This window comes from Rhodnius prolixus, unplaced genomic scaffold, assembly GCF_049639745.1.
Source record: "Rhodnius prolixus isolate KJV_2025 unplaced genomic scaffold, Rpr scaffold_24, whole genome shotgun sequence".
In the NCBI taxonomy this organism is placed as follows: domain Eukaryota; kingdom Metazoa; phylum Arthropoda; class Insecta; order Hemiptera; family Reduviidae; genus Rhodnius; species Rhodnius prolixus.
This window is the reverse complement of record NW_027411637.1, coordinates 1,437,699-1,509,787: the sequence shown is the minus strand read 5'-3', so window position 1 is coordinate 1,509,787 and position 72,089 is coordinate 1,437,699.

Genomic DNA, 72,089 nt, shown 5'->3' with positions numbered 1-72,089 from the left:
TACTATTATTTGCTGTAATAGATATGTATTTATAGACAAATTATCAACCCATCAACCGCTGGTGGATGCTGGCAGTTAGTTACTTTAGTTGATGTAGAGATGCGCTGCTGGCGTCAGTATGTCAGTAACAGTTTTTCTTTAATAACTTCTTTAATATTGCGGCACAAAGTATGAAACTTGGTGAATCGCCGGCACAAAAGAGGCCAAAGAGAATAACAAAAAAAATTTTGAAAAATCTCAAAGGCAAGCGAAATCGCATGTCCAACTTCCGTCCAGTTGGTATGGCCACTTTAAATCCTTAATAACTTTTTTAATTTTTGAGCTAAATGGCTGAAATTTCGAAAAAGGACGGCACAAACGATTGGTAAAAAGAAATTTTCTAAAACCTCAAAAAATAAAAAGTGGCCATTCCAACTTGACATGCCAATATCTCGCCTAAAAATGCGGCACAAACGATGAAACTTACTGAATCGCCGGCATAAACGAAGCCTAAAAGAATGGTGAAATAAAATTTTGAAAAAGTTAAAAAAAAAGTTATATCAATTTTTGTCATATTAAATTGACATGCGAATATCTCGCCTAAAAATGCGGCACAAACGATGAAACTTGGTGAATCGCTGGCACAACCGAAGTCTAAAAGAATGGTAAAAAGAAATTTTCAAAAAACTCAAAAATAAAAAGTGACCATACCAACTTGACATACAATTATCTCGCGTAATAATACGGCATAAACGATGAAACTCGACGAATCGCTTGCAGAAACAAGGCCAAAGAGATTGGCAAAATGAAATTTTGAAAAAATTCAAAATATGAAATGTTATATTAATTTTTCTCATATTTACTTGACACGCTAATATCTCGCTTAGTATGGCGGTAAAAACGAAAAAAGCTTTTTATATTACTAAAATAGTTATTTGTAAAGTTGTAGGTAAAAGAAAAATACTATTATTTGCTTTAATAGATATGTATTTATAAATTATCAACCCATCAACCGCTGGTGTATGCTGGCAGTTAGCTGCTTTAGTTGACGTAGAGATGCGCTGCTGGCGTCAGTATGTCTGTAACGGTTTTTCTTTAATAACTTCTTTAATATTGCGGCACAAACGATGAGACTTGGTGAATCGCCGGCACAAACGAGGCCAAAGAGAAGGGCAAAAAAAAATTTTGAAAAATCTCAAAGACAAGCGAAATCGCATGTCCAACTTCCGTCAAGTTGGTATGGCCACTTTAAATCCTTAATAACTTTTTCAATTTTTGAGCTAAATGGCTGAAATTATGGGAAAGGACGGTACAATCGCGGCACAAACGATTGGTAAAAAGAAATTTTCAAAAAACTCAAAAAATAAAAAGTGGCCGTTCGAAATTGACATGCCAATATCTCGCCTAAGAATGCGGCACAAACGATGAAACTTGGTGAATCGCTGGCCCAAATGAAGCCTAAAAGAATGGTAAAAAGAAATTTTGAAAAATATCGAAATATGAAATGTTATATTAATTTTTCTCATATTTACTTGACACGCTAATATCACGCTTGGTATGGCGGTAAAAACGAAAAAAATCTTTTTATATTACTAAAATAGTTATTTGTAAAGTTGTAGGTAAAAGAAAAATACTATTATTTGCTTTAATAGATATGTATTTATAAATTATCAACCCATCAACCGCTGGTGTATGCTGGCAGTTAGTTGCTTTAGTTGACGTAGAGATGCGCTGCTGGCGTCAGTATGTCAGTATCAGTTTTTCTTTAATAACTTCTTTAATATTGCGGCACAAACGATGAAACTTGGTGAATCGCCGGCACAAACGAGGCCAAAGAGAATAACAAAAAAAATTTTGGAAAAATCTCAAAGACAAGCGAAATCGCATGTCCAACTTCCGTCAAGTTGGTATGGCCACTTTAAATCTTTAATAACTTTTTTAATTTTTGAGCTAAATGGCTCAAATTTTGAAAAAGGACGGCACAAACGATTGGTAAAAATAAATTTTCAAAAACCTCAAAAAATAAAAAGTGGCCATACCAACTTGACATGCGAATATCACGCTTAATAATGCGGCACAAACGATGAAATTTGGCGAATCAGCGGTACAAACGAGGCCAAAGAGATTGTCAAAAAGAAATTTTGAAAAAATTCAAAAAAAATAGTTATAACAATTTTTGTCATATTAAATTGACATGCGAATATCTCGCCTAAAAATGCAGCACAAACGATGAAACTTGGTGATTCCCCGGCACAAACGAAGCCTATTAGAACGGTAAAATGAAATTTTGAAGAAATTCAAAATATGAAATGTTATATAAATTTTTCTCATATTTACTTGACACGCTAATATCTCGCTTAGTATGGCGGTAAAAACGAAAAAAACTTTTTATATTACTAAAATAGTTATTTTAAATTTGTAGGTAAAAGAAAAATACTATTATTTGCTGTAATAGATATGTATTTATAGACAAATTATCAACCCATCAACCGCTGGTGGATGCTGGCAGTTAGTTACTTTAGTTGATGTAGAGATGCGCTGCTGGCGTCAGTATGTCAGTAACAGTTTTTCTTTAATAACTTCTTTAATATTGCGGCACAAAGTATGAAACTTGGTGAATCGCCGGCACAAACGAGGCCAAAGAGAATAACAAAAAAAATTTTGAAAAATCTCAAAGGCAAGCGAAATCGCATGTCCAACTTCCGTCCAGTTGGTATGGCCACTTTAAATCCTTAATAACTTTTTTAATTTTTGAGCTAAATGGCTGAAATTTCGAAAAAGGACGGCACAAACGATTGGTAAAAAGAAATTTTCTAAAACCTCAAAAAATAAAAAGTGGCCATTCCAACTTGACATGCCAATATCTCGCCTAAAAATGCGGCACAAACGATGAAACTTACTGAATCGCCGGCACAAACGAAGCCTAAAAGAATGGTGAAATAAAATTTTGAAAAAGTTAAAAAAAAAGTTATATCAATTTTTGTCATATTAAATTGACATGCGAATATCTCGCCTAAAAATGCGGCACAAACGATGAAACTTGGTGAATCGCTGGCACAACCGAAGTCTAAAAGAATGGTAAAAAGAAATTTTCAAAAAACTCAAAAATAAAAAGTGACCATACCAACTTGACATACAATTATCTCGCGTAATAATACGGCATAAACGATGAAACTCGACGAATCGCTTGCAGAAACAAGGCCAAAGAGATTGGCAAAATGAAATTTTGAAAAAATTCAAAATATGAAATGTTATATTAATTTTTCTCATATTTACTTGACACGCTAATATCTCGCTTAGTATGGCGGTAAAAACGAAAAAAGCTTTTTATATTACTAAAATAGTTATTTGTAAAGTTGTAGGTAAAAGAAAAATACTATTATTTGCTTTAATAGATATGTATTTATAAATTATCAACCCATCAACCGCTGGTGTATGCTGGCAGTTAGCTGCTTTAGTTGACGTAGAGATGCGCTGCTGGCGTCAGTATGTCTGTAACGGTTTTTCTTTAATAACTTCTTTAATATTGCGGCACAAACGATGAGACTTGGTGAATCGCCGGCACAAACGAGGCCAAAGAGAAGGGCAAAAAAAAATTTTGAAAAATCTCAAAGACAAGCGAAATCGCATGTCCAACTTCCGTCAAGTTGGTATGGCCACTTTAAATCCTTAATAACTTTTTCAATTTTTGAGCTAAATGGCTGAAATTATGGGAAAGGACGGTACAATCGCGGCACAAACGATTGGTAAAAAGAAATTTTCAAAAAACTCAAAAAATAAAAAGTGGCCGTTCGAAATTGACATGCCAATATCTCGCCTAAGAATGCGGCACAAACGATGAAACTTGGTGAATCGCTGGCCCAAATGAAGCCTAAAAGAATGGTAAAAAGAAATTTTGAAAAATATCGAAATATGAAATGTTATATTAATTTTTCTCATATTTACTTGACACGCTAATATCACGCTTGGTATGGCGGTAAAAACGAAAAAAATCTTTTTATATTACTAAAATAGTTATTTGTAAAGTTGTAGGTAAAAGAAAAATACTATTATTTGCTTTAATAGATATGTATTTATAAATTATCAACCCATCAACCGCTGGTGTATGCTGGCAGTTAGTTGCTTTAGTTGACGTAGAGATGCGCTGCTGGCGTCAGTATGTCAGTATCAGTTTTTCTTTAATAACTTCTTTAATATTGCGGCACAAACGATGAAACTTGGTGAATCGCCGGCACAAACGAGGCCAAAGAGAATAACAAAAAAAATTTTGGAAAAATCTCAAAGACAAGCGAAATCGCATGTCCAACTTCCGTCAAGTTGGTATGGCCACTTTAAATCTTTAATAACTTTTTTAATTTTTGAGCTAAATGGCTGAAATTTTGAAAAAGGACGGCACAAACGATTGGTAAAAATAAATTTTCAAAAACCTCAAAAAATAAAAAGTGGCCATACCAACTTGACATGCGAATATCACGCTTAATAATGCGGCACAAACGATGAAATTTGGCGAATCAGCGGTACAAACGAGGCCAAAGAGATTGTCAAAAAGAAATTTTGAAAAAATTCAAAAAAAATAGTTATAACAATTTTTGTCATATTAAATTGACATGCGAATATCTCGCCTAAAAATGCAGCACAAACGATGAAACTTGGTGATTCCCCGGCACAAACGAAGCCTATTAGAACGGTAAAATGAAATTTTGAAGAAATTCAAAATATGAAATGTTATATAAATTTTTCTCATATTTACTTGACACGCTAATATCTCGCTTAGTATGGCGGTAAAAACGAAAAAAACTTTTTATATTACTAAAATAGTTATTTTAAATTTGTAGGTAAAAGAAAAATACTATTATTTGCTGTAATAGATATGTATTTATAGACAAATTATCAACCCATCAACCGCTGGTGGATGCTGGCAGTTAGTTACTTTAGTTGATGTAGAGATGCGCTGCTGGCGTCAGTATGTCAGTAACAGTTTTTCTTTAATAACTTCTTTAATATTGCGGCACAAAGTATGAAACTTGGTGAATCGCCGGCACAAACGAGGCCAAAGAGAATAACAAAAAAAATTTTGAAAAATCTCAAAGGCAAGCGAAATCGCATGTCCAACTTCCGTCCAGTTGGTATGGCCACTTTAAATCCTTAATAACTTTTTTAATTTTTGAGCTAAATGGCTGAAATTTCGAAAAAGGACGGCACAAACGATTGGTAAAAAGAAATTTTCTAAAACCTCAAAAAATAAAAAGTGGCCATTCCAACTTGACATGCCAATATCTCGCCTAAAAATGCGGCACAAACGATGAAACTTACTGAATCGCCGGCACAAACGAAGCCTAAAAGAATGGTGAAATAAAATTTTGAAAAAGTTAAAAAAAAAGTTATATCAATTTTTGTCATATTAAATTGACATGCGAATATCTCGCCTAAAAATGCGGCACAAACGATGAAACTTGGTGAATCGCTGGCACAACCGAAGTCTAAAAGAATGGTAAAAAGAAATTTTCAAAAAACTCAAAAATAAAAAGTGACCATACCAACTTGACATACAATTATCTCGCGTAATAAAACGGCATAAACGATGAAACTCGACGAATCGCTTGCAGAAACAAGGCCAAAGAGATTGGCAAAATGAAATTTTGAAAAAATTCAAAATATGAAATGTTATATTAATTTTTCTCATATTTACTTGACACGCTAATATCTCGCTTAGTATGGCGGTAAAAACGAAAAAAGCTTTTTATATTACTAAAATAGTTATTTGTAAAGTTGTAGGTAAAAGAAAAATACTATTATTTGCTTTAATAGATATGTATTTATAAATTATCAACCCATCAACCGCTGGTGTATGCTGGCAGTTAGCTGCTTTAGTTGACGTAGAGATGCGCTGCTGGCGTCAGTATGTCTGTAACGGTTTTTCTTTAATAACTTCTTTAATATTGCGGCACAAACGATGAGACTTGGTGAATCGCCGGCACAAACGAGGCCAAAGAGAAGGGCAAAAAAAAATTTTGAAAAATCTCAAAGACAAGCGAAATCGCATGTCCAACTTCCGTCAAGTTGGTATGGCCACTTTAAATCCTTAATAACTTTTTCAATTTTTGAGCTAAATGGCTGAAATTATGGGAAAGGACGGTACAATCGCGGCACAAACGATTGGTAAAAAGAAATTTTCAAAAAACTCAAAAAATAAAAAGTGGCCGTTCGAAATTGACATGCCAATATCTCGCCTAAGAATGCGGCACAAACGATGAAACTTGGTGAATCGCTGGCCCAAATGAAGCCTAAAAGAATGGTAAAAAGAAATTTTGAAAAATATCGAAATATGAAATGTTATATTAATTTTTCTCATATTTACTTGACACGCTAATATCACGCTTGGTATGGCGGTAAAAACGAAAAAAATCTTTTTATATTACTAAAATAGTTATTTGTAAAGTTGTAGGTAAAAGAAAAATACTATTATTTGCTTTAATAGATATGTATTTATAAATTATCAACCCATCAACCGCTGGTGTATGCTGGCAGTTAGTTGCTTTAGTTGACGTAGAGATGCGCTGCTGGCGTCAGTATGTCAGTATCAGTTTTTCTTTAATAACTTCTTTAATATTGCGGCACAAACGATGAAACTTGGTGAATCGCCGGCACAAACGAGGCCAAAGAGAATAACAAAAAAAATTTTGGAAAAATCTCAAAGACAAGCGAAATCGCATGTCCAACTTCCGTCAAGTTGGTATGGCCACTTTAAATCTTTAATAACTTTTTTAATTTTTGAGCTAAATGGCTCAAATTTTGAAAAAGGACGGCACAAACGATTGGTAAAAATAAATTTTCAAAAACCTCAAAAAATAAAAAGTGGCCATACCAACTTGACATGCGAATATCACGCTTAATAATGCGGCACAAACGATGAAATTTGGCGAATCAGCGGTACAAACGAGGCCAAAGAGATTGTCAAAAAGAAATTTTGAAAAAATTCAAAAAAAATAGTTATAACAATTTTTGTCATATTAAATTGACATGCGAATATCTCGCCTAAAAATGCAGCACAAACGATGAAACTTGGTGATTCCCCGGCACAAACGAAGCCTATTAGAACGGTAAAATGAAATTTTGAAGAAATTCAAAATATGAAATGTTATATAAATTTTTCTCATATTTACTTGACACGCTAATATCTCGCTTAGTATGGCGGTAAAAACGAAAAAAACTTTTTATATTACTAAAATAGTTATTTTAAATTTGTAGGTAAAAGAAAAATACTATTATTTGCTGTAATAGATATGTATTTATAGACAAATTATCAACCCATCAACCGCTGGTGGATGCTGGCAGTTAGTTACTTTAGTTGATGTAGAGATGCGCTGCTGGCGTCAGTATGTCAGTAACAGTTTTTCTTTAATAACTTCTTTAATATTGCGGCACAAAGTATGAAACTTGGTGAATCGCCGGCACAAACGAGGCCAAAGAGAATAACAAAAAAAATTTTGAAAAATCTCAAAGGCAAGCGAAATCGCATGTCCAACTTCCGTCCAGTTGGTATGGCCACTTTAAATCCTTAATAACTTTTTTAATTTTTGAGCTAAATGGCTGAAATTTCGAAAAAGGACGGCACAAACGATTGGTAAAAAGAAATTTTCTAAAACCTCAAAAAATAAAAAGTGGCCATTCCAACTTGACATGCCAATATCTCGCCTAAAAATGCGGCACAAACGATGAAACTTACTGAATCGCCGGCACAAACGAAGCCTAAAAGAATGGTGAAATAAAATTTTGAAAAAGTTAAAAAAAAAGTTATATCAATTTTTGTCATATTAAATTGACATGCGAATATCTCGCCTAAAAATGCGGCACAAACGATGAAACTTGGTGAATCGCTGGCACAACCGAAGTCTAAAAGAATGGTAAAAAGAAATTTTCAAAAAACTCAAAAATAAAAAGTGACCATACCAACTTGACATACAATTATCTCGCGTAATAATACGGCATAAACGATGAAACTCGACGAATCGCTTGCAGAAACAAGGCCAAAGAGATTGGCAAAATGAAATTTTGAAAAAATTCAAAATATGAAATGTTATATTAATTTTTCTCATATTTACTTGACACGCTAATATCTCGCTTAGTATGGCGGTAAAAACGAAAAAAGCTTTTTATATTACTAAAATAGTTATTTGTAAAGTTGTAGGTAAAAGAAAAATACTATTATTTGCTTTAATAGATATGTATTTATAAATTATCAACCCATCAACCGCTGGTGTATGCTGGCAGTTAGCTGCTTTAGTTGACGTAGAGATGCGCTGCTGGCGTCAGTATGTCTGTAACGGTTTTTCTTTAATAACTTCTTTAATATTGCGGCACAAACGATGAGACTTGGTGAATCGCCGGCACAAACGAGGCCAAAGAGAAGGGCAAAAAAAAATTTTGAAAAATCTCAAAGACAAGCGAAATCGCATGTCCAACTTCCGTCAAGTTGGTATGGCCACTTTAAATCCTTAATAACTTTTTCAATTTTTGAGCTAAATGGCTGAAATTATGGGAAAGGACGGTACAATCGCGGCACAAACGATTGGTAAAAAGAAATTTTCAAAAAACTCAAAAAATAAAAAGTGGCCGTTCGAAATTGACATGCCAATATCTCGCCTAAGAATGCGGCACAAACGATGAAACTTGGTGAATCGCTGGCCCAAATGAAGCCTAAAAGAATGGTAAAAAGAAATTTTGAAAAATATCGAAATATGAAATGTTATATTAATTTTTCTCATATTTACTTGACACGCTAATATCACGCTTGGTATGGCGGTAAAAACGAAAAAAATCTTTTTATATTACTAAAATAGTTATTTGTAAAGTTGTAGGTAAAAGAAAAATACTATTATTTGCTTTAATAGATATGTATTTATAAATTATCAACCCATCAACCGCTGGTGTATGCTGGCAGTTAGTTGCTTTAGTTGACGTAGAGATGCGCTGCTGGCGTCAGTATGTCAGTATCAGTTTTTCTTTAATAACTTCTTTAATATTGCGGCACAAACGATGAAACTTGGTGAATCGCCGGCACAAACGAGGCCAAAGAGAATAACAAAAAAAATTTTGGAAAAATCTCAAAGACAAGCGAAATCGCATGTCCAACTTCCGTCAAGTTGGTATGGCCACTTTAAATCTTTAATAACTTTTTTAATTTTTGAGCTAAATGGCTGAAATTTTGAAAAAGGACGGCACAAACGATTGGTAAAAATAAATTTTCAAAAACCTCAAAAAATAAAAAGTGGCCATACCAACTTGACATGCGAATATCACGCTTAATAATGCGGCACAAACGATGAAATTTGGCGAATCAGCGGTACAAACGAGGCCAAAGAGATTGTCAAAAAGAAATTTTGAAAAAATTCAAAAAAAATAGTTATAACAATTTTTGTCATATTAAATTGACATGCGAATATCTCGCCTAAAAATGCAGCACAAACGATGAAACTTGGTGATTCCCCGGCACAAACGAAGCCTATTAGAACGGTAAAATGAAATTTTGAAGAAATTCAAAATATGAAATGTTATATAAATTTTTCTCATATTTACTTGACACGCTAATATCTCGCTTAGTATGGCGGTAAAAACGAAAAAAACTTTTTATATTACTAAAATAGTTATTTTAAATTTGTAGGTAAAAGAAAAATACTATTATTTGCTGTAATAGATATGTATTTATAGACAAATTATCAACCCATCAACCGCTGGTGGATGCTGGCAGTTAGTTACTTTAGTTGATGTAGAGATGCGCTGCTGGCGTCAGTATGTCAGTAACAGTTTTTCTTTAATAACTTCTTTAATATTGCGGCACAAAGTATGAAACTTGGTGAATCGCCGGCACAAACGAGGCCAAAGAGAATAACAAAAAAAATTTTGAAAAATCTCAAAGGCAAGCGAAATCGCATGTCCAACTTCCGTCCAGTTGGTATGGCCACTTTAAATCCTTAATAACTTTTTTAATTTTTGAGCTAAATGGCTGAAATTTCGAAAAAGGACGGCACAAACGATTGGTAAAAAGAAATTTTCTAAAACCTCAAAAAATAAAAAGTGGCCATTCCAACTTGACATGCCAATATCTCGCCTAAAAATGCGGCACAAACGATGAAACTTACTGAATCGCCGGCACAAACGAAGCCTAAAAGAATGGTGAAATAAAATTTTGAAAAAGTTAAAAAAAAAGTTATATCAATTTTTGTCATATTAAATTGACATGCGAATATCTCGCCTAAAAATGCGGCACAAACGATGAAACTTGGTGAATCGCTGGCACAACCGAAGTCTAAAAGAATGGTAAAAAGAAATTTTCAAAAAACTCAAAAATAAAAAGTGACCATACCAACTTGACATACAATTATCTCGCGTAATAAAACGGCATAAACGATGAAACTCGACGAATCGCTTGCAGAAACAAGGCCAAAGAGATTGGCAAAATGAAATTTTGAAAAAATTCAAAATATGAAATGTTATATTAATTTTTCTCATATTTACTTGACACGCTAATATCTCGCTTAGTATGGCGGTAAAAACGAAAAAAGCTTTTTATTTTACTAAAATAGTTATTTGTAAAGTTGTAGGTAAAAGAAAAATACTATTATTTGCTTTAATAGATATGTATTTATAAATTATCAACCCATCAACCGCTGGTGTATGCTGGCAGTTAGCTGCTTTAGTTGACGTAGAGATGCGCTGCTGGCGTCAGTATGTCTGTAACGGTTTTTCTTTAATAACTTCTTTAATATTGCGGCACAAACGATGAGACTTGGTGAATCGCCGGCACAAACGAGGCCAAAGAGAATGGCAAAAAAAAATTTTGAAAAATCGCAAAGACAAGCAAAATCGCATGTCCAACTTCCGTCAAGTTGGTATGGCCACTTTAAATCCTTAATAACTTTTTCAATTTTTGAGCTAAATGGCTGAAATTATGGGAAAGGACGGCACAATCGCGGCACAAACGATTGGTAAAAAGAAATTTTCAAAAAACTCAAAAAATAAAAAGTGGCCGTTCGAAATTGACATGCCAATATCTCGCCTAAGAATGCGGCACAAACGATGAAACTTGGTGAATCGCTGGCCCAAATGAAGCCTAAAAGAATGGTAAAAAGAAATTTTGAAAAATATCAAAATATGAAATGTTATATTAATTTTTCTCATATTTACTTGACACGCTAATATCACGCTTGGTATGGCGGTAAAAACGAAAAAAATCTTTTTATATTACTAAAATAGTTATTTGTAAAGTTGTAGGTAAAAGAAAAATACTATTATTTGCTTTAATAGATATGTATTTATAAATTCTCAACCCATCAACCGCTGGTGTATGCTGGCAGTTAGTTGCTTTAGTTGACGTAGAGATGCGCTGCTGGCGTCAGTATGTCAGTAACAGTTTTTCTTTAATAACTTCTTTAATATTGCGGCACAAAGGATGAAACTTGGTGAATCGCCGGCACAAACGAGGCCAAAGAGAATAACAAAAAAAATTTTTGAAAAATCTCAAAGACAAGCGAAATCGCATGTCCAACTTCCGTCAAGTTGGTATGGCCACTTTAAATCTTTAATAACTTTTTTAATTTTTGAGCTAAATGGCTGAAATTTTGAAAAAGGACGGCACAAACGATTGGTAAAAATAAATTTTCAAAAACCTCAAAAAATAAAAAGTGGCCATACCAACTTGACATGCGAATATCACGCTTAATAATGCGGCACAAACGATGAAATTTGGCGAATCAGCGGTACAAACGAGGCCAAAGAGATTGTCAAAAAGAAATTTTGAAAAAATTCAAAAAAAATAGTTATAACAATTTTTGTCATATTAAATTGACATGCGAATATCTCGCCTAAGAATGCGGCACAATCGATGAAACTTGGTGAATCGCTGGCCCAAATGAAGCCTAAAAGAATGGTAAAAAGAAATTTTGAAAAATATCAAAATATGAAATGTTATATTAATTTTTCTCATATTTACTTGACACGCTAATATCACGCTTGGTATGGCCGTAAAAACGAAAAAAATCTTTTTATATTACTAAAATAGTTATTTGTAAAGTTGTAGGTAAAAGAAAAATACTATTATTTGCTTTAATAGATATGTATTTATAAATTATCAACCCATCAACCGCTGGTGTATGCTGGCAGTTAGTTGCTTTAGTTGACGTAGAGATGCGCTGCTGGCGTCAGTATGTCAGTAACAGTTTTTCTTTAATAACTTCTTTAATATTGCGGCACAAAGGATGAAACTTGGTGAATCGCCGGCACAAACGAGGCCAAAGAGAATAACAAAAAAAATTTTGGAAAAATCTCAAAGACAAGCGAAATCGCATGTCCAACTTCCGTCAAGTTGGTATGGCCACTTTAAATCATTAATAACTTTTTTAATTTTTGAGCTAAATGGCTGAAATTTTGAAAAAGGACGGCACAAACGATTGGTAAAAATAAATTTTCAAAAACCTCAAAAAATAAAAAGTGGCCATACCAACTTGACATGCGAATATCACGCTTAATAATGCGGCACAAACGATGAAATTTGGCGAATCAGCGGTACAAACGAGGCCAAAGAGATTGTCAAAAAGAAATTTTGAAAAAATTCAAAAAAAATAGTTATAACAATTTTTGTCATATTAAATTGACATGCGAATATCTCGCCTAAAAATGCAGCACAAACGATGAAACTTGGTGATTCCCCGGCACAAACGAAGCCTATTAGAACGGTAAAATGAAATTTTGAAGAAATTCAAAATATGAAATGTTATATAAATTTTTCTCATATTTACTTGACACGCTAATATCTCGCTTAGTATGGCGGTAAAAACGAAAAAAACTTTTTATATTACTAAAATAGTTATTTTAAATTTGTAGGTAAAAGAAAAATACTATTATTTGCTGTAATAGATATGTATTTATAGACAAATTATCAACCCATCAACCGCTGGTGGATGCTGGCAGTTAGTTACTTTAGTTGATGTAGAGATGCGCTGCTGGCGTCAGTATGTCAGTAACAGTTTTTCTTTAATAACTTCTTTAATATTGCGGCACAAAGTATGAAACTTGGTGAATCGCCGGCACAAACGAGGCCAAAGAGAATAACAAAAAAAATTTTGAAAAATCTCAAAGGCAAGCGAAATCGCATGTCCAACTTCCGTCCAGTTGGTATGGCCACTTTAAATCCTTAATAACTTTTTTAATTTTTGAGCTAAATGGCTGAAATTTCGAAAAAGGACGGCACAAACGATTGGTAAAAAGAAATTTTCTAAAACCTCAAAAAATAAAAAGTGGCCATTCCAACTTGACATGCCAATATCTCGCCTAAAAATGCGGCACAAACGATGAAACTTACTGAATCGCCGGCACAAACGAAGCCTAAAAGAATGGTGAAATAAAATTTTGAAAAAGTTAAAAAAAAAGTTATATCAATTTTTGTCATATTAAATTGACATGCGAATATCTCGCCTAAAAATGCGGCACAAACGATGAAACTTGGTGAATCGCTGGCACAACCGAAGTCTAAAAGAATGGTAAAAAGAAATTTTCAAAAAACTCAAAAATAAAAAGTGACCATACCAACTTGACATACAATTATCTCGCGTAATAATACGGCATAAACGATGAAACTCGACGAATCGCTTGCAGAAACAAGGCCAAAGAGATTGGCAAAATGAAATTTTGAAAAAATTCAAAATATGAAATGTTATATTAATTTTTCTCATATTTACTTGACACGCTAATATCTCGCTTAGTATGGCGGTAAAAACGAAAAAAGCTTTTTATATTACTAAAATAGTTATTTGTAAAGTTGTAGGTAAAAGAAAAATACTATTATTTGCTTTAATAGATATGTATTTATAAATTATCAACCCATCAACCGCTGGTGTATGCTGGCAGTTAGCTGCTTTAGTTGACGTAGAGATGCGCTGCTGGCGTCAGTATGTCTGTAACGGTTTTTCTTTAATAACTTCTTTAATATTGCGGCACAAACGATGAGACTTGGTGAATCGCCGGCACAAACGAGGCCAAAGAGAAGGGCAAAAAAAAATTTTGAAAAATCTCAAAGACAAGCGAAATCGCATGTCCAACTTCCGTCAAGTTGGTATGGCCACTTTAAATCCTTAATAACTTTTTCAATTTTTGAGCTAAATGGCTGAAATTATGGGAAAGGACGGTACAATCGCGGCACAAACGATTGGTAAAAAGAAATTTTCAAAAAACTCAAAAAATAAAAAGTGGCCGTTCGAAATTGACATGCCAATATCTCGCCTAAGAATGCGGCACAAACGATGAAACTTGGTGAATCGCTGGCCCAAATGAAGCCTAAAAGAATGGTAAAAAGAAATTTTGAAAAATATCGAAATATGAAATGTTATATTAATTTTTCTCATATTTACTTGACACGCTAATATCACGCTTGGTATGGCGGTAAAAACGAAAAAAATCTTTTTATATTACTAAAATAGTTATTTGTAAAGTTGTAGGTAAAAGAAAAATACTATTATTTGCTTTAATAGATATGTATTTATAAATTATCAACCCATCAACCGCTGGTGTATGCTGGCAGTTAGTTGCTTTAGTTGACGTAGAGATGCGCTGCTGGCGTCAGTATGTCAGTATCAGTTTTTCTTTAATAACTTCTTTAATATTGCGGCACAAACGATGAAACTTGGTGAATCGCCGGCACAAACGAGGCCAAAGAGAATAACAAAAAAAATTTTGGAAAAATCTCAAAGACAAGCGAAATCGCATGTCCAACTTCCGTCAAGTTGGTATGGCCACTTTAAATCTTTAATAACTTTTTTAATTTTTGAGCTAAATGGCTGAAATTTTGAAAAAGGACGGCACAAACGATTGGTAAAAATAAATTTTCAAAAACCTCAAAAAATAAAAAGTGGCCATACCAACTTGACATGCGAATATCACGCTTAATAATGCGGCACAAACGATGAAATTTGGCGAATCAGCGGTACAAACGAGGCCAAAGAGATTGTCAAAAAGAAATTTTGAAAAAATTCAAAAAAAATAGTTATAACAATTTTTGTCATATTAAATTGACATGCGAATATCTCGCCTAAAAATGCAGCACAAACGATGAAACTTGGTGATTCCCCGGCACAAACGAAGCCTATTAGAACGGTAAAATGAAATTTTGAAGAAATTCAAAATATGAAATGTTATATAAATTTTTCTCATATTTACTTGACACGCTAATATCTCGCTTAGTATGGCGGTAAAAACGAAAAAAACTTTTTATATTACTAAAATAGTTATTTTAAATTTGTAGGTAAAAGAAAAATACTATTATTTGCTGTAATAGATATGTATTTATAGACAAATTATCAACCCATCAACCGCTGGTGGATGCTGGCAGTTAGTTACTTTAGTTGATGTAGAGATGCGCTGCTGGCGTCAGTATGTCAGTAACAGTTTTTCTTTAATAACTTCTTTAATATTGCGGCACAAAGTATGAAACTTGGTGAATCGCCGGCACAAACGAGGCCAAAGAGAATAACAAAAAAAATTTTGAAAAATCTCAAAGGCAAGAGAAATCGCATGTCCAACTTCCGTCCAGTTGGTATGGCCACTTTAAATCCTTAATAACTTTTTTAATTTTTGAGCTAAATGGCTGAAATTTCGAAAAAGGACGGCACAAACGATTGGTAAAAAGAAATTTTCTAAAACCTCAAAAAATAAAAAGTGGCCATTCCAACTTGACATGCCAAAATCTCGCCTAAAAATGCGGCACAAACGATGAAACTTACTGAATCGCCGGCACAAACGAAGCCTAAAAGAATGGTGAAATAAAATTTTGAAAAAGTTAAAAAAAAAGTTATATCAATTTTTGTCATATTAAATTGACATGCGAATATCTCGCCTAAAAATGCGGCACAAACGATGAAACGGTGAATCGCTGGCACAACCGAAGTCTAAAAGAATGGTAAAAAGAAATTTTCAAAAAACTCAAAAATAAAAAGTGACCATACCAACTTGACATACAATTATCTCGCGTAATAATACGGCATAAACGATGAAACTCGACGAATCGCTTGCAGAAACAAGGCCAAAGAGATTGGCAAAATGAAATTTTGAAAAAATTCAAAATATGAAATGTTATATTAATTTTTCTCATATTTACTTGACACGCTAATATCTCGCTTAGTATGGCGGTAAAAACGAAAAAAGCTTTTTATATTACTAAAATAGTTATTTGTAAAGTTGTAGGTAAAAGAAAAATACTATTATTTGCTTTAATAGATATGTATTTATAAATTATCAACCCATCAACCGCTGGTGTATGCTGGCAGTTAGCTGCTTTAGTTGACGTAGAGATGCGCTGCTGGCGTCAGTATGTCTGTAACGGTTTTTCTTTAATAACTTCTTTAATATTGCGGCACAAACGATGAGACTTGGTGAATCGCCGGCACAAACGAGGCCAAAGAGAAGGGCAAAAAAAAATTTTGAAAAATCTCAAAGACAAGCGAAATCGCATGTCCAACTTCCGTCAAGTTGGTATGGCCACTTTAAATCCTTAATAACTTTTTCAATTTTTGAGCTAAATGGCTGAAATTATGGGAAAGGACGGTACAATCGCGGCACAAACGATTGGTAAAAAGAAATTTTCAAAAAACTCAAAAAATAAAAAGTGGCCGTTCGAAATTGACATGCCAATATCTCGCCTAAGAATGCGGCACAAACGATGAAACTTGGTGAATCGCTGGCCCAAATGAAGCCTAAAAGAATGGTAAAAAGAAATTTTGAAAAATATCGAAATATGAAATGTTATATTAATTTTTCTCATATTTACTTGACACGCTAATATCACGCTTGGTATGGCGGTAAAAACGAAAAAAATCTTTTTATATTACTAAAATAGTTATTTGTAAAGTTGTAGGTAAAAGAAAAATACTATTATTTGCTTTAATAGATATGTATTTATAAATTATCAACCCATCAACCGCTGGTGTATGCTGGCAGTTAGTTGCTTTAGTTGACGTAGAGATGCGCTGCTGGCGTCAGTATGTCAGTATCAGTTTTTCTTTAATAACTTCTTTAATATTGCGGCACAAACGATGAAACTTGGTGAATCGCCGGCACAAACGAGGCCAAAGAGAATAACAAAAAAAATTTTGGAAAAATCTCAAAGACAAGCGAAATCGCATGTCCAACTTCCGTCAAGTTGGTATGGCCACTTTAAATCTTTAATAACTTTTTTAATTTTTGAGCTAAATGGCTGAAATTTTGAAAAAGGACGGCACAAACGATTGGTAAAAATAAATTTTCAAAAACCTCAAAAAATAAAAAGTGGCCATACCAACTTGACATGCGAATATCACGCTTAATAATGCGGCACAAACGATGAAATTTGGCGAATCAGCGGTACAAACGAGGCCAAAGAGATTGTCAAAAAGAAATTTTGAAAAAATTCAAAAAAAATAGTTATAACAATTTTTGTCATATTAAATTGACATGCGAATATCTCGCCTAAAAATGCAGCACAAACGATGAAACTTGGTGATTCCCCGGCACAAACGAAGCCTATTAGAACGGTAAAATGAAATTTTGAAGAAATTCAAAATATGAAATGTTATATAAATTTTTCTCATATTTACTTGACACGCTAATATCTCGCTTAGTATGGCGGTAAAAACGAAAAAAACTTTTTATATTACTAAAATAGTTATTTTAAATTTGTAGGTAAAAGAAAAATACTATTATTTGCTGTAATAGATATGTATTTATAGACAAATTATCAACCCATCAACCGCTGGTGGATGCTGGCAGTTAGTTACTTTAGTTGATGTAGAGATGCGCTGCTGGCGTCAGTATGTCAGTAACAGTTTTTCTTTAATAACTTCTTTAATATTGCGGCACAAAGTATGAAACTTGGTGAATCGCCGGCACAAACGAGGCCAAAGAGAATAACAAAAAAAATTTTGAAAAATCTCAAAGGCAAGCGAAATCGCATGTCCAACTTCCGTCCAGTTGGTATGGCCACTTTAAATCCTTAATAACTTTTTTAATTTTTGAGCTAAATGGCTGAAATTTCGAAAAAGGACGGCACAAACGATTGGTAAAAAGAAATTTTCTAAAACCTCAAAAAATAAAAAGTGGCCATTCCAACTTGACATGCCAATATCTCGCCTAAAAATGCGGCACAAACGATGAAACTTACTGAATCGCCGGCACAAACGAAGCCTAAAAGAATGGTGAAATAAAATTTTGAAAAAGTTAAAAAAAAAGTTATATCAATTTTTGTCATATTAAATTGACATGCGAATATCTCGCCTAAAAATGCGGCATAAACGATGAAACTTGGTGAATCGCTGGCACAACCGAAGTCTAAAAGAATGGTAAAAAGAAATTTTCAAAAAACTCAAAAATAAAAAGTGACCATACCAACTTGACATACAATTATCTCGCGTAATAATACGGCATAAACGATGAAACTCGACGAATCGCTTGCAGAAACAAGGCCAAAGAGATTGGCAAAATGAAATTTTGAAAAAATTCAAAATATGAAATGTTATATTAATTTTTCTCATATTTACTTGACACGCTAATATCTCGCTTAGTATGGCGGTAAAAACGAAAAAAGCTTTTTATTTTACTAAAATAGTTATTTGTAAAGTTGTAGGTAAAAGAAAAATACTATTATTTGCTTTAATAGATATGTATTTATAAATTATCAACCCATCAACCGCTGGTGTATGCTGGCAGTTAGCTGCTTTAGTTGACGTAGAGATGCGCTGCTGGCGTCAGTATGTCTGTAACGGTTTTTCTTTAATAACTTCTTTAATATTGCGGCACAAACGATGAGACTTGGTGAATCGCCGGCACAAACGAGGCCAAAGAGAATGGCAAAAAAAAATTTTGAAAAATCGCAAAGACAAGCGAAATCGCATGTCCAACTTCCGTCAAGTTGGTATGGCCACTTTAAATCCTTAATAACTTTTTCAATTTTTGAGCTAAATGGCTGAAATTATGGGAAAGGACGGCACAATCGCGGCACAAACGATTGGTAAAAAGAAATTTTCAAAAAACTCAAAAAATAAAAAGTGGCCGTTCGAAATTGACATGCCAATATCTCGCCTAAGAATGCGGCACAAACGATGAAACTTGGTGAATCGCTGGCCCAAATGAAGCCTAAAAGAATGGTAAAAAGAAATTTTGAAAAATATCAAAATATGAAATGTTATATTAATTTTTCTCATATTTACTTGACACGCTAATATCACGCTTGGTATGGCGGTAAAAACGAAAAAAATCTTTTTATATTACTAAAATAGTTATTTGTAAAGTTGTAGGTAAAAGAAAAATACTATTATTTGCTTTAATAGATATGTATTTATAAATTCTCAACCCATCAACCGCTGGTGTATGCTGGCAGTTAGTTGCTTTAGTTGACGTAGAGATGCGCTGCTGGCGTCAGTATGTCAGTAACAGTTTTTCTTTAATAACTTCTTTAATATTGCGGCACAAAGGATGAAACTTGGTGAATCGCCGGCACAAACGAGGCCAAAGAGAATAACAAAAAAAATTTTTGAAAAATCTCAAAGACAAGCGAAATCGCATGTCCAACTTCCGTCAAGTTGGTATGGCCACTTTAAATCTTTAATAACTTTTTTAATTTTTGAGCTAAATGGCTGAAATTTTGAAAAAGGACGGCACAAACGATTGGTAAAAATAAATTTTCAAAAACCTCAAAAAATAAAAAGTGGCCATACCAACTTGACATGCGAATATCACGCTTAATAATGCGGCACAAACGATGAAATTTGGCGAATCAGCGGTACAAACGAGGCCAAAGAGATTGTCAAAAAGAAATTTTGAAAAAATTCAAAAAAAATAGTTATAACAATTTTTGTCATATTAAATTGACATGCGAATATCTCGCCTAAAAATGCAGCACAAACGATGAAACTTGGTGATTCCCCGGCACAAACGAAGCCTATTAGAACGGTAAAATGAAATTTTGAAGAAATTCAAAATATGAAATGTTATATAAATTTTTCTCATATTTACTTGACACGCTAATATCTCGCTTAGTATGGCGGTAAAAACGAAAAAAACTTTTTATATTACTAAAATAGTTATTTTAAATTTGTAGGTAAAAGAAAAATACAATTATTTGCTGTAATAGATATGTATTTATAGACAAATTATCAACCCATCAACCGCTGGTGGATGCTGGCAGTTAGTTACTTTAGTTGATGTAGAGATGCGCTGCTGGCGTCAGTATGTCAGTAACAGTTTTTCTTTAATAACTTCTTTAATATTGCGGCACAAAGTATGAAGCTTGGTGAATCGCTGGCACAACCGAAGCCTAAAAGAATGGTAAAAAGAAATTTTGAAAAACTCAAAAATAAAAAGTGGCTATAACAACTTGACATGCGAATATCACGCTTAATAATGCGGCACAAACGATGAAATTTGGCGAATCAGCGGTACAAACGTGGCCAAAGAGATTGGCAAAAAGAAATTTTGAAAAAATTCAAAAAAAAAAGTTATAACAATTTTTGTCATATTAAATTGACATGCGAATATCTCGCCTAAAAATGTGGCACAAACGATGAAACTTACTGAATCGCCGGCACAAACGAAGCCTAAAAGAATTGTGAAAAGAAATTTTGAAAAAACTCAAAAATAAAAAGTGGCCATACCAACTTGACTTGAAAATATCTCGCTTAATAATGCGGCACAAACGATGAAATTTGGCAAATCAGCGGCACAAATGAGGCCAAAGAGATTGGCAAAATGAAGTTTTGAAAAAGTTCAAAAAAAAAGTTATATCAATTTTTGTCATGTTAAATTGACATGCGAATATCTCGCCTAAAAATGCGGCACAAACGATGAAACTTGGTGAATCGCCGGCACAAACGAAGCCCAAACGAATGGTAAAAAGAAATTTTGAAAAAACTCAAAAATAAAAAGTGGCCATACTAAATTGACATGCGAATATCTCGCGTAATAATGTGGCACAAACGATGAAACTCGAAGAATGGCTAGCAGAAACAAGGCCAAAGAGATTGGCAAAAAGAAATTTTGAAAAAATTCAAAATATGAAATGTTATATAAATTTTTCTCATATTTACTTGACACGCTAATATCTCGCTTAGTATGGCAGTAAAAACGAAAAAACCTTTTTATATTACTAAAATAGTTATTTTAAATTTGTAGGTAAAAGAAAAATACTATTATTTGCTGTAATAGATATGTATTTATAGACAAATTATCAACCCATCAACCGCTGGTGGATGCTGGCAGTTAGTTACTTTAGTTGACGTAGATTTGCGCTGCTGGCGTCAGTATGTCAGTAACAGTTTTTCTTTAATAACTTCTTTAATATTGCGACACAAAGGATGAAACTTGGTGAATCGCCGGCACAAACGAGGCCAAAGAGAATGGCAAAAAAAAATTTTAAAAAATCTCAAAGACAAGCGAAATCGCATGTCCAACTTCCGTCCAGTTGGTATGGCCACTTTAAATCCTTAATAACTTTTTTAATTTTTGAGCTAAATGGCTGAAATTTCGAAAAAGGACGGCACAAACGATTGGTAAAAAGAAATTTTCTAAAACCTAAAAAAATAAAAAGTGGCCATTCCAACTTGACATGCCAATATCTCGCCTAAAAATGCGGCACAAACGATGAAACTTACTGAATCGCCGGCACAAACGAAGCCTAAAAAAATGGTGAAACGAAATTTTGAAAAAACTCAAAAATAAAAAGTGCCGATACCAACTTGACTTGCGAATATCTCGCTGAATAATGCGGCACAACCGATGAAATTTGGCGAATCAGCGGCACAAATGAGGCCAAAGAGATTGGCAAAATGAAATTTTGAAAAAGTTCAAAAAAAAAGTTATATCAATTTTTGTCATATTAAATTGACATGCGAATATCTCGCCTAAAAATGCGGCACAAACGATGAAACTTGGTGAATCGCTGGCACAACCGAAGCCTATTAGAACGGTAAAATGAAATTTTGAAGAAATTCAAAATATGAAATGTTATATAAATTTTTCTCATATTTACTTGACACGCTAATATCTCGCTTAGTATGGCGGTAAAAACGAAAAAAACTTTTTATATTACTAAAATAGTTATTTTAAATTTGTAGGTAAAAGAAAAATACTATTATTTGCTGTAATAGATATGTATTTATAGACAAATTATCAACCCATCAACCGCTGGTGGATGCTGGCAGTTAGTTACTTTAGTTGATGTAGAGATGCGCTGCTGGCGTCAGTATGTCAGTAACAGTTTTTCTTTAATAACTTCTTTAATATTGCGGCACAAAGTATGAAACTTGGTGAATCGCCGGCACAAACGAGGCCAAAGAGAATAACAAAAAAAATTTTGAAAAATCTCAAAGGCAAGCGAAATCGCATGTCCAACTTCCGTCCAGTTGGTATGGCCACTTTAAATCCTTAATAACTTTTTTAATTTTTGAGCTAAATGGCTGAAATTTCGAAAAAGGACGGCACAAACGATTGGTAAAAAGAAATTTTCTAAAACCTCAAAAAATAAAAAGTGGCCATTCCAACTTGACATGCCAATATCTCGCCTAAAAATGCGGCACAAACGATGAAACTTACTGAATCGCCGGCACAAACGAAGCCTAAAAGAATGGTGAAATAAAATTTTGAAAAAGTTAAAAAAAAAGTTATATCAATTTTTGTCATATTAAATTGACATGCGAATATCTCGCCTAAAAATGCGGCACAAACGATGAAACTTGGTGAATCGCTGGCACAACCGAAGTCTAAAAGAATGGTAAAAAGAAATTTTCAAAAAACTCAAAAATAAAAAGTGACCATACCAACTTGACATACAATTATCTCGCGTAATAATACGGCATAAACGATGAAACTCGACGAATCGCTTGCAGAAACAAGGCCAAAGAGATTGGCAAAATGAAATTTTGAAAAAATTCAAAATATGAAATGTTATATTAATTTTTCTCATATTTACTTGACACGCTAATATCTCGCTTAGTATGGCGGTAAAAACGAAAAAAGCTTTTTATATTACTAAAATAGTTATTTGTAAAGTTGTAGGTAAAAGAAAAATACTATTATTTGCTTTAATAGATATGTATTTATAAATTATCAACCCATCAACCGCTGGTGTATGCTGGCAGTTAGCTGCTTTAGTTGACGTAGAGATGCGCTGCTGGCGTCAGTATGTCTGTAACGGTTTTTCTTTAATAACTTCTTTAATATTGCGGCACAAACGATGAGACTTGGTGAATCGCCGGCACAAACGAGGCCAAAGAGAAGGGCAAAAAAAAATTTTGAAAAATCTCAAAGACAAGCGAAATCGCATGTCCAACTTCCGTCAAGTTGGTATGGCCACTTTAAATCCTTAATAACTTTTTCAATTTTTGAGCTAAATGGCTGAAATTATGGGAAAGGACGGTACAATCGCGGCACAAACGATTGGTAAAAAGAAATTTTCAAAAAACTCAAAAAATAAAAAGTGGCCGTTCGAAATTGACATGCCAATATCTCGCCTAAGAATGCGGCACAAACGATGAAACTTGGTGAATCGCTGGCCCAAATGAAGCCTAAAAGAATGGTAAAAAGAAATTTTGAAAAATATCGAAATATGAAATGTTATATTAATTTTTCTCATATTTACTTGACACGCTAATATCACGCTTGGTATGGCGGTAAAAACGAAAAAAATCTTTTTATATTACTAAAATAGTTATTTGTAAAGTTGTAGGTAAAAGAAAAATACTATTATTTGCTTTAATAGATATGTATTTATAAATTATCAACCCATCAACCGCTGGTGTATGCTGGCAGTTAGTTGCTTTAGTTGACGTAGAGATGCGCTGCTGGCGTCAGTATGTCAGTATCAGTTTTTCTTTAATAACTTCTTTAATATTGCGGCACAAACGATGAAACTTGGTGAATCGCCGGCACAAACGAGGCCAAAGAGAATAACAAAAAAAATTTTGGAAAAATCTCAAAGACAAGCGAAATCGCATGTCCAACTTCCGTCAAGTTGGTATGGCCACTTTAAATCTTTAATAACTTTTTTAATTTTTGAGCTAAATGGCTGAAATTTTGAAAAAGGACGGCACAAACGATTGGTAAAAATAAATTTTCAAAAACCTCAAAAAATAAAAAGTGGCCATACCAACTTGACATGCGAATATCACGCTTAATAATGCGGCACAAACGATGAAATTTGGCGAATCAGCGGTACAAACGAGGCCAAAGAGATTGTCAAAAAGAAATTTTGAAAAAATTCAAAAAAAATAGTTATAACAATTTTTGTCATATTAAATTGACATGCGAAAATCTCGCCTAAAAATGCAGCACAAACGATGAAACTTGGTGATTCCCCGGCACAAACGAAGCCTATTAGAACGGTAAAATGAAATTTTGAAGAAATTCAAAATATGAAATGTTATATAAATTTTTCTCATATTTACTTGACACGCTAATATCTCGCTTAGTATGGCGGTAAAAACGAAAAAAACTTTTTATATTACTAAAATAGTTATTTTAAATTTGTAGGTAAAAGAAAAATACTATTATTTGCTGTAATAGATATGTATTTATAGACAAATTATCAACCCATCAACCGCTGGTGGATGCTGGCAGTTAGTTACTTTAGTTGATGTAGAGATGCGCTGCTGGCGTCAGTATGTCAGTAACAGTTTTTCTTTAATAACTTCTTTAATATTGCGGCACAAAGTATGAAACTTGGTGAATCGCCGGCACAAACGAGGCCAAAGAGAATAACAAAAAAAATTTTGAAAAATCTCAAAGGCAAGCGAAATCGCATGTCCAACTTCCGTCCAGTTGGTATGGCCACTTTAAATCCTTAATAACTTTTTTAATTTTTGAGCTAAATGGCTGAAATTTCGAAAAAGGACGGCACAAACGATTGGTAAAAAGAAATTTTCTAAAACCTCAAAAAATAAAAAGTGGCCATTCCAACTTGACATGCCAATATCTCGCCTAAAAATGCGGCACAAACGATGAAACTTACTGAATCGCCGGCACAAACGAAGCCTAAAAGAATGGTGAAATAAAATTTTGAAAAAGTTAAAAAAAAAGTTATATCAATTTTTGTCATATTAAATTGACATGCGAATATCTCGCCTAAAAATGCGGCACAAACGATGAAACTTGGTGAATCGCTGGCACAACCGAAGTCTAAAAGAATGGTAAAAAGAAATTTTCAAAAAACTCAAAAATAAAAAGTGACCATACCAACTTGACATACAATTATCTCGCGTAATAATACGGCATAAACGATGAAACTCGACGAATCGCTTGCAGAAACAAGGCCAAAGAGATTGGCAAAATGAAATTTTGAAAAAATTCAAAATATGAAATGTTATATTAATTTTTCTCATATTTACTTGACACGCTAATATCTCGCTTAGTATGGCGGTAAAAACGAAAAAAGCTTTTTATTTTACTAAAATAGTTATTTGTAAAGTTGTAGGTAAAAGAAAAATACTATTATTTACTTTAATAGATATGTATTTATAAATTATCAACCCATCAACCGCTGGTGTATGCTGGCAGTTAGCTGCTTTAGTTGACGTAGAGATGCGCTGCTGGCGTCAGTATGTCTGTAACGGTTTTTCTTTAATAACTTCTTTAATATTGCGGCACAAACGATGAGACTTGGTGAATCGCCGGCACAAACGAGGCCAAAGAAAATGGCAAAAAAAAATTTTGAAAAATCGCAAAGACAAGCGAAATCGCATGTCCAACTTCCGTCAAGTTGGTATGGCCACTTTAAATCCTTAATAACTTTTTCAATTTTTGAGCTAAATGGCTGAAATTATGGGAAAGGACGGCACAATCGCGGCACAAACGATTGGTAAAAAGAAATTTTCAAAAAACTCAAAAAATAAAAAGTGGCCGTTCGAAATTGACATGCCAATATCTCGCCTAAGAATGCGGCACAAACGATGAAACTTGGTGAATCGCTGGCCCAAATGAAGCCTAAAAGAATGGTAAAAAGAAATTTTGAAAAATATCAAAATATGAAATGTTATATTAATTTTTCTCATATTTACTTGACACGCTAATATCACGCTTGGTATGGCGGTAAAAACGAAAAAAATCTTTTTATATTACTAAAATAGTTATTTGTAAAGTTGTAGGTAAAAGAAAAATACTATTATTTGCTTTAATAGATATGTATTTATAAATTATCAACCCATCAACCGCTGGTGTATGCTGGCAGTTAGTTGCTTTAGTTGACGTAGAGATGCGCTGCTGGCGTCAGTATGTCAGTAACAGTTTTTCTTTAATAACTTCTTTAATATTGCGGCACAAAGGATGAAACTTGGTGAATCGCCGGCACAAACGAGGCCAAAGAGAATAACAAAAAAAATTTTGGAAAAATCTCAAAGACAAGCGAAATCGCATGTCCAACTTCCGTCAAGTTGGTATGGCCACTTTAAATCTTTAATAACTTTTTTAATTTTTGAGCTAAATGGCTGAAATTTTGAAAAAGGACGGCACAAACGATTGGTAAAAATAAATTTTCAAAAACCTCAAAAAATAAAAAGTGGCCATACCAACTTGACATGCGAATATCACGCTTAATAATGCGGCACAAACGATGAAATTTGGCGAATCAGCGGTACAAACGAGGCCAAAGAGATTGTCAAAAAGAAATTTTGAAAAAATTCAAAAAAAATAGTTATAACAATTTTTGTCATATTAAATTGACATGCGAATATCTCGCCTAAAAATGCAGCACAAACGATGAAACTTGGTGATTCCCCGGCACAAACGAAGCCTATTAGAACGGTAAAATGAAATTTTGAAGAAATTCAAAATATGAAATGTTATATAAATTTTTCTCATATTTACTTGACACGCTAATATCTCGCTTAGTATGGCGGTAAAAACGAAAAAAACTTTTTATATTACTAAAATAGTTATTTTAAATTTGTAGGTAAAAGAAAAATACTATTATTTGCTGTAATAGATATGTATTTATAGACAAATTATCAACCCATCAACCGCTGGTGGATGCTGGCAGTTAGTTACTTTAGTTGATGTAGAGATGCGCTGCTGGCGTCAGTATGTCAGTAACAGTTTTTCTTTAATAACTTCTTTAATATTGCGGCACAAAGTATGAAACTTGGTGAATCGCCGGCACAAACGAGGCCAAAGAGAATAACAAAAAAAATTTTGAAAAATCTCAAAGGCAAGCGAAATCGCATGTCCAACTTCCGTCCAGTTGGTATGGCCACTTTAAATCCTTAATAACTTTTTTAATTTTTGAGCTAAATGGCTGAAATTTCGAAAAAGGACGGCACAAACGATTGGTAAAAAGAAATTTTCTAAAACCTCAAAAAATAAAAAGTGGCCATTCCAACTTGACATGCCAATATCTCGCCTAAAAATGCGGCACAAACGATGAAACTTACTGAATCGCCGGCACAAACGAAGCCTAAAAGAATGGTGAAATAAAATTTTGAAAAAGTTAAAAAAAAAGTTATATCAATTTTTGTCATATTAAATTGACATGCGAATATCTCGCCTAAAAATGCGGCACAAACGATGAAACTTGGTGAATCGCTGGCACAACCGAAGTCTAAAAGAATGGTAAAAAGAAATTTTCAAAAAACTCAAAAATAAAAAGTGACCATACCAACTTGACATACAATTATCTCGCGTAATAATACGGCATAAACGATGAAACTCGACGAATCGCTTGCAGAAACAAGGCCAAAGAGATTGGCAAAATGAAATTTTGAAAAAATTCAAAATATGAAATGTTATATTAATTTTTCTCATATTTACTTGACACGCTAATATCTCGCTTAGTATGGCGGTAAAAACGAAAAAAGCTTTTTATATTACTAAAATAGTTATTTGTAAAGTTGTAGGTAAAAGAAAAATACTATTATTTGCTTTAATAGATATGTATTTATAAATTATCAACCCATCAACCGCTGGTGTATGCTGGCAGTTAGCTGCTTTAGTTGACGTAGAGATGCGCTGCTGGCGTCAGTATGTCTGTAACGGTTTTTCTTTAATAACTTCTTTAATATTGCGGCACAAACGATGAGACTTGGTGAATCGCCGGCACAAACGAGGCCAAAGAGAAGGGCAAAAAAAAATTTTGAAAAATCTCAAAGACAAGCGAAATCGCATGTCCAACTTCCGTCAAGTTGGTATGGCCACTTTAAATCCTTAATAACTTTTTCAATTTTTGAGCTAAATGGCTGAAATTATGGGAAAGGACGGTACAATCGCGGCACAAACGATTGGTAAAAAGAAATTTTCAAAAAACTCAAAAAATAAAAAGTGGCCGTTCGAAATTGACATGCCAATATCTCGCCTAAGAATGCGGCACAAACGATGAAACTTGGTGAATCGCTGGCCCAAATGAAGCCTAAAAGAATGGTAAAAAGAAATTTTGAAAAATATCGAAATATGAAATGTTATATTAATTTTTCTCATATTTACTTGACACGCTAATATCACGCTTGGTATGGCGGTAAAAACGAAAAAAATCTTTTTATATTACTAAAATAGTTATTTGTAAAGTTGTAGGTAAAAGAAAAATACTATTATTTGCTTTAATAGATATGTATTTATAAATTATCAACCCATCAACCGCTGGTGTATGCTGGCAGTTAGTTGCTTTAGTTGACGTAGAGATGCGCTGCTGGCGTCAGTATGTCAGTATCAGTTTTTCTTTAATAACTTCTTTAATATTGCGGCACAAACGATGAAACTTGGTGAATCGCCGGCACAAACGAGGCCAAAGAGAATAACAAAAAAAATTTTGGAAAAATCTCAAAGACAAGCGAAATCGCATGTCCAACTTCCGTCAAGTTGGTATGGCCACTTTAAATCTTTAATAACTTTTTTAATTTTTGAGCTAAATGGCTGAAATTTTGAAAAAGGACGGCACAAACGATTGGTAAAAATAAATTTTCAAAAACCTCAAAAAATAAAAAGTGGCCATACCAACTTGACATGCGAATATCACGCTTAATAATGCGGCACAAACGATGAAATTTGGCGAATCAGCGGTACAAACGAGGCCAAAGAGATTGTCAAAAAGAAATTTTGAAAAAATTCAAAAAAAATAGTTATAACAATTTTTGTCATATTAAATTGACATGCGAATATCTCGCCTAAAAATGCAGCACAAACGATGAAACTTGGTGATTCCCCGGCACAAACGAAGCCTATTAGAACGGTAAAATGAAATTTTGAAGAAATTCAAAATATGAAATGTTATATAAATTTTTCTCATATTTACTTGACACGCTAATATCTCGCTTAGTATGGCGGTAAAAACGAAAAAAACTTTTTATATTACTAAAATAGTTATTTTAAATTTGTAGGTAAAAGAAAAATACTATTATTTGCTGTAATAGATATGTATTTATAGACAAATTATCAACCCATCAACCGCTGGTGGATGCTGGCAGTTAGTTACTTTAGTTGATGTAGAGATGCGCTGCTGGCGTCAGTATGTCAGTAACAGTTTTTCTTTAATAACTTCTTTAATATTGCGGCACAAAGTATGAAACTTGGTGAATCGCCGGCACAAACGAGGCCAAAGAGAATAACAAAAAAAATTTTGAAAAATCTCAAAGGCAAGCGAAATCGCATGTCCAACTTCCGTCCAGTTGGTATGGCCACTTTAAATCCTTAATAACTTTTTTAATTTTTGAGCTAAATGGCTGAAATTTCGAAAAAGGACGGCACAAACGATTGGTAAAAAGAAATTTTCTAAAACCTCAAAAAATAAAAAGTGGCCATTCCAACTTGACATGCCAATATCTCGCCTAAAAATGCGGCACAAACGATGAAACTTACTGAATCGCCGGCACAAACGAAGCCTAAAAGAATGGTGAAATAAAATTTTGAAAAAGTTAAAAAAAAAGTTATATCAATTTTTGTCATATTAAATTGACATGCGAATATCTCGCCTAAAAATGCGGCACAAACGATGAAACTTGGTGAATCGCTGGCACAACCGAAGTCTAAAAGAATGGTAAAAAGAAATTTTCAAAAAACTCAAAAATAAAAAGTGACCATACCAACTTGACATACAATTATCTCGCGTAATAATACGGCATAAACGATGAAACTCGACGAATCGCTTGCAGAAACAAGGCCAAAGAGATTGGCAAAATGAAATTTTGAAAAAATTCAAAATATGAAATGTTATATTAATTTTTCTCATATTTACTTGACACGCTAATATCTCGCTTAGTATGGCGGTAAAAACGAAAAAAGCTTTTTATTTTACTAAAATAGTTATTTGTAAAGTTGTAGGTAAAAGAAAAATACTATTATTTGCTTTAATAGATATGTATTTATAAATTATCAACCCATCAACCGCTGGTGTATGCTGGCAGTTAGCTGCTTTAGTTGACGTAGAGATGCGCTGCTGGCGTCAGTATGTCTGTAACGGTTTTTCTTTAATAACTTCTTTAATATTGCGGCACAAACGATGAGACTTGGTGAATCGCCGGCACAAACGAGGCCAAAGAGAATGGCAAAAAAAAATTTTGAAAAATCGCAAAGACAAGCGAAATCGCATGTCCAACTTCCGTCAAGTTGGTATGGCCACTTTAAATCCTTAATAACTTTTTCAATTTTTGAGCTAAATGGCTGAAATTATGGGAAAGGACGGCACAATCGCGGCACAAACGATTGGTAAAAAGAAATTTTCAAAAAACTCAAAAAATAAAAAGTGGCCGTTCGAAATTGACATGCCAATATCTCGCCTAAGAATGCGGCACAAACGATGAAACTTGGTGAATCGCTGGCCCAAATGAAGCCTAAAAGAATGGTAAAAAGAAATTTTGAAAAATATCAAAATATGAAATGTTATATTAATTTTTCTCATATTTACTTGACACGCTAATATCACGCTTGGTATGGCGGTAAAAACGAAAAAAATCTTTTTATATTACTAAAATAGTTATTTGTAAAGTTGTAGGTAAAAGAAAAATACTATTATTTGCTTTAATAGATATGTATTTATAAATTCTCAACCCATCAACCGCTGGTGTATGCTGGCAGTTAGTTGCTTTAGTTGACGTAGAGATGCGCTGCTGGCGTCAGTATGTCAGTAACAGTTTTTCTTTAATAACTTCTTTAATATTGCGGCACAAAGGATGAAACTTGGTGAATCGCCGGCACAAACGAGGCCAAAGAGAATAACAAAAAAAATTTTTGAAAAATCTCAAAGACAAGCGAAATCGCATGTCCAACTTCCGTCAAGTTGGTATGGCCACTTTAAATCTTTAATAACTTTTTTAATTTTTGAGCTAAATGGCTGAAATTTTGAAAAAGGACGGCACAAACGATTGGTAAAAATAAATTTTCAAAAACCTCAAAAAATAAAAAGTGGCCATACCAACTTGACATGCGAATATCACGCTTAATAATGCGGCACAAACGATGAAATTTGGCGAATCAGCGGTACAAACGAGGCCAAAGAGATTGTCAAAAAGAAATTTTGAAAAAATTCAAAAAAAATAGTTATAACAATTTTTGTCATATTAAATTGACATGCGAATATCTCGCCTAAAAATGCAGCACAAACGATGAAACTTGGTGATTCCCCGGCACAAACGAAGCCTATTAGAACGGTAAAATGAAATTTTGAAGAAATTCAAAATATGAAATGTTATATAAATTTTTCTCATATTTACTTGACACGCTAATATCTCGCTTAGTATGGCGGTAAAAACGAAAAAAACTTTTTATATTACTAAAATAGTTATTTTAAATTTGTAGGTAAAAGAAAAATACAATTATTTGCTGTAATAGATATGTATTTATAGACAAATTATCAACCCATCAACCGCTGGTGGATGCTGGCAGTTAGTTACTTTAGTTGATGTAGAGATGCGCTGCTGGCGTCAGTATGTCAGTAACAGTTTTTCTTTAATAACTTCTTTAATATTGCGGCACAAAGTATGAAGCTTGGTGAATCGCTGGCACAACCGAAGCCTAAAAGAATGGTAAAAAGAAATTTTGAAAAACTCAAAAATAAAAAGTGGCTATAACAACTTGACATGCGAATATCACGCTTAATAATGCGGCACAAACGATGAAATTTGGCGAATCAGCGGTACAAACGTGGCCAAAGAGATTGGCAAAAAGAAATTTTGAAAAAATTCAAAAAAAAAAGTTATAACAATTTTTGTCATATTAAATTGACATGCGAATATCTCGCCTAAAAATGCGGCACAAACGATGAAACTTACTGAATCGCCGGCACAAACGAAGCCTAAAAGAATTGTGAAAAGAAATTTTGAAAAAACTCAAAAATAAAAAGTGGCCATACCAACTTGACTTGAAAATATCTCGCTTAATAATGCGGCACAAACGATGAAATTTGGCAAATCAGCGGCACAAATGAGGCCAAAGAGATTGGCAAAATGAAGTTTTGAAAAAGTTCAAAAAAAAAGTTATATCAATTTTTGTCATGTTAAATTGACATGCGAATATCTCGCCTAAAAATGCGGCACAAACGATGAAACTTGGTGAATCGCCGGCACAAACGAAGCCCAAACGAATGGTAAAAAGAAATTTTGAAAAAACTCAAAAATAAAAAGTGGCCATACTAAATTGACATGCGAATATCTCGCGTAATAATGTGGCACAAACGATGAAACTCGAAGAATGGCTAGCAGAAACAAGGCCAAAGAGATTGGCAAAAAGAAATTTTGAAAAAATTCAAAATATGAAATGTTATATAAATTTTTCTCATATTTACTTGACACGCTAATATCTCGCTTAGTATGGCAGTAAAAACGAAAAAACCTTTTTATATTACTAAAATAGTTATTTTAAATTTGTAGGTAAAAGAAAAATACTATTATTTGCTGTAATAGATATGTATTTATAGACAAATTATCAACCCATCAACCGCTGGTGGATGCTGGCAGTTAGTTACTTTAGTTGACGTAGATTTGCGCTGCTGGCGTCAGTATGTCAGTAACAGTTTTTCTTTAATAACTTCTTTAATATTGCGACACAAAGGATGAAACTTGGTGAATCGCCGGCACAAACGAGGCCAAAGAGAATGGCAAAAAAAAATTTTAAAAAATCTCAAAGACAAGCGAAATCGCATGTCCAACTTCCGTCCAGTTGGTATGGCCACTTTAAATCCTTAATAACTTTTTTAATTTTTGAGCTAAATGGCTGAAATTTCGAAAAAGGACGGCTCAAACGATTGGTAAATAGAAATTTTCTAAAACCTAAAAAAATAAAAAGTGGCCATTCCAACTTGACATGCCAATATCTCGCCTAAAAATGCGGCACAAACGATGAAACTTACTGAATCGCCGGCACAAACGAAGCCTAAAAAAATGGTGAAACGAAATTTTGAAAAAACTCAAAAATAAAAAGTGCCGATACCAACTTGACTTGCGAATATCTCGCTGAATAATGCGGCACAACCGATGAAATTTGGCGAATCAGCGGCATAAATGAGGCCAAAGAGATTGGCAAAATGAAATTTTGAAAAAGTTCAAAAAAAAAGTTATATCAATTTTTGTCATATTAAATTGACATGCGAATATCTCGCCTAAAAATGCGGCACAAACGATGAAACTTGGTGAATCGCTGGCACAACCGAAGTCTAAAAGAATGGTAAAAAGAAATTTTGAAAAAACTAAAAATTAAAAAGTGGCCATACCAACTTGATATGCGAATATCTCGCGTAATAATGCGGCATAAACGATGAAACTCGACGTATCGCTTGCAGAAACAAGGCCAAAGAGATTGGCAAAATGAAATTTTGAAAGTATCAAAATATGAAATGTTATATTAATTTTTCTCATATTTACTTGACACGCTAATATCTCGCTTGGTATGGCGGTAAAAACGAAAAAATCTTTTTATATTACTAAAATAGTTATTTGTAAAGTTGTAGGTAAAAGAAAAATACTATTATTTGCTTTAATAGATATGTATTTATAAATTATCAACCCATCAACCGCTGGTGTATGCTGGCAGTTAGTTGCTTTAGTTGACGTAGAGATGCGCTGCTGGCGTCAGTATGTCAGTATCAGTTTTTCTTTAATAACTTCTTTAATATTGCGGCACAAACGATGAAACTTGGTGAATCGCCGGCACAAACGAGGCCAAAGAGAATAACAAAAAAAATTTTGGAAAAATCTCAAAGACAAGCGAAATCGCATGTCCAACTTCCGTCAAGTTGGTATGGCCACTTTAAATCTTTAATAACTTTTTTAATTTTTGAGCTAAATGGCTGAAATTTTGAAAAAGGACGGCACAAACGATTGGTAAAAATAAATTTTCAAAAACCTCAAAAAATAAAAAGTGGCCATACCAACTTGACATGCGAATATCACGCTTAATAATGCGGCACAAACGATGAAATTTGGCGAATCAGCGGTACAAACGAGGCCAAAGAGATTGTCAAAAAGAAATTTTGAAAAAATTCAAAAATAAAAAGTGGCCATACCAACTTGACATGCGAATATCACGCTTAATAATGCGGCACAAACGATGAAAATTGGCGAATCAGCGGTACAAACGAGGCCAAAGAGATTGGCAAAATGAAATTTTGAAAAAGTTCAAAAAAAAAGTTATATCAATTTTTGTCATATTAAATTGACATGCGAATATCTCGCCTAAAAATGCGGCACAAACGATGAAACTTGGTGAATCGCTGGCCCAAATGAAGCCTAAAAGAATGGTAAAAAGAAATTTTGAAAAAACTCAAAATTAAAAAGTGGCCATACCAATTTGATATGCGAATATCTCGCGTAATAATGCGGCATAAACGATGAAACTCGACGTATCGCTTGCAGAAACAAGGCCAAAGAGATTGGCAAAATGAAATTTTGAAAGTATCAAAATATGAAATGTTATATTAATTTTTCTCATATTTACTTGACACGCTAATATCTCGCTTGGTATGGCGGTAAAAACGAAAAAATCTTTTTATATTACTAAAATAGTTATTTGTAAAGTTGTAGGTAAAAGAAAAATACTATTATTTGCTTTAATAGATATGTACTCCTTAACAAAAACTTACAGTTTAAAATGTTAAGTATAAGGGTTGATTAAACGCCAAAAGGTACACAAATCAGCAAGTACTCAACATTTCATTCAAGCTTAGTTGATATAATTTAAGTAATTTTGCTGCATTAACTTTTCCTTCACATTTTTTAGAATTTATTAGATGTCACAGACCCTTATGCTGGCCAGTTCGTTCATAATATTATTTGGTTATAATTATGATAAAATGTATATTATATCTTCGTTTTTAAATAGGTACTTTTTTTTAACTCTATTCCAAATTATTCTTCTGATTTATCTTTAATATGCCCTTTATTCTGAAGTTGTCACATCTTATACATGCATGTTAAAGTAGAAAAAGACAAAGTTAGAGTCGGCTACTGTTTAAATTTGAATCACGGAGGATTTAAAACAATATTTCAGACTTGAATTCGTCTTACCGAAATATTCGTGAGCACAAATAACACACAGTTAATAACAAGTAGATTATTCAACAATTATTCATTTCTCAATTGTAATTTAATTTTACTTACAGTAAAATACTGGAATAATTAGCTGTCCTAAAAGTATGCAATACTTATTTATTTTATATTACATAACATATATATAACATTGTGAGAAGAACAGCTACATTGAGAGTGTGATTGAAGAAAACTATATTATTTGCGATAAAGCCAGATAATTATTACCTATTATTATAAACGTTTGACTACTACATAAAATAACAATTACTTTAATCGAAGAATAAACTTAAACAGACGATTTTTATTAAAAATAAAATAATCGAAATCATTGATGTATGTTGGTGTAAGCATTTTTTTAAAAAAGTTTTTAAATTTTGTAGCCTCGTATTTTTTTTTATTTTTTATAACGTTTTCTTTTTAACCTGTAATTAATAGTTTGATTATTATAGATTAATAGATATTACAGTCAATCTACAGTGCTACTTGAACAAATTTTTTGTAGATGAAAATGGCCAGCATAAGGGTCTGTGACATCTAATAAATTCTAAAAAATGTGAAGGAAAAGTTAATGCAGCAAAATTACTTAAATTATATCAACTAAGCTTGAATGAAATGTTGAGTACTTGCTGATTTGTGTACCTTTTGGCGTTTAATCAACCCTTATACTTAACATTTTAAACTGTAAGTTTTTGTTAAGGAGATTTTTGTACCTTTTGGAAAGATTTTCATTTTTGTCTTTTTTGCTAAGTTACATATCTGCTTTACTGTTTTTTTTAAATTTGGAATAAGCAATTCTATCATTATAACCTGATAAGGTGTTATGTAGGAACCGTAACTACCACTGGAGAGATCTTTTTAAAGAATGATTATAGTTGCGGTCCCCAAACCATCCTCAATAACAATTTTTTTGAGAAAGCCTTTTTATATAAAATAGGAAGGTATTTGTACGTAAAAAGCAAATTTAAACTGCGATTTCAGACCTTCCTTTTAAGAGGAGTAAGAAAAATAAACGGGCGATTACAGTACTTCTCCCTAAAAGGCAAAGAGGCAAAGATTTTGAATCGAACGACAATTCATTAATGTAAATAGTTTCACCCATTGATAATTTTAACGATTTCAGTACTTCCTCTTAGTAGGTGTAAGAGCATGATGGCACTTCACAGCCATGTAGAGGAGCTTTAATCACTTCTTCGTGCTAAATTTTATCAAAATCGGACAAAGCGTTATAGAAATATTGGTAATAATAGTTTTAGAAACGGCCTTACTTGGGTGGGGCAAACTCCCCTCCATATAAGGCGTAGCGACGAGACTTTTAAAGTGCAAATCTGTACAAAATTTCGATTCGAATGACACTTCATTCATGAAAATCAGTTCACTTGTCGATAATTTGAAACGATTGCTATACTTCCCCTTAACTAGTGTAAGAGCAGATCGCCGCTTTAATGTTACGTAGGGGAGCCCTAACTCTATCATCCTACCAAATTTTATCAAAATCGGGCTAAGATTTACAGAGTAATTAGTAATAATAATTTTGAAGGGGGCCTTACATACAGGGGGCTAACTCCTCTCTAATTCGGTGTACAGCGTCGAGACCCCCAAAAGGCACATCTACATAAAATTCCGAATCGAATGTCACCTCATTCATGAAAATCGGTTCTTGCGTTTAGGCGCTACGTAGTTTACAAAAAAGGTAACAACAACAACAAGAAGAAGAAGAAGAAGAAGAAGAAGAACAAGAACAACAACAATTTCTGAAAATGCCGTTTTTGCTCATTTTCGGCGACTTTTTTCTCGAAATCTATTAGGTCTGGGAGGTTGCAAAAAAATTACAGTTATAAAGGAGGGTTTCCCTTTATTTTAAAGAAAATTTGGGAATTTTATCTTTTATAGAAAAAGAGAAAAAAATTGTCAAATTTGGGTGTTTTTTAACGTTACGCTTTTTCGTGCACTTTTTGACGATCAATCCTTATACAACTGTCCTACCGGACAGTTTTAATTTATAAATTATCAACCCATCAACCGCTGGTGTATGCTGGCAGTTAGTTGCTTTAGTTGACGTAGAGATGCGCTGCTGGCGTCAGTATGTCTGTAACAGTTTTTCTTTAATAACTTCTTTAATATTGCGGCACAAACAATGAAACTTGGTGAATCGCCGGCAAAAACGAGGCCAAAGAGAATGGCAAAAAAAATTTTGAAAAATCTCAAAGACAAGCGAAATCGCATGTCCAACTTCCGTAAGTTAGTATGGTCACTTTAAATCCTTAATAACTTTTTCAATTTTTGAGCTAAATGGCTGAAATTTTGAAAAAGGACGGCACAAACGCGGCACAAAAGAAAAAAGAAATTTTCAAAAACCTCAAAAAATAAAAAGTGGCCATACCAACTTGACATGCGAATATAACGCTTAATAATGCGGCACAAACGATGAAATTTGGCGATTCAGCGGCACAAATGAGGCCAAAGAGATTGGCAAAATGAAATTTAGAAAAAGTTCAAAAAAAAAGTTATATCAATTTTTGTCATATTAAATTGACATGCGAATATCTCGCCCAAAAATGCGGCACAAACGATGAAACTTGGTGAATCGCCGGCACAAACGAAGCACAAACGAATGGTAAAAAGAAATTTTGAAAAAAGTCTAAAATAAAAAGTGGCCATACTAACTTGACATGCGAATATCTCGCGTAATAATGCGGCACAAACGATGAAACTCGAAGAATCGCTAGCAGAAACAAGGCCAAAGAGATTGGGAAAAAGAAATTTTGAAAAAATTTAAAATATGAAATGTTATATAAATTTTTCTCATATTTACTTGACACGCTAATATCTCGCTTGGTATGGCGGTAAAAACGAAAAAATCTTTTTATATTACTAAAATAGTTATTTGTAAAGTTGTAGGTAAAAGAAAAATACTATTATTTGCTTTAATAGATATGTATTTATAAATTATCAACCCATCAACCGCTGGTGTATGCTGGCAGTTAGTTGCTTTAGTTGACGTAGAGATGCGCTGCTGGCGTCAGTATGTCTGTAACAGTTTTTCTTTAATAACTTCTTTAATATTGCGGCACAAACGATGAAACTTGGTGAATCGCCGGCACAAACGAGGCCAAAGAGAATGGCAAAAAAAAATTTTGAAAAATCTCAAAGACAAGCGAAATCGCATGTCCAACTTCCGTAAGTTAGTATGGTCACTTTAAATCCTTAATAACTTTTTCAATTTTTGAGCTAAATGGCTGAAATTTTGAAAAAGGACGGCACAAACGATTGGTAAAAAGAAATTTCCAAAAACCTCAAAAAATAAAAAGTGGCCATTCCAAATTGACATGCCAATATCTCGCCTAAAAATGCGGCACAAACGATGAAACTTGGTGAATCGCTGGCACAACCGAAGCATAAAAGAATGGTAAAAAGAAATTTTGAAAAAACTCAAAAATAAAAAGTGGCCATACCAACTTGACATGCGAATATCACGCTTAATAATGCGGCAAAAACGATGAAAATTGGCGAATCAGCGGTACAAACGAGGCCAAAGAGATTGGAAAAAAGAAATTTTGAAAAAATTCAAAAAAAAAGTTATATCAATTTTTGTCATATTAAATTGACATGCGAATATCTCGCCTAAAAATGCGGCACAAACGATGAAACTTACTGAATCGCCGGCACAAACGAAGCCTAAAAGAATGGTGAAACTAAATTTTGAAAAAACTCAAAAATAAAAAGTGCCGATACCAACTTGACTTGCGAATATCTCGCTGAATAATGCGGCACAACCGATGAAATTTGGCGAATCAGCGGCACAAATGAGGCCAAAGAGATTGGCAAAATGAAATTTTGAAAAAGTTCAAAAAAAAAGTTATATCAATTTTTGTCATATTAAATTGACATGCGAATATCTCGCCTAAAAATGCGGCACAAACGATGAAACTTGGTGAATCGCTGGCCCAAATGAAGCCTAAAAGAGTGGTAAAAAGAAATTTTGAAAAAACTCAAAATTAAAAAGTGGCCATACCAATTTGATATGCGAATATCTCGCGTAATAATGCGGCATAAACGATGAAACTCGACGTATCGCTTGCAGAAACAAGGCCAAAGAGATTGGCAAAATGAAATTTTGAAAGTATCAAAATATTAAATGTTAAATTAATTTTTCTCATATTTACTTGACACGCTAATATCTCGCTTGGTATGGCGGTAAAAACGAAAAAATCTTTTTATATTACTAAAATAGTTATTTGTAAAGTTGTAGGTAAAAGAAAAATACTATTATTTGCTTTAATAGATATGTATTTATAAATTATCAACCCATCAACCGCTGGTGTATGCTGGCAGTTAGTTGCTTTAGTTGACGTAGAGATGCGCTGCTGGCGTCAGTATGTCAGTATCAGTTTTTCTTTAATAACTTCTTTAATATTGCGGCACAAACGATGAAACTTGGTGAATCGCCGGCACAAACGAGGCCAAAGAGAATAACAAAAAAAATTTTGGAAAAATCTCAAAGACAAGCGAAATCGCATGTCCAACTTCCGTCAAGTTGGTATGGCCACTTTAAATCTTTAATAACTTTTTTAATTTTTGAGCTAAATGGCTGAAATTTTGAAAAAGGACGGCACAAACGATTGGTAAAAATAAATTTTCAAAAACCTCAAAAAATAAAAAGTGGCCATACCAACTTGACATGCGAATATCACGCTTAATAATGCGGCACAAACGATGAAATTTGGCGAATCAGCGGTACAAACGAGGCCAAAGAGATTGTCAAAAAGAAATTTTGAAAAAATTCAAAAATAAAAAGTGGCCATACCAACTTGACATGCGAATATCACGCTTAATAATGCGGCACAAACGATGAAAATTGGCGAATCAGCGGTACAAACGAGGCCAAAGAGATTGGCAAAATGAAATTTTGAAAAAGTTCAAAAAAAAAGTTATATCAATTTTTGTCATATTAAATTGACATGCGAATATCTCGCCTAAAAATGCGGCACAAACGATGAAACTTGGTGAATCGCTGGCCCAAATGAAGCCTAAAAGAATGGTAAAAAGAAATTTTGAAAAAACTCAAAATTAAAAAGTGGCCATACCAATTTGATATGCGAATATCTCGCGTAATAATGCGGCATAAACGATGAAACTCGACGTATCGCTTGCAGAAACAAGGCCAAAGAGATTGGCAAAATGAAATTTTGAAAGTATCAAAATATGAAATGTTATATTAATTTTTCTCATATTTACTTGACACGCTAATATCTCGCTTGGTATGGCGGTAAAAACGAAAAAATCTTTTTATATTACTAAAATAGTTATTTGTAAAGTTGTAGGTAAAAGAAAAATACTATTATTTGCTTTAATAGATATGTACTCCTTAACAAAAACTTACAGTTTAAAATGTTAAGTATAAGGGTTGATTAAACGCCAAAAGGTACACAAATCAGCAAGTACTCAACATTTCATTCAAGCTTAGTTGATATAATTTAAGTAATTTTGCTGCATTAACTTTTCCTTCACATTTTTTAGAATTTATTAGATGTCACAGACCCTTATGCTGGCCAGTTCGTTCATAATATTATTTGGTTATAATTATGATAAAATGTATATTATATCTTCGTTTTTAAATAGGTACTTTTTTTTAACTCTATTCCAAATTATTCTTCTGATTTATCTTTAATATGCCCTTTATTCTGAAGTTGTCACATCTTATACATGCATGTTAAAGTAGAAAAAGACAAAGTTAGAGTCGGCTACTGTTTAAATTTGAATCACGGAGGATTTAAAACAATATTTCAGACTTGAATTCGTCTTACCGAAATATTCGTGAGCACAAATAACACACAGTTAATAACAAGTAGATTATTCAACAATTATTCATTTCTCAATTGTAATTTAATTTTACTTACAGTAAAATACTGGAATAATTAGCTGTCCTAAAAGTATGCAATACTTATTTATTTTATATTACATAACATATATATAACATTGTGAGAAGAACAGCTACATTGAGAGTGTGATTGAAGAAAACTATATTATTTGCGATAAAGCCAGATAATTATTACCTATTATTATAAACGTTTGACTACTACATAAAATAACAATTACTTTAATCGAAGAATAAACTTAAACAGACGATTTTTATTAAAAATAAAATAATCGAAATCATTGATGTATGTTGGTGTAAGCATTTTTTTAAAAAAGTTTTTAAATTTTGTAGCCTCGTATTTTTTTTTATTTTTTATAACGTTTTCTTTTTAACCTGTAATTAATAGTTTGATTATTATAGATTAATAGATATTACAGTCAATCTACAGTGCTACTTGAACAAATTTTTTGTAGATGAAAATGGCCAGCATAAGGGTCTGTGACATCTAATAAATTCTAAAAAATGTGAAGGAAAAGTTAATGCAGCAAAATTACTTAAATTATATCAACTAAGCTTGAATGAAATGTTGAGTACTTGCTGATTTGTGTACCTTTTGGCGTTTAATCAACCCTTATACTTAACATTTTAAACTGTAAGTTTTTGTTAAGGAGATTTTTGTACCTTTTGGAAAGATTTTCATTTTTGTCTTTTTTGCTAAGTTACATATCTGCTTTACTGTTTTTTTTTAAATTTGGAATAAGCAATTCTATCATTATAACCTGATAAGGTGTTATGTAGGAACCGTAACTACCACTGGAGAGATCTTTTTAAAGAATGATTATAGTTGCGGTCCCCAAACCATCCTCAATAACAATTTTTTTGAGAAAGCCTTTTTATATAAAATAGGAAGGTATTTGTACGTAAAAAGCAAATTTAAACTGCGATTTCAGACCTTCCTTTTAAGAGGAGTAAGAAAAATAAACGGGCGATTACAGTACTTCTCCCTAAAAGGCAAAGAGGCAAAGATTTTGAATCGAACGACAATTCATTAATGTAAATAGTTTCACCCATTGATAATTTTAACGATTTCAGTACTTCCTCTTAGTAGGTGTAAGAGCATGATGGCACTTCACAGCCATGTAGAGGAGCTTTAATCACTTCTTCGTGCTAAATTTTATCAAAATCGGACAAAGCGTTATAGAAATATTGGTAATAATAGTTTTAGAAACGGCCTTACTTGGGTGGGGCAAACTCCCCTCCATATAAGGCGTAGCGACGAGACTTTTAAAGTGCAAATCTGTACAAAATTTCGATTCGAATGACACTTCATTCATGAAAATCAGTTCACTTGTCGATAATTTGAAACGATTGCTATACTTCCCCTTAACTAGTGTAAGAGCAGATCGCCGCTTTAATGTTACGTAGGGGAGCCCTAACTCTATCATCCTACCAAATTTTATCAAAATCGGGCTAAGATTTACAGAGTAATTAGTAATAATAATTTTGAAGGGGGCCTTACATACAGGGGACTAACTCCTCTCTAATTCGGTGTACAGCGTCGAGACCCCCAAAAGGCACATCTACATAAAATTCCGAATCGAATGTCACCTCATTCATGAAAATCGGTTCTTGCGTTTAGGCGCTACGTAGTTTACAAAAAAGGTAACAACAACAACAAGAAGAAGAAGAAGAAGAAGAAGAAGAACAAGAACAACAACAATTTCTGAAAATGCCGTTTTTGCTCATTTTCGGCGACTTTTTTCTCGAAATCTATTAGGTCTGGGAGGTTGCAAAAAAATTACAGTTATAAAGGAGGGTTTCCCTTTATTTTAAAGAAAATTTGGGAATTTTATCTTTTATAGAAAAAGAGAAAAAAATTGTCAAATTTGGGTGTTTTTTAACGTTACGCTTTTTCGTGCACTTTTTGACGATCAATCCTTATACAACTGTCCTACCGGACAGTTTTAATTTATAAATTATCAACCCATCAACCGCTGGTGTATGCTGGCAGTTAGCTGCTTTAGTTGACGTAGAGATGCGCTGCTGGCGTCAGTATGTCTGTAACAGTTTTTCTTTAATAACTTCTTTAATATTGCGGCACAAACAATGAAACTTGGTGAATCGCCGGCACAAACGAGGCCAAAGAGAATGGCAAAAAAAATTTTGAAAAATCTCAAAGACAAGCGAAATCGCATGTCCAACTTCCGTAAGTTAGTATGGTCACTTTAAATCCTTAATAACTTTTTCAATTTTTGAGCTAAATGGCTGAAATTTTGAAAAAGGACGGCACAAACGCGGCACAAAAGAAAAAAGAAATTTTCAAAAACCTCAAAAAATAAAAAGTGGCCATACCAACTTGACATGCGAATATAACGCTTAATAATGCGGCACAAACGATGAAATTTGGCGATTCAGCGGCACAAATGAGGCCAAAGAGATTGGCAAAATGAAATTTAGAAAAAGTTCAAAAAAAAAGTTATATCAATTTTTGTCATATTAAATTGACATGCGAATATCTCGCCTAAAAATGCGGCACAAACGATGAAACTTGGTGAATCGCCGGCACAAACGAAGCCCAAACGAATGGTAAAAAGAAATTTTGAAAAAAGTCTAAAATAAAAAGTGGCCATACTAACTTGACATGCGAATATCTCGCGTAATAATGCGGCACAAACGATGAAACTCGAAGAATCGCTAGCAGAAACAAGGCCAAAGAGATTGGGAAAAAGAAATTTTGAAAAAATTTAAAATATGAAATGTTATATAAATTTTTCTCATATTTACTTGACACGCTAATATCTCGCTTAGTATGGCGGTAAAAACGAAAAAAACTTTTTATATTACTAAAATAGTTATTTTAAATTTCTAGGTAAAAGAAAAATACTATTATTTGCTGTAATAAATATGTATTTATAGACAAATTATCAACCCATCAACCGCTGGTGGATGCTGGCAGTTAGTTACTTTAGTTGACGTAGAGATGCGCTGCTGGCGTCAGTATGTCAGTAACAGTTTTTCTTTAATAACTTCTTTAATATTGCGACACAAAGGATGAAACTTGGTGAATCGCCGGCACAAACGAGGCCAAAGAGAATGGCAAAAAAAAATTTTAAAAAATCTCAAAGACAAGCGAAATCGCATGTCCAACTTCCGTCCAGTTGGTATGGCCACTTTAAATCCTTAATAACTTCTTTAATTTTTGAGCTAAATGGCTGAAATTTTGAAAAAGGACGGCACAAACGATTGGTAAAAAGAAATTTTCAAAAACCTCAAAAAATAAAAAGTGGCCATTCCAACTTGACATGCCAATATCTCGCCTAAAAATGTGGCACAAACGATGAAGCTTGGTGAATCGCTGGCACAACCGAAGCCTAAAAGAATAGTAAAGAGAAATGTTGAAAAAACTCAAAAATAAAAAGTGGCTATACCAACTTGACATGCGAATATCACGCTTAATAATGCGGCACAAACGATGAAATTTGGCGAATCAGCGGTACAAACGAGGCCAAAGAGATTGGCAAAAAGAAATTTTAAAAAAATTCAAAAAGAAAAGTTATAACAATTTTTGTGATAATAAATTGACATGCGAATATCTCGCCTAAAAATGCGGCACAAACGATGAAACTTACTGAATCGCCGGCACAAACGAAGCCTAAAAGAATGGTGAAAAGAAATTTTGAAAAAACTCAAAAATAAAAAGTGGCCATACCAAATTGACTTGCGAATATCTCGCTGAATAATGCGGCACAAACGATGAAATTTGGCAAATCAGCGGCACAAATGAGGCCAAAGAGATTGGCAAAATGAAATTTTGAAAAATTTCAAAAAAAAAAGTTATATCAATTTTTGTCATAATAAATTTACATGCGAATATCTCGCCTAAAAATGCGGCACACACGATGAAACTTGGTGAATCGCCGGCACAAACGAAGCCAAAGAGATTGGCAAAAAGAAATTTTGAAAAAATTCAAAATATGAAATGTTATATAAATTTTTCTCATATTTATTTGACACGCTAATATCTCGCTTAGTATGGCGGTAATAACGAAATAAACTTTTTATATTACTAAAATAGTTATTTTAAATTTGTAGGTAAAAGAAAAATACTATTATCTGCTGTAATAGATATGTATTTATAGACAAATTATCAACCCATCAACCGCTGGTGGATGCTGGCAGTTAGTTACTTTAGTTGACGTAGAGATGCGCTGCTGGCGTCAGTATGTCAGTAACAGTTTTTCTTTAATAACTTCTTTAATATTGCGGCACAAAGGATGAAACTTGGTGATTCGCCGGCACAAACGAGGCCAAAGAGAATAACAAAAAAAAATTTTTGAAAAATCTCAAAGACAAGCGAAATCGCATGTCCAACTTCCGTCAAGTTGGTATGGCCACTTTAAATCCTCAATAACTTCTTTAATTTTTGAGCTAAATGGCTGAAATTTTGAAAAAGGACGGCACAAACGATTGGTAAAAAGAAATTTTCAAAAACCTCAAAAAAGAAAAAGTGGCTATACCAACTTGACATGCGAATATCACGATTAATAATGAGGCACAAACGATGAAATTTGGCGGATCAGCGGTACAAACGAGGCCAAAGAGATTGGCAAAAAGAAATTTTGAAAAAATTCAAAAAAAAAGTTATAACAATTTTTGTCATATTAAATTGACATGCGAATATCTCGCCTAAAAATGCGGCACAAACGATGAAACTTACTGCATCGCCGGCACAAACGAAGCCTAAAAGAATGGTGAAAAGAAATTTTGAAAAAACTCAAAAATAAAAAGTGGCCATACCAAATTGACTTGTGAATATCTCGCTGAATAATGCGGCACAAACGATGAAATTTGGCGAATCAGCGGCACAAATGAGGCCAAAGAGATTGGCAAAATGAAATTTTGAAAAAGTTCAAAAAAAAAGTTATATCAATTTTTGTCATATTAAATTGACATGCGAATATCTCGCCTAAAAATGCAGCACAAACGATGAAACTTGGTGATTCCCCGGCACAAACGAAGCCTATTAGAACAGTAAAATGAAATTTTGAAAAAATTCAAAATATGAAATGTTATACAAATTTTTCTCATATTTACTTGACACGCTAATATCTCGCTTAGTATGGCGGTAAAAACGAAAAAAACTTTTTATATTACTAAAATAGTTATTTTAAATTTGTAGGTAAAAGAAAAATACTATTATTTGCTGTAATAGATATGTATTTATAGACAAATTATCAACCCATCAACCGCTGGTGGATGCTGGCAGTTAGTTACTTTAGTTGACGTAGAGATGCGCTGCTGGCGTCAGTATGTCAGTAACAGTTTTTCTTTAAAAACTTCTTTAATATTGCGGCACAAAGTATGAAACTTGGTGAATCGCCGGCACAAACGAGGCCAAAGAGAATAACAAAAAAAATTTTGAAAAATCTCAAAGACAAGCGAAATCGCATGTCCAACTTCCGTCAAGTTGGTATGGCCACTTTAAATCCTTAATAACTTTTTTAATTTTTGAGCTAAATGGCTGAAATTTTGAAAAAGGACGGCACAAACGATTGGTAAAAAGAAATTTTCAAAAACCTCAAAAAATAAAAAGTGGCCATTCCAACTTGACATGCCAATATCTCGCCTAAAAATGCGGCACAAACGATGAAACTTGGTGAATCGCTGGCACAACCGAAGCCTAAAAGAATGGTAAAAAGAAATTTTGAAAAAACTCAAAAATAAAAAGTGGCCATACCAACTTGGCATGCGAATATCACGCTTAATAATGCGGCACAAACGATGAAATTTGGCGAATCAGCGGTACAAACGAGGCCAAAGAGATTGGAAAAAAGAAATTTTGAAAAAATTCAAAAAAAAAAGTTATAACAATTTTTGTCATATTATATTGACATGCGAATATCTCGCCTAAAAATGCGGCACAAACGATGAAACTTACTGAATCGCCGGCACAAACGAAGCCTAAAAGAATGGTGAAAAGAAATTTTGAAAAAACTCAAAAATAAAAAGTGCCGATACCAACTTGACTTGCGAATATCTCGCTGAATAATGCGGCACAACCGATGAAATTTGGCGAATCAGCGCCACAAATGAGGCCAAAGAGATTGGCAAAATGAAATTTTGAAAAAGTTCAAAAAAAAAGTTATATCAATTTTTGTCATATTAAATTGACTTGCGAATATCTCGCCTAAAAATGCAGCACAAACGATGAAACTTGTTGAATCGCCGGCACAAACGAAGCCCAAACGAATGGTAAAAAGAAATTTTGAAAAAACTCAAAAATAAAAAGTGGCCATACTAACTTGACATGCGAATATCTCGCGTAATAATGTGGCACAAACGATGAAACTCGAAGAATCGCTTGCAGAAACAAGGCCAAAGAGATTGGCAAAAAGAAATTTTGAAAAAATTCAAAATATGAAATGTTATATAAATTTTTCTCATATTTACTTGACACGCTAATATCTCGCTTAGTATGGCAGTAAAAACGAAAAAACCTTTTTATATTACTATAATAGTTATTTTAAATTTGTAGGTAAAAGAAAAATACTATTATTTGCTGTAATAGATATGTATTTATAGACAAATTATCAACCCATCAACCGCTGGTGGATGCTGGCAGTTAGTTACTTTAGTTGACGTAGATTTGCGCTGCTGGCGTCAGTATGTCAGTAACAGTTTTTCTTTAATAACTTCTTTAATATTGCGACACAAAGGATGAAACTTGGTGAATCGCCGGCACAAACGAGGCCAAAGAGAATGGCAAAAAAAAATTTTAAAAAATCTCAAAGACAAGCGAAATCGCATGTCCAACTTCCGTCCAGTTGGTATGGCCACTTTAAATCCTTAATAACTTTTTTAATTTTTGAGCTAAATGGCTGAAATTTCGAAAAAGGACGGCACAAACGATTGGTAAATAGAAATTTTCTAAAACCTAAAAAAATAAAAAGTGGCCATTCCAACTTGACATGCCAATATCTCGCCTAAAAATGCGGCACAAACGATGAAACTTACTGAATCGCCGGCACAAACGAAGCCTAAAAAAATGGTGAAACGAAATTTTGAAAAAACTCAAAAATAAAAAGTGCCGATACCAACTTGACTTGCGAATATCTCGCTGAATAATGCGGCACAACCGATGAAATTTGGCGAATCAGCGGCACAAATGAGGCCAAAGAGATTGGCAAAATGAAATTTTGAAAAAGTTCAAAAAAAAAGTTATATCAATTTTTGTCATATTAAATTGACATGCGAATATCTCGCCTAAAAATGCGGCACAAACGATGAAACTTGGTGAATCGCTGGCACAACCGAAGTCTAAAAGAATGGTAAAAAGAAATTTTGAAAAAACTCAAAATTAAAAAGTGGCCATACCAACTTGATATGCGAATATCTCGCGTAATAATGCGGCATAAACGATGAAACTCGACGTATCGCTTGCAGAAACAAGGCCAAAGAGATTGGCAAAATGAAATTTTGAAAGTATCAAAATATGAAATGTTATATTAATTTTTCTCATATTTACTTGACACGCTAATATCTCGCTTGGTATGGCGGTAAAAACGAAAAAATCTTTTTATATTACTAAAATAGTTATTTGTAAAGTTGTAGGTAAAAGAAAAATACTATTATTTGCTTTAATAGATATGTATTTATAAATTATCAACCCATCAACCGCTGGTGTATGCTGGCAGTTAGTTGCTTTAGTTGACGTAGAGATGCGCTGCTGGCGTCAGTATGTCAGTATCAGTTTTTCTTTAATAACTTCTTTAATATTGCGGCACAAACGATGAAACTTGGTGAATCGCCGGCACAAACGAGGCCAAAGAGAATAACAAAAAAAATTTTGGAAAAATCTCAAAGACAAGCGAAATCGCATGTCCAACTTCCGTCAAGTTGGTATGGCCACTTTAAATCTTTAATAACTTTTTTAATTTTTGAGCTAAATGGCTGAAATTTTGAAAAAGGACGGCACAAACGATTGGTAAAAATAAATTTTCAAAAACCTCAAAAAATAAAAAGTGGCCATACCAACTTGACATGCGAATATCACGCTTAATAATGCGGCACAAACGATGAAATTTGGCGAATCAGCGGTACAAACGAGGCCAAAGAGATTGTCAAAAAGAAATTTTGAAAAAATTCAAAAATAAAAAGTGGCCATACCAACTTGACATGCGAATATCACGCTTAATAATGCGGCACAAACGATGAAAATTGGCGAATCAGCGGTACAAACGAGGCCAAAGAGATTGGCAAAATGAAATTTTGAAAAAGTTCAAAAAAAAAGTTATATCAATTTTTGTCATATTAAATTGACATGCGAATATCTCGCCTAAAAATGCGGCACAAACGATGAAACTTGGTGAATCGCTGGCCCAAATGAAGCCTAAAAGAATGGTAAAAAGAAATTTTGAAAAAACTCAAAATTAAAAAGTGGCCATACCAATTTGATATGCGAATATCTCGCGTAATAATGCGGCATAAACGATGAAACTCGACGTATCGCTTGCAGAAACAAGGCCAAAGAGATTGGCAAAATGAAATTTTGAAAGTATCAAAATATGAAATGTTATATTAATTTTTCTCATATTTACTTGACACGCTAATATCTCGCTTGGTATGGCGGTAAAAACGAAAAAATCTTTTTATATTACTAAAATAGTTATTTGTAAAGTTGTAGGTAAAAGAAAAATACTATTATTTGCTTTAATAGATATGTACTCCTTAACAAAAACTTACAGTTTAAAATGTTAAGTATAAGGGTTGATTAAACGCCAAAAGGTACACAAATCAGCAAGTACTCAACATTTCATTCAAGCTTAGTTGATATAATTTAAGTAATTTTGCTGCATTAACTTTTCCTTCACATTTTTTAGAATTTATTAGACGTCACAGACCCTTATGCTGGCCAGTTCGTTCATAATATTATTTGGTTATAATTATGATAAAATGTATATTATATCTTCGTTTTTAAATAGGTACTTTTTTTTAACTCTATTCCAAATTATTCTTCTGATTTATCTTTAATATGCCCTTTATTCTGAAGTTGTCACATCTTATACATGCATGTTAAAGTAGAAAAAGACAAAGTTAGAGTCGGCTACTGTTTAAATTTGAATCACGGAGGATTTAAAACAATATTTCAGACTTGAATTCGTCTTACCGAAATATTCGTGAGCACAAATAACACACAGTTAATAACAAGTAGATTATTCAACAATTATTCATTTCTCAATTGTAATTTAATTTTACTTACAGTAAAATACTGGAATAATTAGCTGTCCTAAAAGTATGCAATACTTATTTATTTTATATTACATAACATATATATAACATTGTGAGAAGAACAGCTACATTGAGAGTGTGATTGAAGAAAACTATATTATTTGCGATAAAGCCAGATAATTATTACCTATTATTATAAACGTTTGACTACTACATAAAATAACAATTACTTTAATCGAAGAATAAACTTAAACAGACGATTTTTATTAAAAATAAAATAATCGAAATCATTGATGTATGTTGGTGTAAGCATTTTTTTAAAAAAGTTTTTAAATTTTGTAGCCTCGTATTTTTTTTTATTTTTTATAACGTTTTCTTTTTAACCTGTAATTAATAGTTTGATTATTATAGATTAATAGATATTACAGTCAATCTACAGTGCTACTTGAACAAATTTTTTGTAGATGAAAATGGCCAGCATAAGGGTCTGTGACATCTAATAAATTCTAAAAAATGTGAAGGAAAAGTTAATGCAGCAAAATTACTTAAATTATATCAACTAAGCTTGAATGAAATGTTGAGTACTTGCTGATTTGTGTACCTTTTGGCGTTTAATCAACCCTTATACTTAACATTTTAAACTGTAAGTTTTTGTTAAGGAGATTTTTGTACCTTTTGGAAAGATTTTCATTTTTGTCTTTTTTGCTAAGTTACATATCTGCTTTACTGTTTTTTTTAAATTTGGAATAAGCAATTCTATCATTATAACCTGATAAGGTGTTATGTAGGAACCGTAACTACCACTGGAGAGATCTTTTTAAAGAATGATTATAGTTGCGGTCCCCAAACCATCCTCAATAACAATTTTTTTGAGAAAGCCTTTTTATATAAAATAGGAAGGTATTTGTACGTAAAAAGCAAATTTAAACTGCGATTTCAGACCTTCCTTTTAAGAGGAGTAAGAAAAATAAACGGGCGATTACAGTACTTCTCCCTAAAAGGCAAAGAGGCAAAGATTTTGAATCGAACGACAATTCATTAATGTAAATAGTTTCACCCATTGATAATTTTAACGATTTCAGTACTTCCTCTTAGTAGGTGTAAGAGCATGATGGCACTTCACAGCCATGTAGAGGAGCTTTAATCACTTCTTCGTGCTAAATTTTATCAAAATCGGACAAAGCGTTATAGAAATATTGGTAATAATAGTTTTAGAAACGGCCTTACTTGGGTGGGGCAAACTCCCCTCCATATAAGGCGTAGCGACGAGACTTTTAAAGTGCAAATCTGTACAAAATTTCGATTCGAATGACACTTCATTCATGAAAATCAGTTCACTTGTCGATAATTTGAAACGATTGCTATACTTCCCCTTAACTAGTGTAAGAGCAGATCGCCGCTTTAATGTTACGTAGGGGAGCCCTAACTCTATCATCCTACCAAATTTTATCAAAATCGGGCTAAGATTTACAGAGTAATTAGTAATAATAATTTTGAAGGGGGCCTTACATACAGGGGACTAACTCCTCTCTAATTCGGTGTACAGCGTCGAGACCCCCAAAAGGCACATCTACATAAAATTCCGAATCGAATGTCACCTCATTCATGAAAATCGGTTCTTGCGTTTAGGCGCTACGTAGTTTACAAAAAAGGTAACAACAACAACAAGAAGAAGAAGAAGAAGAAGAAGAAGAACAAGAACAACAACAATTTCTGAAAATGCCGTTTTTGCTCATTTTCGGCGACTTTTTTCTCGAAATCTATTAGGTCTGGGAGGTTGCAAAAAAATTACAGTTATAAAGGAGGGTTTCCCTTTATTTTAAAGAAAATTTGGGAATTTTATCTTTTATAGAAAAAGAGAAAAAAATTGTCAAATTTGGGTGTTTTTTAACGTTACGCTTTTTCGTGCACTTTTTGACGATCAATCCTTATACAACTGTCCTACCGGACAGTTTTAATTTATAAATTATCAACCCATCAACCGCTGGTGTATGCTGGCAGTTAGCTGCTTTAGTTGACGTAGAGATGCGCTGCTGGCGTCAGTATGTCTGTAACAGTTTTTCTTTAATAACTTCTTTAATATTGCGGCACAAACAATGAAACTTGGTGAATCGCCGGCACAAACGAGGCCAAAGAGAATGGCAAAAAAAATTTTGAAAAATCTCAAAGACAAGCGAAATCGCATGTCCAACTTCCGTAAGTTAGTATGGTCACTTTAAATCCTTAATAACTTTTTCAATTTTTGAGCTAAATGGCTGAAATTTTGAAAAAGGACGGCACAAACGCGGCACAAAAGAAAAAAGAAATTTTCAAAAACCTCAAAAAATAAAAAGTGGCCATACCAACTTGACATGCGAATATAACGCTTAATAATGCGGCACAAACGATGAAATTTGGCGATTCAGCGGCACAAATGAGGCCAAAGAGATTGGCAAAATGAAATTTAGAAAAAGTTCAAAAAAAAAGTTATATCAATTTTTGTCATATTAAATTGACATGCGAATATCTCGCCTAAAAATGCGGCACAAACGATGAAACTTGGTGAATCGCCGGCACAAACGAAGCCCAAACGAATGGTAAAAAGAAATTTTGAAAAAAGTCTAAAATAAAAAGTGGCCATACTAACTTGACATGCGAATATCTCGCGTAATAATGCGGCACAAACGATGAAACTCGAAGAATCGCTAGCAGAAACAAGGCCAAAGAGATTGGGAAAAAGAAATTTTGAAAAAATTTAAAATATGAAATGTTATATAAATTTTTCTCATATTTACTTGACACGCTAATATCTCGCTTAGTATGGCGGTAAAAACGAAAAAAACTTTTTATATTACTAAAATAGTTATTTTAAATTTCTAGGTAAAAGAAAAATACTATTATTTGCTGTAATAAATATGTATTTATAGACAAATTATCAACCCATCAACCGCTGGTGGATGCTGGCAGTTAGTTACTTTAGTTGACGTAGAGATGCGCTGCTGGCGTCAGTATGTCAGTAACAGTTTTTCTTTAATAACTTCTTTAATATTGCGACACAAAGGATGAAACTTGGTGAATCGCCGGCACAAACGAGGCCAAAGAGAATGGCAAAAAAAAAATTTTAAAAAATCTCAAAGACAAGCGAAATCGCATGTCCAACTTCCGTCCAGTTGGTATGGCCACTTTAAATCCTTAATAACTTCTTTAATTTTTGAGCTAAATGGCTGAAATTTTGAAAAAGGACGGCACAAACGATTGGTAAAAAGAAATTTTCAAAAACCTCAAAAAATAAAAAGTGGCCATTCCAACTTGACATGCCAATATCTCGCCTAAAAATGTGGCACAAACGATGAAGCTTGGTGAATCGCTGGCACAACCGAAGCCTAAAAGAATAGTAAAGAGAAATGTTGAAAAAACTCAAAAATAAAAAGTGGCTATACCAACTTGACATGCGAATATCACGCTTAATAATGCGGCACAAACGATGAAATTTGGCGAATCAGCGGTACAAACGAGGCCAAAGAGATTGGCAAAAAGAAATTTTAAAAAAATTCAAAAAGAAAAGTTATAACAATTTTTGTGATAATAAATTGACATGCGAATATCTCGCCTAAAAATGCGGCACAAACGATGAAACTTACTGAATCGCCGGCACAAACGAAGCCTAAAAGAATGGTGAAAAGAAATTTTGAAAAAACTCAAAAATAAAAAGTGGCCATACCAAATTGACTTGCGAATATCTCGCTGAATAATGCGGCACAAACGATGAAATTTGGCAAATCAGCGGCACAAATGAGGCCAAAGAGATTGGCAAAATGAAATTTTGAAAAATTTCAAAAAAAAAAGTTATATCAATTTTTGTCATAATAAATTTACATGCGAATATCTCGCCTAAAAATGCGGCACACACGATGAAACTTGGTGAATCGCCGGCACAAACGAAGCCAAAGAGATTGGCAAAAAGAAATTTTGAAAAAATTCAAAATATGAAATGTTATATAAATTTTTCTCATATTTATTTGACACGCTAATATCTCGCTTAGTATGGCGGTAATAACGAAATAAACTTTTTATATTACTAAAATAGTTATTTTAAATTTGTAGGTAAAAGAAAAATACTATTATCTGCTGTAATAGATATGTATTTATAGACAAATTATCAACCCATCAACCGCTGGTGGATGCTGGCAGTTAGTTACTTTAGTTGACGTAGAGATGCGCTGCTGGCGTCAGTATGTCAGTAACAGTTTTTCTTTAATAACTTCTTTAATATTGCGGCACAAAGGATGAAACTTGGTGATTCGCCGGCACAAACGAGGCCAAAGAGAATAACAAAAAAAAATTTTTGAAAAATCTCAAAGACAAGCGAAATCGCATGTCCAACTTCCGTCAAGTTGGTATGGCCACTTTAAATCCTTAATAACTTTTTTAATTTTTGAGCTAAATGGCTGAAATTTTGAAAAAGGACGGCACAAACGATTGGTAAAAAGAAATTTTCAAAAACCTCAAAAAAGAAAAAGTGGCTATACCAACTTGACATGCGAATATCACGATTAATAATGAGGCACAAACGATGAAATTTGGCGGATCAGCGGTACAAACGAGGCCAAAGAGATTGGCAAAAAGAAATTTTGAAAAAATTCAAAAAAAAAGTTATAACAATTTTTGTCATATTAAATTGACATGCGAATATCTCGCCTAAAAATGCGGCACAAACGATGAAACTTACTGCATCGCCGGCACAAACGAAGCCTAAAAGAATGGTGAAAAGAAATTTTGAAAAAACTCAAAAATAAAAAGTGGCCATACCAAATTGACTTGTGAATATCTCGCTGAATAATGCGGCACAAACGATGAAATTTGGCGAATCAGCGGCACAAATGAGGCCAAAGAGATTGGCAAAATGAAATTTTGAAAAAGTTCAAAAAAAAAGTTATATCAATTTTTGTCATATTAAATTGACATGCGAATATCTCGCCTAAAAATGCAGCACAAACGATGAAACTTGGTGATTCCCCGGCACAAACGAAGCCTATTAGAACAGTAAAATGAAATTTTGAAAAAATTCAAAATATGAAATGTTATACAAATTTTTCTCATATTTACTTGACACGCTAATATCTCGCTTAGTATGGCGGTAAAAACGAAAAAAACTTTTTATATTACTAAAATAGTTATTTTAAATTTGTAGGTAAAAGAAAAATACTATTATTTGCTGTAATAGATATGTATTTATAGACAAATTATCAACCCATCAACCGCTGGTGGATGCTGGCAGTTAGTTACTTTAGTTGACGTAGAGATGCGCTGCTGGCGTCAGTATGTCAGTAACAGTTTTTCTTTAAAAACTTCTTTAATATTGCGGCACAAAGTATGAAACTTGGTGAATCGCCGGCACAAACGAGGCCAAAGAGAATAACAAAAAAAATTTTGAAAAATCTCAAAGACAAGCGAAATCGCATGTCCAACTTCCGTCAAGTTGGTATGGCCACTTTAAATCCTTAATAACTTTTTTAATTTTTGAGCTAAATGGCTGAAATTTTGAAAAAGGACGGCACAAACGATTGGTAAAAAGAAATTTTCAAAAACCTCAAAAAATAAAAAGTGGCCATTCCAACTTGACATGCCAATATCTCGCCTAAAAATGCGGCACAAACGATGAAACTTGGTGAATCGCTGGCACAACCGAAGCCTAAAAGAATGGTAAAAAGAAATTTTGAAAAAACTCAAAAATAAAAAGTGGCCATACCAACTTGGCATGCGAATATCACGCTTAATAATGCGGCACAAACGATGAAATTTGGCGAATCAGCGGTACAAACGAGGCCAAAGAGATTGGAAAAAAGAAATTTTGAAAAAATTCAAAAAAAAAAGTTATAACAATTTTTGTCATATTATATTGACATGCGAATATCTCGCCTAAAAATGCGGCACAAACGATGAAACTTACTGAATCGCCGGCACAAACGAAGCCTAAAAGAATGGTGAAAAGAAATTTTGAAAAAACTCAAAAATAAAAAGTGCCGATACCAACTTGACTTGCGAATATCTCGCTGAATAATGCGGCACAACCGATGAAATTTGGCGAATCAGCGCCACAAATGAGACCAAAGAGATTGGCAAAATGAAATTTTGAAAAAGTTCAAAAAAAAAGTTATATCAATTTTTGTCATATTAAATTGACTTGCGAATATCTCGCCTAAAAATGCAGCACAAACGATGAAACTTGTTGAATCGCCGGCACAAACGAAGCCCAAACGAATGGTAAAAAGAAATTTTGAAAAAACTCAAAAATAAAAAGTGGCCATACTAACTTGACATGCGAATATCTCGCGTAATAATGTGGCACAAACGATGAAACTCGAAGAATCGCTTGCAGAAACAAGGCCAAAGAGATTGGCAAAAAGAAATTTTGAAAAAATTCAAAATATGAAATGTTATATAAATTTTTCTCATATTTACTTGACACGCTAATATCTCGCTTAGTATGGCTGTAAAAACGAAAAAAACTTTTTATATTACTAAAATAGTTATTTTAAATTTGTAGGTAAAAGAAAAATACTATTATTTGCTGTAATAGATATGTATTTATAGACAAATTATCAACCCATCAACCGCTGGTGGATGCTGGCAGTTAGTTACTTTAGTTGACGTAGAGATGCGCTGCTGGCGTCAGTATGTCAGTAACAGTTTTTCTTTAATAACTTCTTTAATATTGCGACACAATGGATGAAACTTGGTGAATCGCCGGCACAAACGAGGCCAAAGAGAATGGCAAAATAAAATTTTGAAAAATCTCAAAGACAAGCGAAATCGCATGTCCAACTTCCGTCAAGTTAGTATGGCCACTTTTAATCCTTAATAACTTTTTTAATTTTTGAGCTAAGTGGCTGAAATTTTGAAAAAGGACGGCACAAACGATTGGTAAAAAGAAATTTTCAAAAACCTCAAAAAATAAAAAGTGGCCATTCCAACTTGACATGCCAATATCTCGCATAAAAATGCGGCACAAACGATGAAACTTGGTGAATCGCTGGCACAACCGAAGCCTAAATGAATGGTAAAAAGAAATTTTGAAAAAACTCAAAAATAAAAAGTGGCCATACCAACTTGACATGCGAATATCACGCTTAATAATGCGGCACAAACGATGAAAATTGGCGAATCAGCGGTACAAACGAGGCCAAAGAGATTGGCAAAAAGAAATTTTGAAAAAATTAAAAAAAAAGTTATAACAATTTTTGTCATATTAAATTGACATGCGAATATCTCGCCTATAAATGCGGCACAAACGATGAAACTTAGTGAATCGCCGGCACAAACAAAGCCTAAAAGAATGGTGAAAAAAAATTTTGAAAAAACTCAAAAATAAAAAGTGGCCATACCAACTTGACTTGCGAATATCTCGCCTAATAATGCGGCACAAACGATGAAATTTGGCGAATCAGCGGCACAAATGAGGCCAAACAGATTGGCAAAATGAAATTTTGAAAAAGTTAAAAAAAAAAGTTATATCAATTTTTGTCATATTAAATTGTCATGCGAATATCTCGCCTAAAAATGCAGCACAAACGATGAAACATGGTGATTCCCCAGCACAAACGAAACCTAATAGAATGGTAAAAAGAAATTTTGAAAAAACTCAAAAATAAAAAGTGCCCATACTAAATTGACATGCGAAAATCTCGCTTAATAATGCGGCACAAACGATGAAACTCGAAGAATCAGCGGCACAATCGAGGCGAAAGAGGTTGGCAAAAAGAAATTTTGAAAAAATTCAAAATATGAAATGTTATATTAATTTTTCTCATATTTACTTGACACGCTAATATCTCGCTTAGTATGGCAGTAAAAACGAAAAAAACTTTTTATATTACTAAAATAGTTATTTTAAATTTGTAGGTAAAAGAAAAATACTATTATTTGCTGTAATAGATATGTAATTATAGACAAATTATCAACCCATCAACCGCTGGTGGATGCTGGCAGTTAGTTACTTTAGTTGACGTAGAGATGCGCTGCTGGCGTCAGTATGTCAGTAACAGTTTTTCTTTAATAACTTCTTTAATATTGCGGCACAAAGTATGAAACTTGGTGAATCGCCGGCACAAACGAGGCCGAAGTGGATAACAAAAAAAATTTTGAAAAATCTCAAAGACAAGCGAAATCGCATGTCCAACTTCCGTCAAGTTGGTATGGCCACTTTAAATCATTAATAACTTTTTTAATTTTTGAGCTAAATGGCTGAAATTTTGAAAAAGGACGGCACAAACGATTGGTAAAAAGAAATTTTCAAAAACCTCAAAAAATAAAAAGTGGCCATTCCAACTTGACATGCCAATATCTCGCATAAAAATGCGGCACAAACGATGAAACTTGGTGAATCGCTGGCACAACCGAAGCCTAAATGAATGGTAAAAAGAAATTTTGAAAAAACTCAAAAATAAAAAGTGGCCATACCAACTTGACATACGAATATCACGCTTAATAATGCGGCACAAACGATGAAAATTGGCGAATCAGCTGTACAAACGAGGCCAAAGAGATTGGCAAAAAGAAATTTTGAAAAAGTTCAAAAAAAAGTTATATCAATTTTTGTCATATTAAATTGACATGCGAATATCTCGCCTAAAAATGCGGCACAAACGATGAAACTTGGTGAATCGCCGGCACAAACGAAGCCCAAACGAATGGTAAAAAGAAATTTTGAAAAAACTCAAAAATAAAAAATGGCCATACCAACTTGACATGCGAATATCTCGCGTAATAATGCGGCACAAACGATGAAATTTGGCGAATCAGCGGCACAATCGAGGCGAAAGAGGTTAGCAAAAAGAAATTTTGAAAAAGTTCAAAAAAAAGTTATATCAATTTTTGTCATATTAAATTGACATGCGAATATCTCGCCTAAAAATGCGGCACAAACGATGAAACTTGGTGAATCGCCGGCACAAAAGAAGCCCAAACGAATGGTAAAAAGAAATTTTGAAAAAACTCAAAAATAAAAAGTGGCTATACTAACTTGACATGCGAATATCTCGCGTAATAATGCGGAACAAACGATGAAACTCGAAGAATCGCTAGCAGAATGAAGGCCAAAGAGATTGGCTAAAAAAAATTTTGAAAAAATTCAAAATTTGAAATGTTATATAAATTTTTCTCATATTTACTTGACACGCTAATATCTCGCTTAGTATGGCGGTAAAAACGAAAAAAACTTTTTATATTACTAAAATAGTTATTTTAAATTTGTAGGTAAAAGAAAAATACTATTATTTGCTGTAATAGATATGTATTTATAGACAAATAATCATCAACCCATCAACCGCTGGTGGATGCTGGCAGTTAGTTACTTTAGTTGACGTAGAAATGCGCTGCTGGCGTCAGTATGTCAGTAACAGTTTTTCTTTAATAACTTCTTTAATATTGCGGCACAAAGGACGAAACTTGGTGAATCGCCGGCACAATCGAGGCCAAAGAGAATAGCAAAAAAAAATTTTTAAAAATCTCAAAGACAAGCGAAATCGCATGCCCAACTTCCGTCAAGTTGGTATGGCCACTTTAAATCCTTAATAACTTTTTTAATTTTTGAGCTAAATGGCTGAAATTTTGAAAAAGGACGGCACAAACGATTGGTAAAAAGAAATTTTCAAAAACCTCAAAAAATAAAAAGTGGCCATTCCAACTTGACATGCCAATATCTCGCCTAAAAATGCGGCACAAACGATGAACCTTGGTGAATCGCTGGCACAACCGAAGCCTAAAAGAATGGTAAAAAGAAATTTAGAAAAAATTAAAAAAAAAAAGTTATATCAATTTTTCTCATATTATATTGACATGTGAATATCTCGCCTAAGAATGCGGCACAAACGATGAAACTTAGTGAATCGCCGGCACAAATGAAGCCTAAAAGAATGGTGAAAAGAAATTTTGAAAAAACTCAAATACAAAAAGTGGCCATACCAACTTGACTTGCGAATATCTCGCTTATTAATGCGGCACGAACGATGAAATTTGGCGAATCAGCGGCACAAATGAGGCCAAAGAGATTGGCAAAATGAAATTTTGAAAAATTTCAAAAAAAAAGTTATATCAATTTTTGTCATAATAAATTGACATACGAATATCTCGCCTAAAAATGCGGCACACACGATGAAACTTGGTGAATCGCCGGCACAAACGAAGCCTAAGAGAATGGTAAAAAGAAATTTTGAAAAAACTCAAAAATAAAAAGTGGCAATACCAACTTGACATGCGAATATCTCGCGTAATAATGCGGCACAAACGATGAAATTTGGCGAATCAGCGGCACAATCGAGGCCAAAGAGATTGGCCAAAAGAAATTTTGAAAAAGTTCAAAAAAAAAAAGTTATATCAATTTTTGTCATATTAAATTGACATGCGAATATGTCGCCTAAAAATGCGGCAAAAACGATGAAACTTAGTGAATCGCCAGCACAAACGATGCCTAAAAGAATAGTGAAAAGAAATTTTGAAATAACTCAAACATAAAAAGTGGCCATACCAACTTGACTTGCGAATATCTCGCTTAATAATGCGGCACAAACGATGAAACTTGGTGAATCGCCGGCACCAACGAAACCCAAACGAATGGTAAAAAGAAATTTTTAAAAAACCCAAAAATAAAAAGTGGCCATACAAACTTGACATGCAAATATCTCGCGTAATAATGCGGCACAAACGATGAAACTCGAAGAATCGCTAGCAGAAAGAAGGCCAAAGAGATTGGCAAAATGAAATTTTGAAAAAATTCAAAATATGAAATGTTATATTAATTTTTCTCATATTTACTTGACACGCTAATATCTCGCTTGGTATGGCGGTAAAAACGAAAAAAATTTTTATATTACTAAAATAGTTATTAGTAAAGTTATAGGTAAAAGAAAAATACTATTATTTGCTTTAATAGATATGTATTTATAAATTATCAACCCATCAACCGCTGGTGTATGCTGGCAGTTAGTTGCTTTAGTTGACGTAGAGATGCGCTGCTGGCGTCAGTATGTCTGTAACTGTTTTTCTTTAATAACTTCTTTAATATTGCGGCACAAACGATGAGACTTGGTGAATCGCCGGCACAAACAAGGCCAAAGAGAATGGCAATAAAAAATTTTGAAAAATCTCAAAGACAAGCGAAATCGCATGTCCAACTTCCGTCAAGTTGGTATGGTCACTTTAAATCCTTAATAACTTTTTCAATTTTTGAGCTAAATGGCTGAAATTATGGGAAAGGACGGCACAATCGCGGCACAAACGATTGGTAAAAAGAAATTTTCAAAAAACTCAAAAAGTAAAAAGTGGCCGTTCCAAATTGACATGCTAATATCTCGCCTAAAAATGCGGCACAACCGATGAAACTTGGTGAATCGCTGGTCCAAATGAAGCCTAAAAGAATGGTAAAAAGAAATTTTGAAAAAACCCAAAATTAAAAAGTGGCCATACCAACTTGATATGCGAATATCTCGCGTAATAATGCGGCATAAACGATGAAACTCGACGAATCGCTTGCAGAAACAAGGCCAAAGAGATTGGCAAAATGAAATTTAGAAAAATATCAAAATATGAAATGTTATCTTAATTTTTCTCATATTTACTTGACACGCTAATATCTCGCTTGGTATGGCGGTAAAAACGAAAAAATCTTTTTATTTTACTAAAATAGTTATTTGTAAAGTTGTAGGTAAAAGAAAAATACTATTATTTGCTTTAATAGATATGTTTTTATAAATTATCAACCCATCAACCGCTGGTGTATGCTGGCAGTTAGTTGCTTTGGTTGACGTAGAGATGCGCTGCTGGCGTCAGTATGTCTGTAACAGTTTTTCTTTAATAACTTCTTTAATATTGCGGCACAAACGATGAAACTCGAAGAATCGCTAGCAGAAACAAGGCCAAAGAGATTGGCAAAAAGAAATTTTGAAAAAATTCAAAATATGAAACTTATATTAATATTTCTCATATTTACTTGACACGCTTATATCTCGCTTGGTATGGCGGTAAAAACGAAAAAAACTTTTTATATTACTAAAATAGTTATTTGTAAAGTTGTAGGTAAAAAAAAATACTATTATATGCAGTAATAGATATTTATTTATAGATAAATTATCAACCCATCAACCGCTGGTGTATGCTGGCAGTTAGTTGCTTTAGTTGACGTAGAGATGCGCTGCTGGCGTCAGTATGTCTGTAACAGTTTTTCTTTAATAACTTCATTAATATTGCGGCACAAACGATGAAACTTGGTGAATCGCCGGCACAAACGAGGCCAAAGAGAATAACAAAAAAAATTTTGAAAAATCTCAAAGGCAAGCGAAATCGCATGTCCAACTTCCGTCCAGTTGGTATGGCCACTTTAAATCCTTAATAACTTTTTTAATTTTTGAGCTAAATGGCTGAAATTATGGGAACGGACGGCACAATCGCGGCACAAACGATTGGTAAAAAGAAATTTTCAAAAACCTCAAAAAATAAAAAGTGGCCATTCCAACTTGACATGCCAATATCTCGCCTAAAAATGCGGCACAAACGATGAACCTTGGTGAATCGCTGGCATAACCGAAGCCTAAAAGAATGGTAAAAAGAAATTTTGAAAAAACACAAAAATAAAAAGTGGCCATACCAACTTGACATGCGAATATCACGCTTAATAATGCGGCACAAACGATGAAATTTGGCAAATCAGCGGTACAAACGAGGCCAAAGAGATTAGCAAAAAGAAATTTTGAAAAAATTAAAAAAAAAAAGTTATAACAATTTTTGTCATATTAAATTGACATACGAATATCTCGCCTAAAAATGCGGAACAAACGATGAAACTTACTGAATCGCCGGCACAAACGAAGCCTAAAACAATTGTGAGAAGAAATTTTGAAAAAACTCAAAAATAAAAAGTGGACATACCATCTTGACTTGCGAATATCTCGCTTAATAATGCGGCACAAACTATGAAATTTGGCGAATCAGCGGCACAGATGAGGCGTAAAAGAATGGTAAAAAGAAATTTTGAAAAAACTCAAAAATAAAAAGTGCCCATACCAACTTCACATGCGAAAATCTCACTTAATAATGCGGCACAAAAGATGAAATTTGGCTAATCAGCGGCACAAACGAGGCCAAAGAGGTTGGCAAAAAGAAATTTTGAAAAAGTTCGAAAAAAAGTTATATCAATTTTTGTCATATTAAATTTAAATGCGAATATCTTGCCTAAAAATGCGGCACAAACGATGAAACTTGGTGAATCGCCGGCACAAACGAAGCCCAAACGAATGGTAAAAAGAAATTTTGAAAAAACTCAAAAATAAAAAGTGGCTATACTAACTTGACATGCGAAAATCTCGCGTAATAATGCGGCACAAACGATGAAACTCGAAGAACCGCTAGCAGAAACAAGGCCAAAGAGATTGGCAAAAAGAAATTTTGAAAAAATTCAAAATATGAAATGTTATATAAATTTTTCTCATATTTACTTGACACGCTAATATCTCGCTTAGTATGGCGGTAAAAACGAAAAAAACTTTTTATATTACTAAAATAGTTATTTTCAACTTGTAGGTAAAAGAAAAAGACTATTATTTGCTGCAATAGATATGTATTTATACACAAATTATCAACCCATCAACCGCTGGTGGATGCTGGCAGTTAGTTACTTTAGTTGACGTAGAGATGCGCTGCTGGCGTCAGTATGTCAGTAACAGTTTTTCTTTAATAACTTCTTTAATATTGCGGCACAAAGGATGAAACTTGGTGAATCGCCGGCACAAACGAGGCCAAAGAGAATGGCAAAAAAAAATTTGAAAAATCTCAAAGACAAGCGAAATCGCATGTCCAACTTCCGTCAAGTTGGTATGGCCGCTTTAAATCCTTAATAACTTTTTTAATTTTTGAGCTAAATGGCTGAAATTTTGAAAAATGACGGCACAAACGATTGGTAAAAAGAAATTATCAAAAACCTCAAAAAATAAAAATTGGCCATTCCAAATTGACATGCGAATATCTAGCCTAAAAATGCGGCACACACGATGAAACTTGGTGAATCGCCGGCACAAACGAAGCCTAAGAGAATAGTAAAAAGAAATTTTGAAAAAACTCAAAAATAAAAAATGGCCATATAAACTTGAGATGCGAATATCTCGCGTAATAATGCGGCACAAACGATGAAATTTGGCGAATCAGCGGCACAATCGAGGCGAAAGAGGTTGGCAAAAAGAAATTTTGAAAAAGTTCAAAAAAAAGTTATATCAATTTTTGTCATATTAAATTGACATGCGAATATCTCGCCTAAAAATGCGGCACAAACGATGAAACATACTGAATCGCCGGCACAAACGAAGCCTAAAAGAATGGTGAAAAGAAATTTTGAAAAAACTCAAAAATAAAAAGTGGCCATACCAAATTGAGTTGCGAATGTCTCGCTGAATAATGCGGCACAAACGATGAAATTTGGCGAATCAGCGGCACAAACGAAGCCAAAGAGAATGGCAAAAAAAATTTTGAATAATCTCAAAGACAAGCGAAATCGCATGTCCAACTTCCGTCAAGTTGGTATTGCCACTTTTTAATAACTTTTTCAATTTTTGAGCTAAATGGCTGAAATTTTGGGAAAGGACGGCACAAACGCGGCACAAACGATTGGTAAAGGGAAATTTTCAAAAACCACAAAAAATAAAAAGTGGCCATTCCAACTAGACATGCCAATATCTCGCCTAAAAATGCGGCACACACGATAAAACTTGGTGAATCGTTGGCACAACCGAAGCCTAAAAGACTTGTAAAAAGAAATTTTGAAAAAACTCAAAAATAAAAAGTGGCCATACCAACTTGACATGCGAATATCACGCTTAATAATGCGGCACAAACGATGAAACTTAGTGAATCGCCGGCACAAACGAAGCCTAAAGGAATGGTGAAAAGAAATTTTGAAATAACTCAAAAATAAAAAGTGGCCATACCAACTTGAGATGCGAATATCTCGCGTAATAATGCGGCACAAACGATGAAATTTGGCGAATCAGCGGCACAATCGAGGCGAAAGAGGTTGGCAAAAAGAAATTTTGAAAAAGTTCAAAAAAAAGTTATATCAATTTTTGGTCATATTAAATTGACATGCGAATATCTCGCCTAAAAATGCGGCACAAACGATGAAACATACTGAATCGCTGGCCCAAATGAAGCCTAAAAGAATGGTAAAAAGAAATTTTCAAAAAACTCAAAATTAAAAAGTGGTAATACCAACTTGATATGCGAATATCTCGCGTAATAATGCGGCATAAACGATGAAACTCGACGTATCGCTTGCAGAAACAAGGCCAAAGAGATTGGCAAAATGAAATTTGGAAAAATATCAAAATATGAAATGTTATATTAATTTTTCTCATATTTACTTGACACTCTAGTATCTCGCTTGTTAAGGCGGTAAAAACGAAAAAATCTTTTTATATTACTAAAATAGTTATTTCTAAAGTTATAGGTAAAAGAAAAATACTATTATTTGCTTTAATAGATATGTATTTATAAATTATCAACCCATCAACCGCTGGTGTATGCTGGCAGTTAGTTGCTTTAGTTGACGCAGAGATGCGCTGCTGGCGTCAGTATGTCTGTAACAGTTTTTCTTTAATAACTTCTCTAATATTGCGGCACAAACGATGAAATTTGGTGAATCGCCGGCACAAACGAGGCCAAAGGGAATAACAAAAAAAAATTTTGAAAAATCTCAAAGACAAGCGAAATCGCATGTCCAACTTCCGTCAAGTTGGTATGGCCACTTTAAATCCTTAATAACTTTTTCAATTTTTGAGCTAAATGGCTGAAATTTTGAAAAAGGACGGCACAAACGCGGCACAAAAGAAAAAAGAAATTTTCAAAAACCTCAAAAAATAAAAAGTGGCCAATCCAACTTGACATGCCAATATCTCGCCTAATAATGCGGCACAAACGATGAACCTTGGTGAATCGCTGGCACAACCGAAGCCTAAAAGAATGGTAAAAAGAAATTTTGAAAAAACTCAAAAATAAAAAGTGGCCATACCAACTTGACATGCGAATATCACGCTTAATAATGCGGCACAAACGATGAAATTTGGCGAATCAGCGGTACAAACGAGGCCAAAGAGATTGGCAAAAAGAAATTTTGAAAAAATTCAAAAAAAAAGTTATAACAATTTTTGTCATATTAAATTGACATGCGAATATCTTGCCTAAAAATGCGGCACAAACGATGAAACTTACTGAATCGCCGGCACCAAGGAAGCCTAAAAGAATGGTGAAAAGAAATTATGAAAAAACTCAAAAATAAAAAGTGGCCATACCAACTTGACTTGCGAATATCTCGCTGAATAATGCGGCACAAACGATGAAATTTGGCGAATCAGCGGCAAAAATGAGGCCAAAGAAATTGGCAAAATGAAATTTTGAAAAAGTTCAAAAAAAAAAGTTATATCAATTTTTGTAATAATAAATTGACATGCGAAAATCTCGCCTAAAAATGCGGCACAAACGATGAAACTTGGTGAATCGCTGGCACAACCGAAGCCTAAAAGAATGGTAAAAAGAAATTTTGAAAAAACTCAAAAATAAAAAGTGGCCATACCAACTTGACATGCAATTATCTCGCGTAATAATACGGCATAAACGATGAAACTCGACGAATCGCTTGCAGAAACAAGGCCAAAGCTATTGGCAAAATGAAATTTTGAAAAAATTCAAAATATGAAATGTTATATTAATTTTTCTCATATTTACTTGACACGCTAATATCTCGCTTAGTATGGCGGTAAAAACGAACAAAACTTTTTATATTACTGAAATTGTTATTTGTAAATTTGTCGGTAAAAGAAAAATACTATTATTTGCTGTAATAGATATGTATTTATAGATAAATTATCAACCCATCAACCGCTGGTGTATGCTGGCAGTTAGTTACTTTAGTTGACGTAGAGTTGCGCTGCTGGCGTTAGTATGTCAGTAACAGTTTTTCTTTAATAACATCTTTAATATTGCGGCACAAACGATGAAACTGGGTGAATCGCCGGCACAAACGAGGCCAAAGAGAATAACAAAAGAAAATTTTGAAAAATCTCAAATACAAGCGAAATCGCATGTCCAACTTCCGTAAGTTGGTATGGTCACTTTAAATCCTTAATAACTTTTTCAATTTTTGAGCTAAATGGCTGAAATTTTGAAAAAGGACGGCACAAACGCGGCACAAAAGAAAAAAGAAATTTTCAAAAACCTCAAAAAATAAAAAGTGGCCAATCCAACTTGACATGCCAATATCTCGCTTAATAATGCGGCACAAACGATGAACCTTGGTGAATCGCTGGCACAACCGAAGCCTAAAAGAATGGTAAAAAGAAATTTTGAAAAAACTCAAAAATAAAAAGTGGCCATACCAACTTGACATGCGAATATCACGCTTAATAATGCGGCACAAACGATGAAATTTGGCGAATCAGCGGTACAAACGAGGCTAAAAAGATTGGCAAAAAGAAATTTTGAAAAAATTCAAAAAAAAAAGTTAATACAATTTTTGTCATATTAAATTGACATGCGAATATCTCGCCTAAAAATGCGGCACAAACGATGAAACTTGGTGAATCGCCGGCACAAACGAAGCCCAAACGAATGGTAAAAAGAAATTTTGAAAAAACTCAAAAATAAAAAGTGGCTATACTAACTTGACATGCGAAAATCTCGCGTAATAATGCGGCACAAACGATGAAACTCGAAGAACCGCTAGCAGAAACAAGGCCAAAGAGATTGGCAAAAAGAAATTTTGAAAAAATTCAAAATATGAAATGTTATATAAATTTTTCTCATATTTACTTGACACGCTAATATCTCGCTTAGTATGGCGGTAAAAACGAAAAAAACTTTTTATATTACTATTTTTATAAAATAGTTATTTTCAACTTGTAGGTAAAAGAAAAAGACTATTATTTGCTGCAATAGATATGTATTTATACACAAATTATCAACCCATCAACCGCTGGTGGATGCTGGCAGTTAGTTACTTTAGTTGACGTAGAGATGCGCAGCTGGCGTCAGTATGTCAGTAACAGTTTTTCTTTAATAACTTCTTTAATATTGCGGCACAAAGGATGAAACTTGGTGAATCGCCGGCACAAACGAGGCCAAAGAGAATGGCAAAAAAAAATTTGAAAAATCTCAAAGACAAGCGAAATCGCATGTCCAACTTCCGTCAAGTTGGTATGGCCGCTTTAAATCCTTAATAACTTTTTTAATTTTTGAGCTAAATGGCTGAAATTTTGAAAAATGACGGCACAAACGATTGGTAAAAAGAAATTATCAAAAACCTCAAAAAATAAAAATTGGCCATTCCAACTTGACATGCGAATATCTAGCCTAAAAATGCGGCACACACGATGAAACTTGGTGAATCGCCGGCACAAACGAAGCCTAAGAGAATAGTAAAAAGAAATTTTGAAAAAACTCAAAAATAAAAAATGGCCATATAAACTTGAGATGCGAATATCTCGCGTAATAATGCGGCACAAACGATGAAATTTGGCGAATCAGCGGCACAATCGAGGCGAAAGAGGTTGGCAAAAAGAAATTTTGAAAAAGTTCAAAAAAAAGTTATATCAATTTTTGTCATATTAAATTGACATGCGAATATCTCGCCTAAAAATGCGGCACAAACGATGAAACATACTGAATCGCCGGCACAAACGAAGCCTAAAAGAATGGTGAAAAGAAATTTTGAAAAAACTCAAAAATAAAAAGTGGCCATACCAAATTGAGTTGCGAATGTCTCGCTGAATAATGCGGCACAAACGATGAAATTTGGCGAATCAGCGGCACAAACGAAGCCAAAGAGAATGGCAAAAAAAATTTTGAATAATCTCAAAGACAAGCGAAATCGCATGTCCAACTTCCGTCAAGTTGGTATTGCCACTTTTTAACAACTTTTTCAATTTTTGAGCTAAATGGCTGAAATTTTGGGAAAGGACGGCACAAACGCGGCACAAACGATTGGTAAAAGGAAATTTTCAAAAACCACAAAAAATAAAAAGTGGCCATTCCAACTAGACATGCCAATATCTCGCCTAAAAATGCGGCACACACGATAAAACTTGGTGAATCGTTGGCACAACCGAAGCCTAAAAGACTTGTAAAAAGAAATTTTGAAAAAACTCAAAAATAAAAAGTGGCCATACCAACTTGACATGCGAATATCACGCTTAATAATGCGGCACAAACGATGAAACTTAGTGAATCGCCGGCACAAACGAAGCCTAAAGGAATGGTGAAAAGAAATTTTGAAATAACTCAAAAATAAAAAGTGGCCATACCAACTTGAGATGCGAATATCTCGCGTAATAATGCGGCACAAACGATGAAATTTGGCGAATCAGCGGCACAATCGAGGCGAAAGAGGTTGGCAAAAAGAAATTTTGAAAAAGTTCAAAAAAAAGTTATATCAATTTTTGTCATATTAAATTGACATGCGAATATCTCGCCTAAAAATGCGGCACAAACGATGAAACATACTGAATCGCTGGCCCAAATGAAGCCTAAAAGAATGGTAAAAAGAAATTTTCAAAAAACTCAAAATTAAAAAGTGGTAATACCAACTTGATATGCGAATATCTCGCGTAATAATGCGGCATAAACGATGAAACTCGACGTATCGCTTGCAGAAACAAGGCCAAAGAGATTGGCAAAATGAAATTTGGAAAAATATCAAAATATGAAATGTTATATTAATTTTTCTCATATTTACTTGACACTCTAATATCTCGCTTGTTATGGCGGTAAAAACGAAAAAATCTTTTTATATTACTAAAATAGTTATTTCTAAAGTTATAGGTAAAAGAAAAATACTATTATTTGCTTTAATAGATATGTATTTATAAATTATCAACCCATCAACCGCTGGTGTATGCTGGCAGTTAGTTGCTTTAGTTGACGCAGAGATGCGCTGCTGGCGTCAGTATGTCTGTAACAGTTTTTCTTTAATAACTTCTCTAATATTGCGGCACAAACGATGAAATTTGGTGAATCGCCGGCACAAACGAGGCCAAAGGGAATAACAAAAAAAAATTTTGAAAAATCTCAAAGACAAGCGAAATCGCATGTCCAACTTCCGTCAAGTTGGTATGGCCACTTTAAATCCTTAATAACTTTTTTAATTTTTGAACTAAATGGCTGAAATTTTGAAAAAGGACGGCACAAACGATTGGTAAAAAGAAATTTTCAAAAACCTCAAAAAATAAAAAGTGGCCATTCCAACTTGACATGCCAATATCTCGCCTAAAAGTGCGGCACAAACGATGAAGCTTGGTGAATCGCTGGCACAACCGAAGCCTAAAAGAATGGTAAAAAGAAATTTTGAAAAAACTCAAAAATAAAAAGTGGCTGTACCAACTTGACATGCGAATATCACGCTTAATAATGCGGCACAAACGATGAAATTTGGCGAATCAGCGGTACAAACGAGGCCAAAGAGATTGGCAAAAAGAAATTTTGAAAAAATTCAAAAAAAAAGTTATAACAATTTTTGTCATATTAAATTGACATGCGAATATCTTGCCTAAAAATGCGGCACAAACGATGAAACTTACTGAATCGCCGGCACCAAGGAAGCCTAAAAGAATGGTGAAAAGAAATTATGAAAAAACTCAAAAATAAAAAGTGGCCATACCAACTTGACTTGCGAATATCTCGCTGAATAATGCGGCACAAACGATGAAATTTGGCGAATCAGCGGCAAAAATGAGGCCAAAGAGATTGGCAAAATGAAATTTTGAAAAAGTTCAAAAAAAAAAGTTATATCAATTTTTGTAATAATAAATTGACATGCGAAAATCTCGCCTAAAAATGCGGCACAAACGATGAAACTTGGTGAATCGCTGGCACAACCGAAGCCTAAAGGAATGGTAAAAAGAAATTTTGAAAAAACTCAAAAATAAAAAGTGGCCATACCAACTTGACATGCAATTATCTCGCGTAATAATACGGCATAAACGATGAAACACGACGAATCGCTTGCAGAAACAAGGCCAAAGCTATTGGCAAAATGAAATTTTGAAAAAATTCAAAATATGAAATGTTATATTAATTTTTCTCATATTTACTTGACACGCTAATATCTCGCTTAGTATGGCGGTAAAAACGAACAAAACTTTTTATATTACTGAAATTGTTATTTGTAAATTTGTCGGTTAAAGAAAAATACTATTATTTGCTGTAATAGATATGTATTTATAGATAAATTATCAACCCATCAACCGCTGGTGTATGCTGGCAGTTAGTTACTTTAGTTGACGTAGAGTTGCGCTGCTGGCGTCAGTATGTCAGTAACAGTTTTTCTTTAATAACATCTTTAATATTGCGGCACAAACGATGAAACTTGGTGAATCGCCGGCACAAACGAGGCCAAAGAGAATAACAAAAGAAAATTTTGAAAAATCTCAAATACAAGCGAAATCGCATGTCCAACTTCCGTAAGTTGGTATGGTCACTTTAAATCCTTAATAACTTTTTCAATTTTTGAGCTA